Source organism: Pan troglodytes, chromosome 5, assembly GCF_028858775.2.
Source record: "Pan troglodytes isolate AG18354 chromosome 5, NHGRI_mPanTro3-v2.0_pri, whole genome shotgun sequence".
NCBI lineage: Eukaryota > Metazoa > Chordata > Mammalia > Primates > Hominidae > Pan > Pan troglodytes.
This window is the reverse complement of record NC_072403.2, coordinates 33,315,571-33,376,518: the sequence shown is the minus strand read 5'-3', so window position 1 is coordinate 33,376,518 and position 60,948 is coordinate 33,315,571. Positions and strand designations below refer to the sequence as shown.

The 60,948-nt window shown below is 40.6% G+C and overlaps 3 protein-coding genes across 8 annotated transcripts; 1 reads left to right on the top strand and 2 right to left on the bottom strand.

The window, feature by feature from the left end:
- Positions 1-1,591: 1,591 nt before the first annotated feature.
- LOC129144393 (multiple coagulation factor deficiency protein 2 homolog) lies at positions 1,592-2,048 on the bottom strand. The gene has a single exon (XM_063812260.1). The coding sequence runs from the start codon at positions 1,959-1,961 to the stop codon at positions 1,680-1,682; it is 282 nt and encodes a 93-aa protein (XP_063668330.1). The 5' UTR covers positions 1,962-2,048; the 3' UTR covers positions 1,592-1,679.
- Positions 2,049-5,757: 3,709 nt separating this feature from the next.
- On the bottom strand, positions 5,758-35,141 carry ZNF391 (zinc finger protein 391). Of its 3 annotated transcripts, none has more exons than XM_054686646.2 (3): positions 34,619-35,141; positions 10,123-10,231; positions 5,758-9,379 (listed from the first exon to the last, which is right to left on the bottom strand). In XM_054686646.2, exon 3 carries the CDS (start codon positions 9,299-9,301, stop codon positions 8,225-8,227), a length of 1,077 nt encoding a protein of 358 aa, XP_054542621.1. In that variant the 5' UTR covers positions 9,302-9,379; positions 10,123-10,231; positions 34,619-35,141; the 3' UTR covers positions 5,758-8,224. The 3 variants fall into 3 exon arrangements, with proteins under 3 accessions (XP_054542621.1, XP_016810548.2, XP_527605.4); XM_016955059.4 differs by lacking the exon at positions 34,619-35,141 and adding an exon at positions 20,639-20,983; XM_527605.8 differs by lacking the exon at positions 34,619-35,141 and adding an exon at positions 20,607-20,979.
- LOC736280 (zinc finger protein 892-like) lies at positions 34,382-51,944 on the top strand. Of its 4 annotated transcripts, none has more exons than XM_063812252.1 (5): positions 34,382-34,562; positions 39,537-39,625; positions 42,146-42,241; positions 46,460-46,583; positions 49,545-51,944. In XM_063812252.1, exon 5 carries the CDS (start codon positions 50,193-50,195, stop codon positions 51,024-51,026), a length of 834 nt encoding a protein of 277 aa, XP_063668322.1. In that variant the 5' UTR covers positions 34,382-34,562; positions 39,537-39,625; positions 42,146-42,241; positions 46,460-46,583; positions 49,545-50,192; the 3' UTR covers positions 51,027-51,944. The 4 variants fall into 4 exon arrangements, with proteins under 4 accessions (XP_063668322.1, XP_063668324.1, XP_063668325.1 ...); XM_063812254.1 differs by lacking the exon at positions 34,382-34,562 and adding an exon at positions 35,109-35,206; XM_063812255.1 differs by lacking the exon at positions 34,382-34,562 and adding an exon at positions 35,109-35,206 and having other exon boundaries at positions 41,105-42,241.
- The last annotated feature ends 9,004 nt before the right edge of the window (positions 51,945-60,948 follow it).

Sequence of the window (60,948 nt, the reverse complement as noted above, 5' to 3'; positions counted from 1 at the left end):
TCATATATCCAGAATTCATTACATAAATCTTTCAGAATAATGAGATATTACAAGAATAGTTTACAAGTTAGCTCTGACTGCACAAATACTTGACACTTGGTCATTTTTACAAATATATATATTTTTTGTTTGTTCGTTTGTTTTGTGTTTTGTTTTGTTTTGGTTTGGTTTTTTGAGACGGAGTCTCGCTCTGTCGCCCAGGCTGGAGTGCAGTGGTGCGATCTCGGCTCACTGCAAGCTCCACCTCCCAGGTTCATGCCATTCTCCTGCCTCAGCCTCCTGAGTGGCTGGGTCTACAGGCGCCCGCCACCACGCCCGGCTAATTTTTTGTATTTTTAGTAGAGACGGGGTTTCACCATGTTAGCCAGGATGGTCTCGATCTCCTCACCTTGTGATCCGCCCGCCTCGGCCTCCCAAAGCGCTGGGATTACAGGCATGAGCCACCTGCGCTCAGCCATGTTTTCTTATAAGAATACTTTAAGAAAGAAAATAAGTCTCTATCTATCTTATAGCACATTTTATGCAGTCTCTTTTTCCCATTTGATCATCCTTTCAGCATGTCCATCACATCCAATAAACCCAATTACCATCTGTTACTTCTTCTCATTTTCACATACTATTAAGATTCACACTGTTAAAAGATTTTTAGGGTTCCTTTTCTAATCTTTCCTGATTTGAAAAGAATCCATGTATTCAGGCTAAAAGAGGTAATTTAAACAATATTCCTCCTGAATAGAACTTCTATCAGGTTAATCATTGTTTGGTGAATTATCTTTTCACTTCCTACTTAGGCTAGGCTAGTTGGTAGTTTTACCCCTGCTGATAAAGTCCTGACATTCTTAAAAGTTCCTAAACTGCAAAAAAGGAAACCCTAGAAACAAGAGTGAAATAGAAATATAAAGAAAGCTAAAATACTATTGATTCAAAAACATTTAAATTCAAGGTCTCTCCCAGGTTGAAGACGACAGAAAAGTAATAAAGTATAAGGATGTGGCAGTAAGTTGTATAAAATACTGAAAATCTGAAAAAGATTAATCACTTAAGCTAGCGGTGTATCATTTCCAAAATGCTAGAGGGCTGGAGGATACAGAATCTTAGACTCTGTGGCTAGGCTGAACTCAATATTTGATATTCTTCTTATGCTGTGGCTTTGAAATAGTCTAATAAATATCCATTTGCCCAGAGCAAGTAGTCTTTTAGGACAGGGGAACTTTAGAGAATACTGACCATGTTTAACTGAAGAGATAGGAACCACCAGGGCAAATATTTGGCATTCACTCCACTCCTTCACTGTTACTGAAAAACGTCCACTTGGCAAAGCCTGTTGTTTTACTTTTAAGGTAACATGAATTAAAATTAAGAAACTAGCAGTATTCTACTACAATGAAGCTCCTGAGTTCTCAGCTCCAATTATTCAATATTCTTGAAAGGATGCTTTAAAAAGCAAGCCCTTGTCCAATAAGGTATTTAATAGTGCTTAGGGACTATTAGATGTCCCATTTCTCCTCTCTTTCATTTCTCTTGATCCCTTCTCACCCCAGTGTAACAAACTGCTACAGGTTTTTACCAAAATGCTGCAGCAGTAGTTAGAAATGAGTTATTTTGCATTATCAAAGTATTCAATCACATTATCCCAGGTCACATTTGCATATAACCAAGAGATGAACAAATAACATCTACTACAGTGATTTTGCAAATTCAGCATAGTCAATGTATCCATCATTGTTCTTGTCATCATCTCTCAAAACACCATCTCTTATGTTAATCAGTTCATCTTCACTCATTAGTGGTGCCTGTTCACTCCCTTTCTCCTTATAGATATGAGTGATGGCTGTGGAGAGTTCTAAACCATCAAGCAAATAATTGCCATCATAATCGTGCATTTTGAAGTAATGGAGCTGCAAATCTTGTAGTGACATCTCCGCCTCTGGTTTGTTGATGACATCTTCTGTAAGGTACATGGATGTGTTTGGGTCAAGGAATAGGCCAAGGTGGACATCCAGGCCTGCATGACTCAGCGAGTTTGGCGTGCAGGCACACACCTCCACTTGTTATATAACCTGTTTGTGTAAGTTCATACTTGGCTCTGAGCCACTATTGTCTGTAAAAGGTATAATTGTCCTGCTGACACTGTGCATAGGGCTTAGCTTGACATGGCTCTTGTGCAGGCGCTGCTGCCCAGAGAGAGAGTGAAGCTACTGGCCCCTGTAAGGAAGAATGACCAACTGGCAGATGGGCAGGGGGAGCCGGGAACCAGCTCGTGCCCACAGAGAGAAAGAGTTAAGCTGCTAACTCTGAAGGCAAGGAAGAGCCAGCCCTGCAGCTGTGTGTGGGAGCAGCTGGCTCAAGCAGCCGAGACAGGGTGGACAGTGTGAGAGACCTGGTGTAAGTGAGCTATGTGAGTAAGCTGATGATGAGAGCTGCTGCTGAATAAAATCATCTTTCACCTGCCTACGTCCCCCACAAGTGTTCTGTTAGCTATTTGCCCAGGGACCCACTCCCTTGTACCTCAGCATGGGCTGGACCCGAACCCTAAACCTAACAACTGGCAATGAGAATGGGATGAGGTGAGTAGGTCTTCAGCCCCTGAGGGTTCCTGGGTTGGCTATGTGGCTGCAGCATGGGCTGTGGTACCCAGTGGCAGCTGTGCTGCGAGGATGGGCTTCAGTGGAAACGTGGGAGGCAGTGGATGGGTCCCCCGCAAGTGGGGAGAAGGCGCTGAAGCACCTGGAAATGCACAGCACTGAGATGCAGCATGCTTTTACCGCCAGAGTCAGATGGATGTTTGTGACTTTGCTGCAGGAAGTGCCTGCCCAGTCCCTGCAGGATGCACGCAGGGAGGAAGAACCTCCGTTACAGGTTCACCCAATGGTTTGCCTGAAAATAGAGCATGAGCAGCTGTTGGGCCCCAAGGGTGGGCCAGAGACCCCCTACTGTGGTGGAGCACACTTCCTATGTTGTCTGTGCCCCTGCTAAGTTGTAGGAGTTAAGCAAGTAATGTTGGCACTCTTGTACAGACTTGGTGCAAGTCATTTGGGAGAAGGATGTTGCTGCGCAACCTGGTCCTGCCAGAGTGTTCCAGTTCAAATAGTACCTGCTGCAGTTGGTGGAAGTATAAAGCCTTTTCTGTTTGATAAGAGAACTGGCCAAGGTGCCCGGCTTGGTAGGGGATACCAGACAACCAAAGGCCATATATGGACTTGGCAATCCATTGGTCCCTGGACCCGGATAAGTTTCCAGGGAAGGCTGCATAGACAGCTATGAAAGCTGGTCAGTGAAAGTGAAACCTGTGTCTTTGCACCTGGGCATCAGCTGCTTGGCTCTCCACTTATGCACTGTGTATGTCTCTTGCATGCCTGAGGACATTCTTGGGGGTGGATGTTTTGCAAGACTTGGCAGCTGTGCCACCTCTCATGGACTTGATGGACCGTTTGACAACAGAACTGGGACGGTGCCACTGTGTGGTGGACTTGACCAATGCATTCTTCTCAATCAGCATTGCTCCAGAGAGCCAGGAACAGTTTGCCTTCATGGGAGGGCGACAATGGACTTTCATAGTGTTGCTGCAGGTCTATATGTATAGCCCCATTATATATCATTTTCTTATTAATGATGTTATGTTAACCTCTAGTTCTTTTGCTGGTTTGGAAGCCACAACACCCCTCTTGCCTGGGATTGGGATGATGAGGCTGAAACAGCCCTTCTGATGACATAAGCCCTCTGGGTAGTTAACCAGGGTGCCCATTTAAACTAGATGTGCATGTAACCACAAATAGAGTTGGCTAGGGCCTATGGCAGTATATGGAGTGCTTGGAAGCGCCAGTCAGCTTTTAGTCCCAGCTATGGAAGGGAGCTGAGCCCCAGTGTTCATTAATAAAGAAGCAGTTAGTAACCATATATGCTGCCCTTCAGGTTCATAAGAGCGTGGCTGGATGGGTTACAGTCGTGTGGATGGCTTACCCCATAGTGGGATGGGGGCGTTCATGAGCAATGACCCCCCCAGACTGGGACAGCACAGACATCCACTTTAGCGAAGTGGGGCACCTACTTAGAGCAGTGGAGTATGCTAAGTATAAGTCCCTTAGCAGCAGAGTTGCAAGAGGTCTTGGAACCTGTAGTCCTAATGCAAGATAAGGCCATGGGGCCTGGGGCACCCCTAGACCCTGAGCCTTCACTGTTAGAAAGGGTGTTCTTCCATTCCTAATAGGACATGGTACACAGCTATGTCTAGTTGTGGTGCCACTGCTGCCTGGACTGCTGGTGCAGTCCAGCCTAGTACTGACACCATATGGTTTGAAACCAGGTGTAGACAGCGGGGCAGTCAGGATTATCAATATCACTGTTTTACAGCTTCACATCTTAGCTGACTGGAAAGTCTTCCAGGAGCAGTAATATGCATGGAGCTGTCATCTCCTATGATAACAATGCCTTCTTCTGGAATACCTTCTGTAGGATCTGCCTGAGGCTGTTTTACAGTTAACTTTTTTTTAATAAGTAGAAGTACACTCTAAAATATTAAATTGGTGCAAAAGTAATTGCCGTTTTTGCCATTGCAGTTACTTTTGCACCAACCTAATAACAATAAAAAGTAAGGTAAATACACAAACCAGTGATATAGTACTTTCCTATCAAGTATTATATAGTGCTATTTTTTTTTTTGAGACCGAGTCTCACTCTTTTGCCCAGGATGCAGGCAGTGGCATGATCTTGGCTCACGACAACCTCTGCCTCTCGGATTCAACTGATTCTTGTGCCTCAGCCTCCCAAGTAGCTGGGAGTATAGGTGTGAGCCACCACGCCTGGCTAATTTTTGTATGTGGTTTCATCATGTTGGCCAGGCTGGTCTTGAACTCCTGACTTCAGGTGATCCACCCGCCTTGGCCTCCCAAAGTGCTGGGATTACAAGCGTGAGCCACCACACTAGGCCTTTAGTGCTATACTTTTATATGACTGGCAGTGCAGTAAGTTTGTTTACACCAGTATCACCACAAACATATAATTGTGCTATGATGTCACTAGTTAATAGGCATTTTCCAGCTCCATTATAATCTTATGTGATCACTGTCATTTCTGCAGTCCATTATTGACCAAAATGTCCTTGTGTGGTTCATAACTGTACTCAAATATCTACAAAGAGCGTTTCTTCTGGTACCCAGTAAATATTTCATTACTTAATATACTCTACCCCCTGCTCCTGCGAACCTCACTCCATCCTAAGAACAATCTTCGCATCTGCCTTTCTGGACTTTCTGCTATGAACTAAATATTTATTCACCAGAGAAACTGCTGTGTACTAGGTGTTATGAAATATAAATTTTTTTATATCAAAGACATTGTATAATTACATGAAGACCAATGGAGTAATTCATCTTAATTCTAAGTATTAGAAAAGCTTTGTTTTCCTTGAAGAATGGACATATTTTTTTCCTTCTAAAACAATGTAAGCAAATGACATTCTCATTTTGGTTGCCAGAATGCTCAGTTTGTGTCCCTAACTGACTGCCTGTGTAAGTTATCATAACTTGTCCTGATCTCCTAGTGCTCATTTGTATGTGTTTTTTGTTTTCTATTTTACTGTATCTTGTTCGCCATCTTGAGTCATTTTTTTACACACAATGGAGTTATAATAAAATAGCTATTGCCTATTATGATAAAAGAAATACCTTCTAGCTTATTTGATTGTGATCCTAGTTTTCCATTTCTAGTAATGAAGTTAAAGGCTCTGCAGGGAATAAAATAAAAAGCTATAGGCAGATGTGAATCACTAGAATCATAACAATTAGAATTTATTGAGCATTTACTTTATGTCAGGCACTGTTTTACTACTTTACATGAATGAACTCACTTATTCTTTACAATAGTCTCATGAATTGGAAAGCCAAGAGGTCAGCATCCCAGGAGATCTAAAGGAGTCAGTCTAAATAGTCAGTTATATATGTAATTCAAGGAAAAGCAAAATGGGCCAAAATACCTATGAGGTTACCTCATCATTCAAAAGACTAAAAAGATTATGCTGCTAAATTAAACCCTATGTATTTAGATTAAAACTAGAGTCCAGGCTGGCATTGTACTATGTATTATATGAGGCTTATAAAAGATTTAGGATGATTTACAACTTCAAAACAGCTTATGTAAAAAAGTACTTGTGAAAGAACCAGAAAACAGTAAAGAAGGTGTCTAATACAGGAGAATAATGCAAACCATCACTACAAAGGATTTCTAAGAAGGCAGGGGACTGAAAGTGTCACAGAGTCAGGATATGAGCGTGGCCTTTAAAAAAGGGTGGATAGGGTTTCTGGAATACAATGAAGAAAGTAGGACATGTAGAAGTGCCAAGGAACAGTTTGAAAAGAAGAAAAGTGTGAGAAGAGGGTATAGTAGGGACAAAACAGGCCTGCCCGCATGTATTATCTTTGAGAAGAGAAAGGAAGTAAATAAGTAGATCAAACTATGAAAGACCTTTAGGTTAAAGAAGTTTACATTTGGGGCAGAGGTCACTGGGAAATGACTATTTTTTTTTTAACAAAGTAGTAGTTTAGTAAGGAGCTAGATAATGGTAGTGAGTCAACAGTGATCAATTTAGTAATCTAGGCACAAGGTACCAAGAACTTGGAAGCAGCAGTAGAAAGAGAGAAAGAAATCAATTATTAATCCATATCAAATAAAGTCAAGTTGATTGATTACAGATAAAGAGGAATCAGTGAGCAATAATTACAGAGCATTTAGTGTCTACTCAGTACTTTGTGATGTTTTATATCAATCAAAAACAAGATTTCTGGCAGGTGTGGTGGCTCATACCTGTAATGTCAGTGTTTTCGGAAGCCGAGGTGGGAGAATTGTTTGAGTTCAGGAGATGGAGGCCAGCCTTGCCAATATAGTGAGATCCTGTCTCCACAAAAAAACTTTAAAATTGTGGGTGTGGTGGTACACACTTGCAGCCCTAGCTACTCAGGAGGCTGTGGCAGGAGCCCAGGAGTTCAAGGCTACAGTGAGCTATGATTGTGCCATTGCACTCCAGCCTGGGCAACACAGCAAGACCTTCTCTCAAAAATAAAACAACAAACAAACCAAGATTTCTGTCTTCAAGAAGTGTATAATCTAGTTGCACTACCTCAAGTTTTATAACTTGATAAAATGAGATTATTCTGGCCTAACCCTTGCCCCAAATCACAGAGCTGATCATTGACAATCAAAGAAATGCTGAGAGGTAGGAAAAGTGTAGATCAGCACAGAATCATGGATCCTGAAAGAAAGAAGCTCAAGATTTAAGGCATAACAGTGGCAAAAAGTGCCAATTCTGCAAATGTCAAGTAGAAAAAGGACTGAGAAATAGGCACTGGGTTTGTCCTTGAGAGATCAATCTTCCAAGATTGGTGAGGGTCAAAGCCACAGAATATAAGTTTCATGAAATCTGTAAATGAAAGAAAATTAAAAACAAACAAAAAAAACAGCACAGCATTTGGCAACTTTTTTTCCCAAGATCATGGAGGAACGTCTCCAAGATTTTTAGAACATTCTTGGTAAAAATATGATAAAATAACACTAGGATTAGTTAAGCATTAGTAAAAAAATGAGTTATACTTTGAGGAAAAATGCTACTGCAAAAAAGGTGAGAGAAGGAGGAAGATGAGAAAAATCTGTTTTTGCAAGTCAAGAGAATGAATTTGCCTCAACACTATTATCCCCAGACTGGTGAGAAGTTTTCAGTCCTGCTCTGAAGCCAGATCCCTCTCTTCTGGTACTAGAGCCAGAAAGTATGAAGACACACACACAGGATTTTCTCTTCATGTGCAGGGGCTGATGTGGTTAGAAAACAGAGGAGAACCTGGTGGTTCGGGGACCCACGCTTGAAGGAATAGATTAGCAGAGAAACTACAAGGTGTCAGATAGCTTTATACTCTAAAGTTGGAGCCCTTCAGAATATTAGATTTCATATGTTATGTTTTTTGAGTCATCCCTTTGTTTTATTGTGAACTTATTTGAGAAAAGAGAAAGAAAGAACAGGGAGAGGGAGAAAAAGTAGGAAGGAGGGAAGGAGGGAAGAAGGGAGGGGAGAGGAAAGAAGGATAGATGGATGGAAAGAACGAATGAAAGCTTAAAACAGGTATAGGTATCTAATAAAAGAAAATTAGAACAAGTATATATATACTTGAAATATATGTATTTCAGTGGTGGGAGGTTAGGTATATGTGTTCTTATGCTAACATTAATAAAAGCTCAGATATTACTCTTTAGTATGAAGGTGCTGATGTCTGATCAGAGTTGAACTCTGACAGAAGGCTTTTCCACAGTCATTACATTTGTATGGCTTCTCCCCGGTATGAGTTCTCTGATGAATAATAAGGGATGAGCCTCGACTGAAGCCCTTTCCACACACTCTACACTCGTGAGGCTTTTCTCCACTGTGGATTCTCTGATGTTCTGTAAGAGACGAGCTTCGACTGAACACTTTCCCACATTCACTGCACTCATAGGGGTTCTCCCCAGTGTGTGTTCTCTGATGTTCAATAAGCGATGAGATCCAAGTGAAAGCTTTTCCACATTTACTGCATTCATAGGGATTCTCTCCAGTGTGTATTCGTTGATGCTGAATTATGGTTGAACGGTCACCGAAGGCTTTCCCACATTCATTACATTTGTAAGGCCTTTCTTGAGTATGAGTTCGCTGATGCTGACTAAGGTTAGTGCTTCGGCTAAAGGCTTTTCCACATTCACTACATTCATATGGTTTTTCTCCAGTATGGATTCTCTGATGTAGACTAAGATGTGTGCTCCGGCTAAAAGCTTTTCCACATTCATTGCATTCATAAGGTTTCTCTCCAGTGTGAGTTCTTTGATGTTCAATAAGGTGTGTACTTCGGCTGAAAGATTTCCCACATTTGTTGCATTCAAAAGGCTTTTCTCCACCATGAATTCTACTGTGTACAAGAAGGTCTGATTGGTAACTAAAGGCTTTTTCACATTCATTGCATTTACAAGGTTTTCTTTGTGAGAAAAGTCTCTGGTGTTTAATTAAGTCTGAATTATCTTTGGAGTTTTTCCTAGATATTGGGGATCCATCTCCCTTTGGAATTTTCTGTTGTGCGTCAAGGTTTGGGCTTAGACTAAATTCACTGGATTCAGGGCCTTCCTCCCCTGTGAAAATTTCTTTGAGTGTCACTGACACTTTTCTGACTACTGTGTTCTCAAAAGAGGATTTCTTCTGTGCAGGACATTTTGTTTGCCTTGATAATTGGCCTTCATTTTTATAGTCTTCTTCATTTGTAGGACCCTGAGCAGTATTCCCTCTGAGGCTTTCCATTGCTGACCCAGAAAACTCTAGTTCTTCGGAAACAGTCTGACTGGTGTTGATGCTTTGGTTCAGCTCAAATCCCCCTATCTGAAAGACATTTAAAGTGTAAATGTCATCTGTATCTACTATGGAGAGCAAAGAAAATAAACCAGCAGAGAAAAGACAACTAATTTGAATTCATGCATACTAGCAACTTTATATGAGGAGTAAACAAAAAAGGATAGTGGAGGGGAACAAAGCCAGAAGAGATAAGAGGCAGAATTTTTGCAGTGGGCATGGTGAACACAGAGACATCAAGAAACAGGGAAAGAGTTATTGGGTAATATGCTAACCCAAACAAATGGAAATGAGCAGGTGTACCAGCTGATGACAGAGAGTTGGGGATTAAAAGGTAAAATGACCTATTATGGTAGTTGATTAATCATGGAAAATGAGAGCAAGGAGAAGGATGAGAAGAATCAAGACTCTCAAAGTGTAGAAAAAAGAAATGGAAAAAAGAAAGATGACTTGATCAAGTTTGAATGCAACCATTTTCCTGGGATTGAAAGAGAATAAAAATTTCAGAAATAGTAACGACCACACTGCTATCCCCATTTGCCTCTCAACCCTTCTTCCAATTATTATACTTCAGGTATTCTTCTAAAGAAGTCTACAGTCCTAGACTATCAGAGATTTAGCAGAACTTAGACATCATCTAGGCCAACCCACTCATCTGACAGATAGAAAACAGATTGAGTCACTTGCCTACATGACCCAACAAATTGCAAGGGCTTGGACTAGATCTCATCTTCTCAACATCAAATTGTTGGTCTTCTTATGACACTACTCACCAAGACAGGTATTTCTGGGCACTGCCCTCTTCAGCTTCCTGAAGATCCAACATCTACTATTATTCTGCCTTCAACTGGGTGATCAAGTTCAATTAACATGCTGGGGTTCCTGCAGATTAGAAATGATTTAACACAAGGTTGCTGGTGCTGAAGACACAGAGCTATTCAGAGCTCAATCTCAGTGTTTTTATCTATAGAAAAGGTAGCGTGAGCTTTCAAAGGGTCTATGGCAGGAGGGGCTGGAGAAAATGAGTCTCTGAAAGGGACTAAAATTAGATGCCAAAAGACGGGTTACATACACACACACAGGTTACATACATACACACATACACATCAGAATTACTTATGACACTTGTTACTCCAGATATCTGAACCTTGCTTTGGACCCAGCAAGTCTGATGGGACCCAGGCATTTGTATTTTAATACGTTCATGTGACTTGACAAGTTGAATGTCCAGAAAGAGCCTTAGAAATACAGTCTAGGTTGCTTGAACAAAGTGCTAACTTGGACTATCTTCTGACCCCTAACATTCTTCTCACAGCAGGCGGGTATAAAACAGAAACTCAGCTTTCCATAGGACAGGAGGCCCCTTCTCTCTACAGAGGGGCTGAAACTTACCAAAGATCTCAAGCTTCCCAGGTACTAGACAGCTAGCTTTCCCAGATGACTCTTGTTTTGTTTTTTTTTTTTTTTGAGATGGAGTCTCGCTCTGTTGCCCAGGCTCGAGTGCAATGGCGCGATCTCGGCTCACTGCAAGCTCCGCCTCCCGGGTTCACACCATTCTCCTGCCTCAGCCTCCTGAGTAGCTGGGACTACAGGCGCTCGCCACCACACCCCGGCTAATTTTTTGTATTTTTAGTAGAGACGGGGTTTCACTGTGTTAGCCAGGATGGTCTCGATCTCCTGACCTCGTGATCCACCCGCCCCAGCTTCCCAAAGTGCTGGGATTACAGGCGTGAGCCACTGCGCCTGGCCAACTCTTGTTTAAAAAGCAAACACCTCACATTCATATTGCCTGGCACCAAGTAGTGTGTTTATGTCCACACTGACAATGTTGTTTTCCACTTGTATTATAAGAAGGGAGAGCAACAGGGCAGCAAGGACCTCTCCTGGAACACCAACCTATCAGAGTGTCCAGCAGAGTACCCTGGCTCCAGCAGCCTTTGTCAGGAAAATAGGAAGATCTGGGAACCTGTGCCTTTTCTTCTTGCCCATCCCTGGACTCTAAATTTCCTAATTAAAGCTTGTTTAACCCCTCCTCTTGTTAATTCACTTGGAGTCCTTGTGTATTAAAGGAGGCAATGAACTGTATAACAGTTCCCCAAATATTTCTGCTCACAGCATAATTTGATATCCATGAGATTAGGGAGTTAATCTGGCTTCATAAAAATCTTTCCTTTCTCATAGACTGGGACCTCTCAGATGTGGAGGTTAGCCTTGGAGGATATGTGCCAAGAAGCCATGCATGGAGAACCTCAAGTAACATGATGATGCTGTCTGTGTTCAGCTTTGCCAAGAACATGCCTTTCAACTGAAAACAGGGAAGATAAAAAGCCCTGCTACTGGGTTGATGCAGGAGTCAGAATTTCTTATCGTAGAATCTCACATTAAGATCCAATTGCTGGAGGGCGCAGTGGCTCATGCCTGTAATCCCAACACTCTGGGAGGCTGAGGCGGGTGGATCAGTTGAGGTCAGGAGTTTGAGACCAGCCTGGCCAACATGGTGAAACCCCATCTCTACTAAAAATACAAAAATTAGTTGGGCATGGTGGTGCATGCCTGTAATCCCAGCTACTCGGGGGGCTGAGGCTGGAGAATTGCTTGAACCTGGGATGCAGAGGTTGCAGTGAGCCGAGATCGCACCGCTGCACTCCAGCCTGGGCGACAGAGTGAGATTCCGTCTCACACAAAAAAAGATCCAATTGCATACTTTATGATGCCAACATTCCTTAATAGGAATTGGCCTTACTGCTACCTTGGCTGGCTTCCATTCTTGTAGCTCAGATCCTTAAGCTCCTCCATTGTTATTTGATATGGTTTAGATATTTGTTCCCTCCAAATCTCATGCTGAAATGTGATTCCTCCCCAGCCTCCCCTGAAAAAAAGAAAAAAATGTGATTCCCAATGTTGGAAGTGGGGCCTGGTGGGAGATGGTTGGATCATGGGGGCAGATTCCTCCTGATTGGTTTAGCAGCATCCTCTTGGTGATAAGTGAGTTCTTCCTCAGTTAGTTCATGTGAGATTTAGTTGCTTAAAAGTTTGGGACCTCCCCTCCCTTGCTGTCTCTTGCCCCTGCTCTTACCATGTGACATGCTTGCTCCCCCTTTACCTTCCACCATAATTGGAAAGTTCCTGAGGCCCTCACCAGAAGCAGATGCTGGAGAAATGCTTGCACAGCCTGCAGAACTGTGAGCCAATTAAATCTATTTTCTCTATAAATTACCCAGTCTCAGGTATTTCATTTCCATAGCAATGCAAGAATGGCCTAACACATTATTTTATTGTCAGTTCACTATAACCTCTCTCTTTTATTACAGTGCTCCTCAAGATGGCATCCTAGGGAGACTCTGGAGAATTTGTGAGGTTATTTTGGGTTGTCACAATGATTGGATAGTACTATTAGAATTTAATGGGGGCCAGGGATGATAGACATTCCTGCAGAACAAAGAACTGTCATTTATCATACCTGACTTTCAAAAAAGTTGTTAATAATTACCTGAAACTAAAACCTAGTAACACTTTATGCATACATACAAAGTATTTTGCATAGCTTTTATATGTATTGGAAAATCAAGGAAATATACATTTTTTTTCTTTCTTTTTTTGAGACAGGGTCTCACTCTATCACCCAGGCTGGAGTGCAGCGGTACAATTACAGTTCACTGCAGCCTTGACCTCTCCAGGCTCAGGTGATCCTCTGACTTCAGCCTCCTAAGTAGCTGGGACTACAGGCACACACCACCATGTATGGCTAACTTTTAATTTTTTTTGTAGAGATGGGGTTTCACCAGGTTGCCCAGGTTGGCATCAAACTCTTGGGCTCAAGTGACCTGCCCACCTCAGCCTCCTAAAGCGCTGGGATTACAGGCATGAGCCACCACGTCCAGCCAAAATATACATTTTTTGTTTCAATGTTATTAGGAATTTTTCACCATTTCAGGGAAATAAAACCACTTATGGTATTAGATTCACAAATATAATTCATAAATCAGGCTGCATTTGTAGTTGTATTCAGTGATTCTAATAGGTGTAAGCATCTATTTCATCCAGTCATTTACATGCTGAAATGCATATTATTCGATTATAAATCACTTTCCTTTTCCTTCTCCTTCATATTACAGTTAAGGTAACATATTGATACTTTTGAAATTATTTCATAGGTAGGTAGGTAGTATTATCTATGAATTTTATTTCAGAATAGTAAAGGGAATGGTAGGTCTGAAGGGTAGAGAAATACTTCTCTAGTGCAGTGGAACTAAAATATTGACAATTACATGACAGATGAATACTGCATCTCCCAGTAGGTAAGTTACAAAGCCTCTAAAGCTACTAAAGCAAAAGTTCTTGTCCCCAACAGAAGTCTCTGAAGATTTGAGAATGCCCATACTGCCATAAGGTAATATGAGAACTAATGGGAATGTTGTACTTAGTGGAATATTATTACATTATTAAATACTATATCTCATTCTGGAGAAGAGAGATTGTTAGGAAATATTTAGTTTTTGGAGGCATTATGAAACCAGGGAGATCCAAAATTTGAAGATTTTTGCAAATTGTCTCACTAGAAGAACCCTGAAATATAGGATATCTAAAAGTAGGCAGAATATCCTGACAAGAGAAAGAACTATGACAGAGTTCTTGGATATGGCCAATTTGAAGTTCACTCTCATGCTTATTAATATTTTAATGATTGTTAAACTGTGCCAATTTGATATGAGATTATCTATAATCAACTAATGTGTATATACTATGTATTAGGCTGTTCTTGCATTACTATAAAGAAATACCTGAGGATGGGTAATTTATAAAGAAGTTTAATTCGCTCACGGTTCTGCAGGCTGTAAAAGCATGGTGTTGGCATCTTTTCAGCTTCTGGTGAGCCTTCAGGGAGATTTTACTCACAACGGAAGGTGAAAGGGGAGCAGGCATATCACATAGTGAAAGCAGGAGCAAGGCAGGGAGGGAGATGACACACTTTTACACAACAGATCTCATGAGAACTCACTCATTATTGCAAGGACAGCACCAAGCCATGAGGGATCTACCTCCACGATCCAATCACCTCCCATCAGGCTTCACCTCCAACATTGGTGATTACAATTCAACATGAGATTTGATGGGGACATATACTCAAACCATATCATTCTGCTCCTGGCCCCCAAGTCTCAAGTCCTCACATTGCAAAATACAGTCAGTATTTTTAGGGGACTGCTCAATAGTCCCCTAAAGTCTTACATCATTCTGGCATTAACTCAAAAGTCGCAAGTCCAAGTCCAAAGTCTCATCTGGAGATGAATTTCTTCCACCTATGAACCTGTAAATCACAATTTATTTACTTCCAAGATACAATGGAGGTGCAGGCATTGGGTAAACACTCCCATTGTAAAAGGGAGAAATCAGCCAAAAGAAAGGGGCTATAGGCTCCATTCAAGCTTGAAATGCAGCAAGGCAGTCATTAAATCTTAAAGTTCCAAAATAATCTCCTATATGTCCCACATCTAGGGCACAATGGTGCAAGGGGTGGGTTCCCAAGGCCTTGGGCAGTTCCACTTCTGTGGCTTTGCAGGGTTCAGCCCCACGCTGCTCTCCCAGGTTGTTGAATGCCTGTGGCTTTTCCAAGCACAGAGTCTAAGCTGCTGGTGGATCTGCCATTTTGGGGTCTGGATGGTGGCCCCCTTCCCACAGCTCCACTAGGCAGTGCCCCAGTGGGGACCCTGTGTGGGGCCTCCAACTCCACATTTCCCCTCTGGACTGCCCTAGTAGAGGTTCTCTAAAGGGGTTTCTGCCCCTTACAGCAGGCTTCTGCCTGGACACCCAGGCCTTCTCATACAACCTCTTAACTCTAGGCAGAGGCTTCCAAGCCTCCTTCACTCTTGCACTGTGCATATCCACAGGCTTAACACCACATGGAAGCCACCAAGGCTTACAGCTTCTACCCTCCACAGCAGCAGCCTGAGCTGTACCTGGGCCCATTGGAACCATGGCTGGAGCCTGAGCAACCAGGATTTAGGAGCAGCCTCCTGGAGTGGTGCAGGGCAGTGGGACCCAGGATCTGGCGCTGAAATCCTTAAGTCCTCCTGGGCCTCTGAGCCTATGATGGGAGGCATCGCCTCTTAGATTTCTGAAATGCCTTTGAGGCCTTTTTCCTATTTTCTTGACTATTAGCACTTGGCTCATTTTTAGTTATGCAACTCTCTCTAGCAAGTGGTTGCTCCATGGCCTGCTTGAATTTCTCTGCTGAAAAAGCTTTTTTTTTTCTTTCCTCTGCAAATTTTCCAAACTTTTATGCTCTGCTTCCCCTTTAAATATAACTTCCAACTTTAAATCATTTCTTTGCTTCTACATCTGAGGACAGATAGACTGTTAGAAAGAGCCAGGCTACATCTTCCTTTGCTGCTTAAAAATTTCTTCTGCCAGATACCCTAAATCAACACTCTGAAGTGCAAACTTCCACAGATCCCTAGGGCAGGGGCACAAGGCAACCAAGTTCTTTGCTAAGGCATAACACACATGACCTTTGCTTTAGTTCCCAATAAGTTCCTCATTGCCATCTGAGACTTTGTCAGCCTGGACTTCACTGTCCATATCACTATCAGCATTTTTGTCACAAACATTTAACCAGTCTCTAAGAAATTCTAAACTTTCCCTCATCTTCCCATCTTCTGAGCCCTCCAAACTCTTCCACCCTCTGCCTGTTACCCAGTTCCAAAGTTCCTTTCACATTTTTAAGTATCTTTATAGCCAAGCCAGCTCCTCAGTACCAATTTGCTGTATTAGGCCATTTTTGCATTGCTATAAAGAAATACTTGAGGCTGGGTAATTTACAAAGAAAATAGGTTTAACTGGCTCACAGTTCTTCAGGCTGTACAACCATGGTGATGGCATCTGCTCAGCTTCTGGGGAGGCCTCAGGGAGCTTTTACTCATGGTGGAAGGCAAAGGGGGATTAGGCACATCACATGGCAAAAGCAGGAGAAGAGGTGGAGAGGTACCACACACTTTTACACAACCAGATCTCATGAGAACTTATGCATTATCACAAGAACAGCACCAAGCTCTGAGGTATCAACCTGTAAGATCCAATCACCTCATTGTCAGGGTTACAATACAACTTGAGATTTGGTGGAGACACATATTCAAGCCATATCATACGGTACAGTGCAAGAGTCTCAAAGTGTAGTTGTTTTTTCATTTCAAATAAGCTCATTATATATACAACTGTATTATGCATTAGATGTGTTTGTGCATGTGACACATCTGATAGACACATACAAACTTCACTGGGGAAACTTTCTACCTAGAAAAAATGAAAAAAGAACTTGTGAAAGGAATCTAACTTGGAAGTACAGTCTCCAGAAATGGTCTTTCTTTGGGCCTGCCTAAGAATTGTATGAATATTGACTCATTTATTGTTCACAATAACTCTGAGGGGAATTATTATTATTCCTGCAATACAAAAAAATAGTGTGAAGTACAGAGAAGTTAAGTAATTTGGCACAAGGCCAAGTAATAAATCCTAGATTCAAACTCATTATACTATACAGTATGTGTTGCTTCTCAACAGACAGGGAAAGAATGCCTGAATCATACTTTCTGTTTAGCGGCCTGTAAATGGCCAAGAAACTAAACTCCACTGATGTCAGAAGGTTATCAGCATGATCTTGACTTAAGAGTGCTATAGGGGTATAGAGAGTGACTGCCTCCCAGACCCAGTCCCTGAAAGGCTGCAGTAAATCTCAGCCACACTAACAGCCCTATCTATGTAACCTATGGAGTAAAGTCTCTGGCTTTGGCTCATACCTATAATCCCAGCACTTTGGGAGGCCGAGGTAGGCAGATCACCTGAGGTCAGGAGTTCGAGACCAGCCCAACATGGTGAAACCCCGTCTCTAATACAAATATAAAAATTAGCCAGTCGTGGTGGCACGCACCTGTAGTGCCAGATACTCAGGAGGCTGAGGCAGAAGAATTGCTTGAACCCGGGAGGTAGAGGTTGCAGTGAGCCAAGACTGTACCACTGCACTCTGGCCTGGGCGACAGAGCAAGACTCCATCATCTCAAAAAAAAATAAAATCAATAAAGTCTCTGGCCTCCACTGAAGTGCAAGTGGCATCCTCAGCACAATTCAGGGAAACATCAGATAGAGGCCCAGAGCTATAGGCACTGACTAGGTAATCTGGATTTTGGTTATAGCTCCATTGGTAGCTATATAGAAACCAGGGAAAAATAAACAATCTGGTTTTGTGTCTCCTCACCTGCAAAATGAAGATGCTGGACTTGATTGGTCCAAAGCTATCGGATACCTAGTAGTTTAACTTTAGATCCCAAACTTTGAGGCACATAGCCATCTGCTTAGACTAAGGGGAGAGAACTAGAATGAATCTACTCTTTTTCAAATCCTCGGAGACATGTAAGATCTCAAGGTCCGTGTTTCAGATGAAACCATTCACGAAATAGGCCAAAAAAAAGCCTGTGTTCATTAATCATCTAATGATGAATTAGAGTGAGGGAGTGTTGAAGATATTAAGGACAGTCAACAGGCAAATGAAGAATAGTCCCCTTGGCAAAATTTGGCAGACTCATCTAAGAACGGAAGTTCCTTTAAAAGAGAAATAAATGTGTCTCTGGTTGGTATGATGAAACACACGTTCAGAAAAGAGGGAAGAATACTTAACTCATGTGGAATATGGATCTTATGGAGAGGTAGACAGTTGCCTTTCCATCTTCTGCCTCCTCTTGGTTTTATTTTTAATGAAAGGCAGAAATGGGCAAAGGTCATAGTCCAAGGCATCCAGAACCTCTGTCTAGTAATGTCCACATCTAGCCTGTTGAATGCAACCCTAAGGATTAAGAACTAATGATTGGGAGGCCAAGACAGGTGGATCACCTGAGGTCAGGATTTCAAGACCAGCCTGGCCAACATGGGGAAACCCTGTCTCAACTAAAAATACAAAAAAATTTGCTGGGCGTGGTGGTGGGCACCTGTAATCCCAGCTACTTCAGGAGGCTGAGGCAGGAAAATCGCTTGAACCCAGCAGGCGGAGGTTGCAGTGAGCCAAGATAGTACCATTGCACTCCAGCCTGAGCAACAAGAGCGAAACTCTGTCTCAAAAAAAAAAAAAAAAAAGTACAATGAATGCCCCAAAGTAATCCCATCTCCTGTCAGATATAAAGAAAATGACAATGGACACTTATGTCTGGGTTTCAAGTTCATCTTTTATGATAAAAGACAGATCTGAGCCAATTCCAAACTTTCTCTAAACCCTTTAGGTGATCCAGCCTCTTTGACGTTCTCTTCATATGGGGTATGAGTTCAAAGACACTATGGCACTAGTCCCCTTACTTCTTCCTGAGGGTCAAAATAGAAGACAGATGACACTGCTTACAGCTGCACTTCCTTGGTCAAGTCACTTTTCTGAAAAATCTCGTCCCACATTATAAAACACCATTACTAGCATGTGCTTGTCTTTTCTTACAAAACTTTCATCAATACTGCAAGTTAAACTATGGCAAAACATTTACAATAAAGAATATCATATATAGTATAAGGGAGATGATGCTATTGCTGTGCTCATCTCACATCAATGAATTTGAAAACTGTGATGGTGTATGTTTAAGGAAAGATGCTGTCAGAGGATTTATGAGGCTCCCTTCAGCAGCTGCTGCTCTAGAGCATGGAGTGATGCATTCTTTTTCCTGGCTTTGGAGGATGTATATAAGATGGGAAAAGGAAGTCTAGCGGATGTGACAAAAGTTTCAGGGATAGCCCCCAAACATATTTCAGAGAGGCTAGGAGGTTAGGGCTATACCTTTATCCAGAGTCCATCCAAGGGATTCCTCCACCATGATGTGGAAAGTTGCCTCTCCTTTTCTCCTTTCTTCCTCATACTTTCATTATTTGAGTCACCTTACTGCTCTCTGGATACTGTATCCCTACAAAATCATTATTCTCTTAAGTGGTCACAGCATGCTGCAGCCCTAGCCAACCTGGTGGTTTGCTATTCCTTTATGTGACTCAAACTTTCTAGCACTAACAGCGCTGGCCACCACAGTTACCCTAATTATCTAAAATTCTTTTGACATTGCTTGTCTCTCCTATAATCAATTCCTGATCCAGGGATAATTCTCCTTTATTTTGTACCCCCTTCAGAAGGAAGAAGGTTTTGAAGGGTCAGGAATAGGGCTTCTCTGGGTGCTTTGTTTTGTGGCACTAGGTTGATTGCTTCCTGGAGCCTTTGCCAATCCACAAAGCAATCAGCAGAACTGCCTGGGCAGCCTCAGTTTAATCACAGAATAGAGAAAATCTTGTCCTACCAAAGGTGATCTTCAGGTAACAATGTTCCCAGATATTGGCTCAAAGCACAAACTCACACATAAAGCACAAACTCAAACACAACGATCCACAGTAACTGTCAATACACCTACAACAAATAATTAACAACTACTTTATTCAAGTACCAACCTTCATCATCAGAAACATAAACTAAGGACTGGCACTCACTAGCCTCTGTAACTTAAGCAAGTACTTCTCTTTTTGGGGGGGGAGGGGCGCGGAGTTTCACTCTTGTTGCCTACGCTGGAGTGCAGTGGCGTGGTCTCTGCTCGCTCCAACCTCTGCCTCCCGGGTACAAGTGATTCTCCTGCCTCAGCCTCCCGAGTAGCAGGGATTACAGGCGCGCGCCACCACTCCCACCTAATTTTTGTATTTTTAGTAGAGAACGGGTTTCACCGTATTGGCCAGGCTGGTCTCGACCTCAGGTGATCCGCCCGCCTGGGCCTCCCAAAGTGCTGGGATTACAGGCGTGAGCCACTGCGCCCGGCCGAGCAAGTACTTCATCTCTGTGTGCCTCAATTTCCTTATCTGTAACATGGGCATAATAATAGTACATTCCTTCATAGGGTTGATGCAAGGATTAAATCAGTTAATGCAGGTAAAAACTCTTGGAGCAGTGCCTGCACTCAGTAAGCACCCAGTACCGAAGACCTCCCTCGCCCAGCTAGAGGGGAAGCAGGGAGCAACCCTGCTCTTTTTCATCTCCCAGGGATACACCCGGGGAAAACCACTGGCTGTCACTGCCGCAGAGGGACTAGGCTGGCCCGCCAGTGAGACGAGCGCTGGGGGCTTTATGACCTCACGCCACGCGGCGTCCCAACCGTGGAGGTGCCTCCTGACCCGACCTGCAGCCAAACCACCCGCGACCCTTTCGCCCGTTTCCTTCGAAGAAACCGTGTTTCCGCTTTCCAGAACCTCCAAGAGCACCCACCTTGGTCCCGGGGCCCTGTAAGCCTCACTCACCGGCCGCCTCCGGCCGAGTACCCCCGACACACCCCGGGCGGGTCCCGCACTTGGAGAGGAACCTGAGTGCGCTGGGCTTGGGGAAGTCGGAAGGATTAAAGAGAAACCCATGCGTCGAACCGCTGCTCCAACGCCCATCAGGTTTCCTAAGATCACAGGCACTCTTCCACTCAGACTGCTGCTGATCATGCTCTGCTCGGTATGCGGGACCAGTCATTGTCTGGGCAGTCGCCTGGACCTAAGTCTCCTGACGCGGACGACCAGTTGCAAAACAGAGACCACACTGAGACTGAGCAACGTTATCAGCAGCGGTCGCAGCTCTGCGCTTGCGCCTGAGAGCCAGCTACAGCAGGGCTGTGCTGGGATTCACTTTCGTGGAAGGTTTTGCAAAGCCCCTCCCCTGGTATGTGAGAGGTTTTGCAAAGCCCCTCCCCTGGTATGTGAGAGGCTGAGAGGTTGGCGCTAGAGGCAAGAGGAAGGGGGTCTGCGAGAGGTGCCGAAGACCACCTTAATACACTGCAAAGTATAGCCTAGACCGGTGGTTCACAGAGTTTTAAATAGCGTACACAAATAAATCACCAAGTGAGCTTGTTAAAATACAGCTTCACAAGATTTACACTCCGAGATTGACTCGTTGGCCTGGAACATTGCATTTTCAAGGGGCACCCCAGATGATTCTGATGCAAGTGGTCTCTCCAGCCTGTCTGGAGAAACTGGCTCCGTTGCACAATCTTAGTTGCTTAAATACTGTCAAATGCAAGACATGTCTCAAATTTCACCAAAAGAAAAAGATGAATAAAATCAGGACACTACCCTAATCTAGTAGATTTTTTAAAATTCCAGATAATTTTAATATAAGGTAATGAAGTTGCACAATGTGCCCTGGGAGTTCAGAGCAGGGGAAACTTATGGAACGAGGGACACTGGAGTGGTTTGACTAATGGAAGATTTAATGGAAAACATAAAGGAGGGCAACCTTACAAATAGTTGAGGAACTAGAAGAGTGGAAAGCATGTGCAAAACTGCAGGTCTGATACATGACAGCTGTGCACAAGTACCATAGAAACATCAAGTAAGTATAAAGCATGAGCCATGAAGTACAAAGGAGCAGGATCCAAATTATAAAGCTGGAAGAAGCAGGATCCAAATTATAAAGCTGGAAAGAATTAGATAAAGTCTAATTTTATCATTTCCTATTTTTAAAAATTAAAAACACTTTCAAACTGTGGTAAACTATGCACAACATTAAAGTTACCATTTTAAAGTCATACAGTAAAGTTTTTAGCGTATTCACAACAGCACCGTCACTATCTAATTCTAGAACATTTTCGTCATCCCTAAAGATGCCCATTGAGCAGTCTCTATTCCCTGCTCCCCACAGTCCCTGGTAACCTTTATTTTACACTATGTTTCTATGAATTTGCCTGTTCTAGATATGCCATATAAGTAAAATAATACAATATTTGTCTACTTATGTCTGGATTATTTTTAATTAGCATAAAGTTTTCAAGGTTCATTCATACTGCAGCATGTATCCTTCATGCCTTTTAATGGCTAAATAATATTCCTTTGTGTATATGTGTGTGTTTATACATAAACAGTGTATAAATATACATACATAATATTTTGTTTATCCATTAATCTCTTGTTGAACATTTGGGTGGTTCCTGCCTTTTGGCCATTGTGAATAATGCGGCTGTGAACATTGGTGTACAAGTATCTGAGTCACTGTTTTCAATTCTTTGGATATACACCTAGGCATTGAATTGCTATATCATATGGTAACTCTGCAATCGGCTTTCTTGAGGAACCATCAAACTGTTTTCCATAATGGCTGCATCGTTTTACATTCCCATCAGCAGTGCAGGAGGGTTCTAGTTCTCCACATCTTTGCTAACACTTGTTAACTTCTGTTTTGTTGTAGTTGTTGTATTATAGCCATCCTAATGGGTATAAGCTTTATCTCATTGTGGCTTTAATTTGCATTTCCCTAATGGCTAGTGATGTTGAGCATCTTGTCATGTGCTTATTTGTGTGTCTTCTTTGGAGAAATGTCTGTTCAAATCCTTTGCCTATTTTTGAATTAGGTTTTGTTGTGTTGCATGAGTTTTTGTATATTCCAGATATTCTTCTTCAGATATGATTTGCAAATATTTTCTCCCAGTCTGTGAAGTTTTTCTCTCTTTTGATAGTGTCCTTTGATGCATAAAACTTTTTTATTTTGATGAAGCTCCACTTATTTATTTTTATCACCTGTGCAATACTTGAAAATTACATTGTCTAATAAAGATTTTTATGTTTTCTGCTAAGAGTTTTATAGTTTTACTTCTTAAATTTAGGTCCTTGATCCATTTTGGGTTAATTTTTGTAGATGGTGTAAATACTACAACTTTATTATTTTGCATTTGGATATCCAGTTTTCCCAGCACCATTTGTTGAAAATACTGTCCATTTCCCATTGAATGGTCTTGGCACTTGTTGAAAATCAATCAATCAACCGTATATGTGAGGTTTATTTCTGGGCTCTCTTTTCTATTTTATTGATCTATATACCTATTCTTATTCCAGCACCACACTCTTTAGGTTACTTTAGGCTTGTGTAAAGTTTTGAAATTATGAAGTATGTGTCTTTAAACTTTATTCTTTTCTCCAAGGTTTTCATTGGTTATTCAGGGTAATTTGATTTTCCATATGAATTTTAGGATGGGATTTTCTATTTCTGCAAACAAAGGTTGAAATTTTTATAAGGAATACATTGAATCTGTATATCAAATTGTATTATCATCTTATCAGTAGTTAGTCTTCCAACACATGAACATTGGATGTCTTTCCAATTATTTAGGTCTTCTTTAATTTCTTTAAGCAATGTCTTGCAGTATTCAGCATACAGGTCTTTCACTTCCTTGGTTAAATTTATTCCTAGGTATTTTTATGCTATTTCTAATATGTATATATTCATTGCCATAAATTCCCCCTAAGCACTGCTTTCACAGCATTCTATAAATTTTGATAAGTTGTGTTTTCATTTTCATGTAGTTCGAAGTATCTTTTAATTGCTCTTGGCATTTCTTCTTTGACCCATGTATTATTTAGAAGTGTATTGCTTAATCTCCAAGTATGTGGGAGATTTTCCAATGATCTTTCTGTTATTGATTTCTAGTTAACTCTAATGTCATCTGAGATAAGTCATTGTATGATTTCTATTCTTTTAAATTTGTTAAGTTATGTTTTACAGCCCAGAACATGGTCTATATTGATTAATGTTCCATGTGAGTTTGAGAAGAAAGAGTATTCTGCTGTTCTTGGATGAAGTCTATAGATGGCCATTATATCTAGTTGATTGATGATGTTGTTGATTTCAACTATATCCTTACTGATTTTCTGCTTCCTGGATCTGCCCATTTCTGATAAAGAATTTTTGAGATTTCTGTGATAGTAGATGCATCTCTTCCTTCTTGAAGTTCTATCAGTTTTTGCCTCATGTATTTTGAAAGTCTGTTTTTAGGTGCATACATATTAAGGATTATGTCTTCTTAGAGAACCCTTTTCTCATTACATAATTCCCTTTTTTATCCCTGATAGCTCTCCTTGCTTTGAAGTCTGCTCTGTCTGAAATTAATATAGCTACTTCTGCTTTCTTTTGATTAGTGTTAGTATGGTATAACTTTATTGATTTACTTTTAATCTATATGTGTCTTTATCTTTAAAGTGAGTTTCTTGTAGACAACATATATTATTTCTTCACAATCTCTGCCTTAAAATGGTGCATTTAGACCACTGATGTTGAAAGTATTATTGATATAGTTGGATTAATATCTACTACGCTTAACTGTTTTCTATTTGTTGCCTTTGTTCTTGTTCTTATTTTTGTCTACCACTTTTTTCTGACTTTTTTTGTTTTAATTGAACCCTTTATATGATTTTATTTTTCTTTTTTATTAGCATATTAGATATACTTCTTTTTTCTAAGTAGTTAATCTAGAGTTTGCAATATATATTTACAACTAATCTGAGTCCACTCTCAAATAACACTATAAAGCTTCATGGGTAGTATGGCAAGTACCTTATAATAAAAAAAACTTTTTTTTTTTTTTTGAGATGGAGTCTCCCTCTTGTTGCCCAGGTTGGAGTGCAGTGGCGTGATCTTGGCTCACTGCAACCTCCACCTCCCGTGTTCAGGCTTCTCCTACCTCAGCCTCCTAAGTAGCTGGGATTACAGGCACCCGCCAACATGCCCGGCTAATTTTTGTACTTTTAGTAGAGATGAGGTTTCGCCATGTTGGCCAGGCTGGTCTCGAACTCCTGACCTCAGGTGGTCTGCCTGCCTCGGCCTCCCAAAGTGCTGGGATTACAGGCATGAGCCACAGCACCTGGCCAATAACAAAATAATTCTAATTTTTTCTTTCTGTTCCTTGGTTCATTGCTGTCACTCATTTTGCACATACAGAAGAATACATAACAGTGTGTGTATATGTAATTGAATATATATATCATTGAGTAAATACATTATTGTTATTATTTTGAGCAAACTTTTAGGTCAATTAAAAATTGGCTGTAGTACATCAACTAACAATCAGAAAAATGCTTTTATTTTACCTTTACTTATTCATTCTCTCTCTCTCTCTCTTTTTTTTTTTTTTTTTTTTTGAGATAGAGTCTCGCTCTATCACCCAGGCTGGAGTGCAGTGGTGTGATCTTGGCTCACTGCAACCTTCACTTCCCAGGTTCAAGCAATTCTTGTGCCTCTGCCTCCTGAGTAGCTGGGATTACAGGCATGCACCACCAAACCAGGCTAATTTTTGTATTTTTAGTAGAGACAGGGTTTCATCATGTTGGCCAGGCTGGTCTCGAACTCCTGGCCTCAAGTGATCTGCCCACCTCAGCCTCCCAAAGTGCTGGGATTACAGGCTTGAGCCACCACACCCAGCCCATGTTCTTTATGTATATATATTTCCAAGTTTTAACTTCTGTTATTGTCCTTCTCCCTAAAGAAGTTATATTAACATGTCACGCAAGACAAGTCTACTGGCAACAAATTCCTTAAACTTTTGTTTCTCTGAGAAAGTCTTTATTTTTCCTCAACTTTTGAAGGATGATTTTTCCAGAGTATAGAATTCTAATAGGTGGTTTTAAATCTCTAAACATTTAAATATTTCACTCCACTCTCTTCTTCTTTGCATGGTTTCTGAGAAGTCAGATGTAAATCTTATCTTTACTCCTCTATATATAAGCTGTTTTTTCCCCCTCTATGACTTCTTCCAGGATTTTTCTTTAATTTCGATTTTCTGTAGCTTAAAAATGTTATCCCTAGGTGTTCTGGACTAAATGTTTGTGTCTCCCCAAAATTTATAAGTTGAAACCCTACCCCTCAATGTGATATTATTAGGAGATGAGGCCTTTAGGAAGTAACTAGGATTAGATGAGGCCATGTGGGTGGGGCCCTCATTAATAGGATTAGTGCCCTTATAAGAGTCATGAGAGAGCTAATTTCCTTTCTCTGCTCTCCACTATGTGAAGATACAAGAGTTTGGCAGTCTGCAACCCAGAAGAGGGCCCTCACCCAAATCCAAATATGTTGTCACCCTGATCTCAGACTTTCAGAACCCAGAGGTGTAAGAAATAAATTTCTTTTGTTAATAAGGCACCTTGTCTATGAGAATTTGTTATAGTGACTCAAATTGCCCAAGCCACTAGGTGTAGTTTTTTGGGCATTTATTTTGCTCAGTGTTCTCTAAGCCACTTTGATCTGTGGTTTGATATCTGACATTAATTTGGGAGAATTCTCAGTCATTACTGTTTCAAATATTTTTACTCTTTCTTTATTCCTTCCTTCCCCACCCCCTGTCTTTGTCTCTCTTGGTGTCTTTCTTCTTTTTTTGGTATTCCTATTATACATATGTTATACTTTTTGTAGTTGTCCCAGTCCTTAAATATTCTCTTTTTTCAGAATTTGTTCTCTTTGCTTTTCAATTTTGTGTTTTGGTTTTTTTTTGAGACAGGGTCTGGCTCTGTTGCCCAGGCTGGAATACAGTGGCACAATCTCGGCTCGGTGCAACCTCTGCTTCCTGTGTTCAAGCGCTTCTCCTGCCTCAGCCTCCTGAGTAGCTGGGACTACAGGCATGCACCACCATGCCCAGCTAATTTTTGTATTTTTGGTAGAGATGGGGTTTTACCATGTTGGCCAGGCTGGTCTTGACCTCCTGACCCCAAGCGATCTGCCCACCTTGGCCTCCCAAAGTGCTGGGATTACAAGTATGAGCCACCGTGCTCTGCCTGCTTTTCAATTTTGATGCTTTCTATTGGGATAAACAGCAAGATCAGAGATTCTTTTTTTCTGCCATGTCTAGTCTACCAATAAGGCCATCAAAATCATTTTCATTTCTGTTACAGTGCTTTTGATCTCTAGCATTTCTTTCTGGTTCTTATAATTTATATCTCTGTGCTTACATTACCTATCTATTCTTGTATGGTGTCTACTTTACCCATCAGAGACTTTAGCATCTTAATCATCTTAATCATCGTTGTTTCAAATTTCTGGTATGAGAATTCTAACATCCCTACCATATGTGAGTCTGGTTCCGATGCTTGTTCTTCCTCTTCAAACTGTCTGTGTGTATTTGTATTTGTTTTGTTTTATTTTTTGCCTTTTTCATATTTTCTTGTATTTTCTTGATATCTGGAAATGCTGTGCTGAGTAAAAGAACGGCTGTAAATAGACCACTTTTTAAAAACTTCTGTATTTATTTATTTATTTTTTGAGACGGAGTTTCCCTCTTGTTGCCCAGGCTGGAGTGCAATGGCGCTGTCTCACCTCACTGCAACCTCCGCCTCCCGGGTTCAAGCGATTCTCCTGTCTCAGCCTCCTATAGTGATAAATCAGCCTCCTAGGCAGCTGGGATTACTGGCGCCCATCACTACACCCGGCTAATTTTTGGTATTTTTAGCAGAGACGGGGTTTCACCATGTTGGCCAGGTTCCTCTCGAACTCCTGATCTCAGGTGATCTGCTTGCCTTGGCCTCCCAAAGTCTGGGATTACAGGCATGAGCCAACGCAGCCGGCCTTTTTTTTTTTTTTTTTTTTTTTTGAGATGGAGTCTTGCTCTGTCGCCCGGGCTGGAGTGCAGCGGCCCCGATCTCGGCTCGCTGCAACCTCCGCCTTCCAGGTTCAAGCAATTCTCCTGCCTCAGCCTCCCGAGTAGCTGGGATTACAGGCACATGCCACCACAGCCCGGCTAATTTTTGTATTTTTAGTAGAGACAAGGTTTCACCATGTTGGCCAGGCTGGTCTCAAACTTCTGACCTCAGGTGATCTGCCTGTCTTGGCCTCCTAAAGTGATGGGACTACAGGTGTGAGCCACCACGCCCCGCCTAAAACTTTTTTTGAGACAGAGTTTTGCTCTGTCACTCAGGCTGCAGGGCAGTGGCACGGTCATGGCCCGTTGCAGCCTCCTCCTCCTGGGTCAAGCAATCCTCCCACCACAGCCTCCTAAGTAGCTAGTGAGAGGTGACAGCATGCTGGCAGTCCTCACAGCCCTCGCTCGCTCTCGGCACCTCCTCTGCCTGGGCTCCCACTTTGGCGGCACTTGAGAGCCCTTCAGCCCGCCGCTGCACTGTGGGAGCCCCTTTCTGGGCTGGCCAAGGCCGGAGCCGGCTCCCTCAGCTTGTGGGTAGGTGTGGAGGGAGAAGCGCGAGCGGGAACCGGGGCTGCGCGCGGTGCTTGGGGGCCAGCTGGAGTTCCGGTTGGGCGTGGGCTTGGTGGGCCCCGCACTCGGAGCACCTGCCGGCCCCGGGCAATGAGGGGCTTAGCACCCGGGCCAGCGGCTGCGGAAGGTGTACTGGGTCCCCCAGCAGTGCTAGCCCACCGGCGCTGCGCTCGATTTCTCGCCGGGCCTTAGCTGCCTTCCCGCGGCGCAGGCCTCGGGACCTGCAGCCCACCATGCCTGAGCCTCCCACCCCCTCCGTGGGCTCCTGTGCGGCCCAAGCCTCCCAGATGAGCGCCGCCCCCTGCTCCACGGCGCCCAGTCCCATCGACCACCCAAGGGCTGAAGAGTGTGGGCGCACGGCGCGGGACTGGCAGGCAGCTCCACCTGCAGCCTTGGTGCGGGATCCACTGGATGAAGCCAGCTGGGCCCCTGAGTCTGGTGGGGACGTGGAGAACCTTTATGTCTAGCTCAGGGATTGTAAATACACCAATGGGCACTCTGTATCTAACTCAAGGTTTGTAAACATACCAATCAGCACCCTGTGTCTAGCTCAGGGTTTGTGAATGCACCAATCGACACTCTGTATCTAGCTACTCTGGTGGGGCCTTGGAGAACCTTTGTGTCAACCCTCTGTATCTAGCTAATCTGGTGGGGACGTGGAGAACCTTTGTGTCAACCCTCTGTATCTAGCTAATCTGGTGGGGACGTGGAGAACCTTTGTGTCTAGCTCAGGGATTGCAAACGCACCAAAAAGCGCCCTGTCAAAACAGACCACTTGGCTCTACCAATCAGCAGGATGTGGGTGGGGCCAGATAACAGAATAAAAGCAGGCTGCCCGAGCCAGCAGTGGCAACCCCTTCCACACTGTAAAAGTTTGTTGTTTCACTGTTTGCATGAAATCTTGTTGTTGCTCACTCTTTGGGTCCATACTGTCTTTGTGAGCTACAAAACTCACCGCGAAGGTCTGCAGCTTCACTCTTGAAGCCAGCGAGACCACGAACCCACCGGGAGAAACAAACAACTCTAGACGTGCTGCCTTAAGAGCTGTAATACTCACCGCGAAGGTCTGCAGCTTCACTCCTGAGCCGCCAGGCTATGCACCCACTAGAAGGAGGAAACTCCCAATTCATTGGAACATCAGAAGGAACAAACTCCAGACACGCGGCCTGTAATACTCACCGCGAGTGTCCGCGGCTTCGTTCTTGAAGTCAGTGAGACCAAGAACCCACCAATTCCAGACACACTAGGACTATAGGCACATATCACTCTACCTGACTAATTTTTCTGCATGGACGAGATCTTACTATGTTGCCCAGACTGGTCTTTAACTCCTGGGCTCAAGCAACCATCCGTATGCCTTTAGAAATGTGGTATCAAGGTATAGGGGAAGGGGAAGCATTCTATAGTTCTCTGAGTAGGTCTCAGTCTTTTGGTCAAGACTATATCTCTGGATTGGGAACTTCACACCTTTCTCAGTTTCCCCTACCCCCTTTGGTGGGACAGGATGACTAGAGTGGGTTAGAGTTGGGTATTTCCTTTCTTCCATGTGGGAGGCTAGAGATGACTGAAGTTGGGTATTTCCATTTCCTAAGGTCTGTTAGGCCCTGATAAAAGCCCAGCAGGTTAGGCTCTGGTTAATTAGATTGTTTTTGAGGGCTGACCTTGTTGAGAAGTACAGAATGCTGTGGCATATTTCAAAATGGTTCCTTTTCTCATTCCCTCTGCTAGAAGCATGAGAGGAATTTTCTCTGATACTCATTTTGCTGAATTCCTGGAGGTAAAACTCACAAAAGTATGGGGGGGTCCCCTGGTGACTGGGTTCTCCTGGAGTTTTTAATCGTAGTTATTCACATTAAGTGAGATCATGTCATTTTAAGAGACTGACTGGGCTTTAGATTAAAAGGTAAGATAAGGATAAATCAGTTTCCTTGAGATACCTACAACATAGGAGGAAGAGAAATGACCTAAATATGGTAGAACTGGAAAACTTGATTTATTCTGCTTTCCCATCACAAAAAATACTGTGCTCTTCCCTTTATATTTATTTTTGTTTAGTTTTAGGTGACTGTTAATCAGTGTAAGTTCAAGTCTAACAAAGTGTACTCCAAATTATATGGCACTGCAACAAGTGTAACACCACCAAACAGACATAGCAGCAATATACTGAAATTATTTCTCTCTACTTTAGGTGACAATAAATGGAAAATACAAATAAAATTTACAGTGACAATAAATGGAAAATACAAATAAAATTTCATTTCATCTATTGTTGGGTTAATGACCTTGTAGTTTTAGCACAGCTGTAACAACTGGCATGTGAAGCAGTTTGAGTATGTAAAGGTCAGTAATGCTGGTTTTCATTTGCAAAATCAGTTGTTACAAATACCAAGAGCAAGGGTTCAAATAAACTACAACATAAATTTTCATTGTAGAATCTATGATTCATATGAATATAGAGAGAGGAATATACACTTTTTTTTTTTTAGAGACAGAGTTGTGCTCTTGTCACCCAGGCTAGAGTGCAGTGGCACAGTTATAGCTCACTGCAGCTTCAAACCCATAGGCTAAAGAGATCCTTCCAAATAGCTGGGACCATAGGCACATGCCACTATGCACAGCTTCAAATACATTTTTAATAGAAATGTTCTTATTTGATATACTTAATGGGAAATCACTAAAATGTTATATACAGGAATATTGACTGTCAGGCCTCTGAGCCCAAGCTAAGCCATCGCATCCCCTGTGACCTGCACGTATACATGCAGATGGCCTGAAGTAGCTGAAGAATCACAAAAGAAGTGATATTTAAATGGCCTGTTCCTGCCTTAACTGACGGCATTCCACCACAAAAGAAGTGAAAATAGCCGGTCCTTGCCTTAACTGATGACATTACCTTGTGAAATTCCTTCTCCTGGCTCATCCTGGCTCAAAAATCTCCCCCACTGAGCACCTTGTGACCCCCAGCCCTGCTCGCCAGAGAACAATCCCCCTTTGACTGTAATTTTCCTTTACCTACCCAAATCTTATAAAACGGCCCCACCCCTATCTCCCTTCGCTGACTCTCTTTTTGGACTCAGCCCACCTGCACCCAGGTGATTTAAAAAGCTTTATTGCTCACACAAACCCTGTTTAGTGGTCTCTTCACACTGACGTGAGTGAAATTGACTAAAAAGGGGTGCCAGGGAACTTTATGGGAAGAAACAAATGTTCTATATGATGACTGGGGGTGGTTTTTACTCAGGAACATATATTCGTTAAAACCCACCTGTATACTTCAAAGTTATACATCAATTAAAATATTTGGAAACAAGTTATATAAATAGACCATTCAATATTATTTCTTCTTCAGATTACGCAGTATTTTTCTTTAAAACATGTACACAGTCTTGTGAAGTTTGTAAATCTATAGGATCCAGATCCAAATTCAGTAGCATTTATTTTTCTCTATATATGTAAACACACACACAAATATACATATACACGTTACACACACATATATGTGTGTATATATTTTTCCATCTCTTGCTGCATCATTGAAGGTTGTGAACTTAAAGCAGGAACCACTGAATTTCTTCTTGGACTAAGATAGCTATTAAACACTGCGAACCCAGAAAATCTGAGACAGGTCTCAGTTAATTTAGAAAATTTTTTTCCAAGGTTGAGGATGTGCCAGTGGCACAGTCTCAGGAAGTCCTGATGACATGTACCCAAGGTGGTCAGGGCACAGCTAGGTTTTATACATTTTAGGGAGACATGAGACATCAATGAATATATTTGAGAAGTACATTGGTTCGGTCTGGAAAGGTAGGACAACTTGAAGCAAAGTCAGGAAGACTTGAAGCTGGGAGGGAGCTTCCAGGTTACAGGTAAGTGTTACATAAACAGTTACATTTTTTGAGTTTCTGATTAGCCTTTCCAAAGGAGGCAAATTAGATATGCATCTATCTCGGTGAGCAGAGGGGTGACTTTGAATAGAATGGGAAGCAGGTTTGCCCTAAGCAGTTTCCAGCTTGAGTTTTCCTTAGTGATACTGGGGGCACAAGATATTTTCCTTTCACAGCACTAAATGGCTAATGAGACTGACAACACCAAGTTGCATCAAATTGGCCTTGTGGTCGGAGTTCTGGTTAATTGTCTCCTCTGTTGTTTCCAATGAGAAGCTACAGGAGGTTTCTGCTTTCTACTAGTCTTTCATTAATCTTGCCTAGTTTATTTGACAATGATTTTCTAATTTTTAATTTTCCAGATTGAATTGTTTATATTTTTCCAATCCTGCTTTATTTGAATCCTCATGGCAATTTTTCGTTTTGGAGCACTGAGGTTCTAGGTACTTAATTCTCAGTTCCATCTGATTCAGTTGTTCACAATTCCCTTTAGATGCTCCTTGTGTCACTTGCCAGGTTGTGTTCTCACAACCATTACATTAGTAACTCATTTAATCTTCATAACAATGGGTGGAAGGAGCCACTTAGGAATAATCTCAAGGCAGGAGGCACCCAAATACCCAGTTTTACAAACTTCACAAGAATGTGTACGTATTTTATTATTTATTTATTTATTTTGAGAGGGAGTCTTGCTTTGTCGCCCAGGCTGGAGTGCAGTGGCGCAATCTCGGCTCACTGCAACCTCCACCTCCTGGGTTCAAGCAATTCTCCTGCCTCAGCCGCCGGAGTAGCTTCAAGCGGCTCGCCATTACACCTAGCTAATTTTTTTGTATTTTTAGTAGAGATGGGGTTTCACCATGTTGGCCAGGCTGGTCTTGATAAGGTTATACCTTATCAATGGGTGGAAACTGATTTCGTTTCTATTTTAAGTATGAAGAGACTGGATCCCAGAGATGTTGTCATTTGCAATACAGAGATGTATACAAGATCAGGCAGAGGAGTTAGAGAGCACATACACACATACGTCCCAATCCAAAAAATACCACAGTGAGGTAGTATAAGGAAAAAGACTGAACTGGGAATAGAAAGGGATTCTAATCCTAGTTTTGCCATTTGCTACTTGTGAAACTTTAATAACATCTTGGGCCTGTTTCTACAGCAATTAAGAATATGTGCTCCTGTAGCCAAATCAAGTGAATGACCTTGGGTGAGTTACTTAACCTCTCTGTGACTATTTACTCATCTGTAATGTGTTAATAATAATTCATGAATAATTCATTCATTTCAAATAGCAAAATTCTTGACAATCTTATGATTTCAGCAAACAAGATTATCTTTTTTTAGTGAGAGTAGCAAGACAAAGGTGGGCATGTCATTGATAAGGAAACAATAAACATTTAAAGAGAGTGATTATTGAGGCAGGAAAATAGGGCCTGGAGGCAGGAAACATACAACTGTTTCACACTTCAGGTATAGCAGGAAATATCTTCTCCATAGGGCTTACACCATAAATGACTTTGTAACTTTACTTCATCCTCTCCATTTACATAGGGCGAACCCGAAGTAACCAATTGAATCCTCTAGGGGGTATTTAAACTCCCAAAAATTCTGTAACGGTGTCTTTGAGTTCCTATGCTCGGCCCCCTCCCACACTGTGGAGTGTACTTTCACTTTCAATAAATCCCTTTGTCCCTTCCTTGCTTTGTGTGATTTGTTCAATTCTTTGTTCAAGACGCCGAGAACCTGGACTCCCTCCACCTTTAACAATTATGACACTTTATAGCTGCTACAGTATGATTTTGGTAGAAATATTGCTTGATGTTAACTTTGCAGCAGCCTGTCAGTGTCATTGAGTCTGGTTAATAGTAGGGCTGATTTTTGCCTTCTCAAATGCGATAAAACATGTAAAGTACTTAGAAGAGAGCCTGACATACAGTGTGTGCTTAATTGGCTATTTTTATTGTAGAATAAAGGTGTCTGATTTTTCTGGGACCCTGTGATTTTTAATTAGTGGTTTAATGTTTGTGCGTTATAAAAGAGATAATAAGAACCTGTTTCTGTCCTTTGCTTACTAGAGATCTGTCAATGATGTAATGCAGAGGAACTTTACTGCATACAAATTATTCACGTTATACCCTAGTCACAGTGGAAGTGTCACATAGATCAGACTCTCCAGCCGCCATGCCTACACCTCCCAATTAGGACTTCAGGCCTGTGCTAGCCACGCCCCAAACCCTAAATCTCTCCAGCCGCAGACAACCCTGGGAAATGTAGTCTGCGGACAAGAGCCAGCCGGCCCACAGCCAGAGCCATGCAAGCGCAGTTCTCTTCGGACAGGTAAACCCTTTGTCAGCGGGCTCCTCCGCGCGCTGAGTGTCAGTTGCACGTCTTACCTGATAGGTGGGTAGGCACTCGCCTGTGGAGGAGCCTGAAGCTTCTAGGGGTGCCTTGCTCTTTCAGGAGAAAGCGGCCAGAAGGAGCGGGTGGGGAGCCCTGGAGAGGTGGGAGTGGAGGCTCTCTTTTATACCGGCGTCTGTCGCTGATTCCAAAAGGCGTAGGGGAGCCCGGGACGCGCCCTCCAGGCCACTGGGCGGGCAGTGTATCCTGCGGGAACCCGAGCCAGCTCGGGGCTCTGTGGGGTTGAGGGTCGTGGAAGGCTTCTAGGCGCAGGAGCGGCGGCGACTGTGGCTACTGACATTAAGAAGGGTCCCCGGGAGTTTTGCGAGAAATTAGAGGGTGACGACGGCCAGCGGGCGCTGGTCATAAAATTCCGGGCTCAGCCCGGCCTCCAGAGGTCAGAAATAGGTGGTTATCTGAGAGGGAGGGACGAGGCGAACTCTCCGAGAGCCACAAACTGGAGAAGCCGCTCCCGCTGGCTGGGACCAGGGACTCTCCTGGAAGAGGCCTAGGGTCACTAAGGAAACATAACCAGCGGTAGTGCAGGGAACGGAACCTGCGTGATGTCACAGCGGCTGGAGCAGGTAAGGTGGAGGATACGACTTTGCCTGAAGAGAGATAAGAAATAGACCAGCTCAAGAGCGAGTGTGTTCTGGGACCTGATTTGAGAAAGGAGAGCTTTCCCTTTCCTCACCTGAAGGCTGAGGAAAACACACACACACACACACACGAGTTTTCGTGTGAGAAAGTGGGAAGAAAGCGAAATTTCACGCTTGTGTAGTAGGGGCTGTATGAAGACGACCAAAACCCCTCTCTGGGTCACTTCAAATGTACGTACCCCTTTCTCCACTCCAGCCTTTTATCTATCATAGTACAATGGAAACAGCCTGGTTTAGTTAATTTTAAAATTATCATACATAAAATTGGCATGGGGGGGGCATACTGTTCTAGAACATGTTTAGATTCCGGTAACTACTACCACAGGATGCAGAGCTGTTTCATTCACTCCGGAAAACTTCCTTGTGCTACCCCTTTATATTTACACTCTTTTCCCACTCTTAACCCTGGCAGCCACTGATTGTTCTCCATCTCTATAGTTTTGTGTTTTCCAGAGTGTCATATAAGTGGAATAATACAGTATGTACATTTTCACACTGGCTGCTCTCCCTCAGTATGAAGCCTTTAAGGTGGCCACATTATTGTGTCACTTTCTTCTTTTTTGCTGAATAATATTGTTATTGCTAAATAATATTGTATATAGATGTATCAGGTTTTTAAAAAAATCTCACCTTTTGAAGGACATTTGTATCATTTCCAGATTTTAGTAATTATGAATGATGCTGCTGTAAATGTTCACCTACGGGTTTTTGTGTGAACATACATTTTTCTTGAGCCAGGATTTTGAATCCAAACAGGTCTGAATTTGAATCCTGGCTTTGAAACTTATTGGCTCTGTGGTAACCTTGGGCAAGTTATTTAACCTTTTTGGGGGATTTAACTTTCATAGTGGGTTGTTGTGAGGTTAAACGACCCAATATATCTCAATAGTTTTCAACTCTTTCAGACCAAGCGGGCTCTTTGTATAACAAATATTTTGTAATGCCCCCATTTCTATCCATAAATAAAATTCATTAAATTGGCAATAAGCTTAACCTACCTATTTTAAAGCCATATGATGCCCTAATTCTACAATAAAGGAGAAATAAAAGAGAATACACTGCAACTCAGGCTGATAAAATGATCGAATCTCAGTAAAATTCAGAACAAAGTACCTTGATTTAGACCATAGTTTTCCTTATAGAAAATCATCATATATTAGCACTGAAAAAAAAAAAAAAAGAAAGAAAGAAAGAAAAGAAAAAGACTCTGTGGTTGTGTGTAAAAAAAGAGTTAGGTTCTAGTCTCTGATAATTATCAATAGAATTTTTACCCATCTGAATGTCCTGCAAAACATTAAAAAATTGTTTGGGATTGTCCTGTGCTGAAGGACATCTGGGATCCCTGACTCCTACAAATTAAATGCCAGTAGTTATTTCTTCCACTCAATACAAGGACCAGGTCCTGTCTGCTGAGTTCCTCTGGTTTATGTGAAACATTCAATATAATAACTAGCTCATGGCCAGGCGCGGTGGCTCACCCCTGTAATCCCAGCACTTTGGGAGGCCGAGGCAGGCAGATCACGAGTTCAGGAGATCGAGACCATTCTGGCTAACATGGTGAAACCCTGTCTCTACTAAAAATACCAAAAAAAAAAAAAAAAATTAGCCGGACATGGTGGCGGGCGCCTGTAGTCCCAGCTACTCGGGAGGCTGAGGCAGGAGAATGGTGTGAACCCGGGAGACGGAGCTTGCAGTGAGCCGAGATTGTGTCACTGCACTCCATCCTGGGCGACAGAGCGAGACTCTGTCTCAAAAAATAAATAACTAAATAAAAATAAAAAATAAAAATAAAATAACTAGCTCATGGCAGCTGCAAGCAGTAACATTCTAAACCTCCAAGAGGACATCCTCCATTGCTTAGGTCTTTCAGGAGCTGGCTTTAACAATTTCATTTTCTTATAAACTCGTGCTTCTTAAACTTGAGTACGCATCAGAGTCACCTGGAGGATTTGTTAAACACATTGCTAAACTCACCACCAGAGTTTTTGATTCAGTAGGTCTGAGGTTGGGCCTAACAATTTGCATTTCTGGCAAGTTCCCGGGTGATGCTGGTGCTGCTGATCTACGGACCATAGTTTGAGAAGCAGTGTCCTAAACCTCTTCCTTCAAATGTTTAAATTCAGAGGATCTTTTTAAAATCTTACATCTTTCTTATTCCCTACAAAGTTCTGTAAAACAAAAGGAACAGATACTCTTATCCCTATTGTTTTGTTACCGAACAAACAAAGATTCAAGGAAGTTAGTGACTTGCTTAATGCTGTACAGCATTTTACTAACTCAGATATTAGAATTCAGGGTTCTTCAATCCCAGTGGAGTGTTTATTCCATTAACCAACACTGCCTCTGATAATAAGGGCAGTATGTCCTATGTTGAAAGGATTTGCCAAGTAATTTCTCCTATATCCTCGAAAAAACCAAGGGCGACAGCATTATTTTATAGCACTTAATGATAAATTCCTCATTTTTACACTCTATTAGCTTATGTTGGCCTCCTTGTTCTTAGAGCATGACAAGGATATTCCAACCTCAAGATTTTGTTTGCAGACTTTGCACTTGCTGTTTTCTCAGTCTGCCCAGAGATATCTTTATGGCTTACTCTCTCTTTTTACACAAATCTGATAAAAATGTTTCCTTCTCAGAAAAGTTTTCCCTGGCCATGCCATCTAAAATAAAGGTCTTGTTTATCCTTTTATTCTACTTTTTGGGGGATATGTTTGTAACTACTTGAGTTTATATATGCTTGTATGGTTTGGTTTAGTTTTGCTTTTTTTTTTTTTTTTGCTGGCCCTCTCATAGGGGCTTTATTCTGTCTTGTACTTGTTGCATCCCTAGTGCCTATAAAAGTCCTTATCACAGAGCTCAATGAATGTGAGAATTCAATATGTTAAAATCTAAATTATGAGTTTGACACGAATTTTAGCCTCGTCTATTCATTTCATCAAACATATCAAGACTTACATATATATGCCAGGCACAGTTTTGTTGTTAGGAATATAAAGATGGGAAAATCTTGATTCGTGTGTAGGGGTGGGGATGGCAAAAGATACTCCAAAAGATAATTTCAAAACAGGTAGTAAATGCTATGATAGAGTCTAGATAACTGCTCTTGTTATCTGGAACCTACTTAAACCATGGATGGTGTCTTAGACTGCTTCTATTGCTGTAAAGGAATACCTAAGTTGGTTAATTTAGAAAGAAAAGAGGCTTATTTGGCTCATAGTTCTGTAGATTATATAAAAAGAATGGCTCCAGCATCTACTTCTGGTGACGGCTTCAAGTTGCTTCCATTCATGGTGGAAGGTGAAAGAGAGCTGGCACGTGCAGAGATTACATGGCAAGAGAAGAAGAAAGCGAGAATGGAGAGACGGACCAGGCTCTTTTTAACAACCGGCTTTAGCCTGGCGCGGTAGCTCACACCTGTAATCCCAGCACTTTGGGAGGCCGAGGCAGATGGATCACAAGGTCAAGAGATTGAGACCATCCTGGCCAACATGGTGGAACCCATCTCTACTAAAAATACAAAAAGTAGCCGAGAGTGGTGGCGGGTGCCTGTAGTCCCAGCTACTCAGGAGGCTGAGGCAGGAGAATCGCTTTATCCCGGGAGGCGGAGGGTGCAGTGAGCCAAGATTGTGCTAATGCACTCCAACCTGGCGACAGAGCGAGACTCCACCTCAACCAAAGTAAATAAATAAATAAATAAATAAATCAACTCTTGCAGGAACTAATAGAGTGAGAACCTTACTATGGGGGACAATACCAAGCCATTCATGAGGGATTCGCTGCCATGATCCAAAGCTTGCCATTAGGCCCACCTCCAACATTGGGAATTGAATTTCAACAAGAGGTTTGGGAAGGCAAACATTCAAACTATTGAGAATGCAATGCCTGTGGCATTTCTGTGGTCATGAGGTGGCAAGGAATGTTTGGTTGCCTTTACTTCCTGGAGCTGAAGATTCAGTTGGTATGACTTCAAAAACATACCACATATGTGGATTTCTAGACCGGTGCTATGCAATATAACTTCTGTGGATATTTTTGATGTATACATTGCTCGGTACAGTAGCCACTAACCACATTAGCTATTGAGCACTGAAATGTGACTATTGCAATTGAAGAATTAAGTCTTTTATTTAATTTTAATTTAAATAGCTACATGTGGGGAATGGCTACCATATTGGAGAGTGTAGTTCTAGAATATCAAGTGGTTGCTATAGACACAAGCTGACTTCTTCATAGCTCCTCTCTCTTCCCTCAGAGCCACTGTCTCAAGACTCTGCCCTTCTTCAAGAGAAGAGCCCAGAAGAAGAGAGAATGACTGCTAGGCCCTTGATGGCTAGATTCAGGGTGAGCTGGATTTTCTTTTCATTTCCTGAAATATCTTATATTTTCTACTTTCATTCTGGTGGTTTGGGGCCCAAAAAAACTTCAATTCAGTCACTTGAATTCCAGATATTTTATTTTCTAGGAACCAAGGCCTATTCTCTTTGATCATGAATTTTATAAGATTGGTTGTCTATTGCCACCTGCCTTCCCATAATGTTTTTGTTTTTGTTGTTTGTTTGTTTGTTTGTTTCTGGTAACTAGCATAGCATTTAGTAACCAGCATTTGGTAACTGGCATAGCAGGTAGGCTCTCAATTAGGCATTGTCTGTGGTATTCAGTTCTTCAGCAGCCTTGTCTAACCAAGGAGTTAAGGAAGAATTCAAGGAAACACACACATCCATTTTAAGTAGTAAAGAGAAAACATCCCATAGGAGTTCAGAGAAGGAGAGTGTGATTTGGAGGATTTTATGAAGGGGTGGAATTTTGGTGTGCACTGAGATATGGTTGCAATTTGGTCAAAGGAGAACTGAGGGATTTTAAGGGAAGAAAATATAAGACAAAACTTAGAGGTAGAAGAGACCGTGTCTTCTATGGGCAATGGGTAGTAGCCATATATTGAAAATTTTAAGGGTGAAATTTGCTGTGCTAAGTAGGACTAGGGGTTTGACTTTGTCGTAGAGCTGATAGTGAATTATTAGAAACTTTGGGGAAAAAAATGCCATGACACAGCTTGTTTTGGTAAGGAACAGTAATGGTTTGGTTTAGATTTAGGGGATGAAAGAGAAAGGAATTAAAAGTAACTCCAGTTAAGAGAACCTAGAATATCTAAGAGGAATAAGGTGCTTTGGAAGAGATACCAGTGTGCTGTGGAGGGGACATAGGTGGGATACTAATTGGGGTGAGTTAGCATTGTAAATAGATTATGTTAAGGTAATAAGACAAGTTGAAAATGTCATAGGATCCTTGGGTTATTGCTTCGCCAGCCAGAAGCCTCTATGGCCGGCAGCTCCTTCTGCCTGAGTAATTGAGTATTGGTTTTACCACTGGGCTCATTCCACCCACTCAGCCTGGCAGGCTGTGCTCAACTCACACTACTGTCTCAGATCCCACATCTGCCAAGGGTGAGCCACACAGCAAGGGGTGTGTGGGCAAGTGAGCATGGGGTCTGGCCAGTGAGCACAACCAAGCATGCTGGCTGCTGTGGTGGTGCAAGCAGCTCTGCGCAAGGCTGCAGCTGGAACAGATATACCGCATGCAATGGAAGTACTTCCACTGTGGGCACCCATGTCTGGACAAGGGGAAAGCAATGACTTCTGGAAGCTTGGAGATGCCAGGAGCCACAGAGCCCCAAAGAGGGTGTCATAGTGCTGGCTCAGGGAGTCTCTAGATCTAGGCTCACTTAAGGGCTACAGCTCTTTTCATTGCCTGCAATGTGGCAGATGGGGAGGTGTGTTTCAACCCTGTTTGTGTTACAGCTTTTTCAGTCCTTCCATTTGGCAGGTCCCAAGTTTTTGGCCCATGCTTGGTCCATGTCCAGGAAGAATGAGGTATGTGGACAACTGGAGGGTGAGCAAGGTGGAGAGGAGCTTCATTGAGTGACAGAACAGCTCTCAGGAGACCCAAAGTGGATGGCTTCTTTCCACAGACAGGTTGTATCCATGAGTGTCCAGCTGTCAGCAGAGAGGAGACCTGCAGTGGGTAGCTCGTTTCCGCAGTTAGGTCCTCCCGATGTCTGTTTGAATCTGACTGAGTCTGAGGTTTTTATGAGCTCAGAAGGGAGGAAGTGCGTGCTGATTGGTCCACGGTGGCCACGGGTGGCTGGAAGAAGCACCAGAAGTTCTCACTTAAGGCCAGGCTGTGGATTGCAGCCAGAACTGACAGCCCAGCCCCCGTGTTTTAGGCCATCCCTGGCTGGAAGGTGGGGCTTCAAAGGGGACCCACCCCTTTCCACCCAGGAGCCTGTATGCCTCCTGTCACCATCAATTATGTCCTCCATGGTGCCCAGGCTGTTTGTGCTGGGCCTGAAGGCCCACACTGAGCCACCCTCAACCCGGCTCCAGCCTCCTTCCCATGCTCTTCAGTGCCCTAAGTCTGGAGGGGGGAAAGGTGGCAGGGGCTGGCATGTCAGCGCTGCCCTGAGCACACCTGGTCAGGTCGTGACTGCACCCAGGCTCAGCCTCAACTTTGCTGTAAAATCAGAGTGGATGCCAGGACCAGGGAGATGCCAAGCAGTGGGAGCAGGCACTTTGGAGCCTGTGGAGGACAGGGCTTCCAGGGCCCGCAAGAGCACAGGGATGCCCAGGTTCACAGCCACAGCTGGGCAGCTGCAGCTGTTCCTGGAAGAGTGGGGTTCCCGCCCCACCAACTTTCATGTTGAATTATAATCCCCAGTGTTGGAGGAGGGGCCTGGTAGGAGGTGATAGATCATGGGGGCAGATATCCACCTTGCTGTTCTTTTGATAGTGAGTGAGTTCTCACAAGATCTGGTTGTTTAAAAGTGGGTGGCACCTGCCCTCTCTCTCTCTCTTCCTCCTTCTACAGCCATGTAAGGCATGCCTGCTTCCCCTTCACCTTCCACCATGATTGTAAGTTTCCTGAGGCCTCCCCAGGTGTGCTTCCTGTACAGCCTGTGGAATGGTGAGTCAATTAAATTTATTTTCTTTATAAATTAACCTGGTCTTAGGTAGTTCTTTGTAGCAATGCAAGAACAGACTAATAAATAATATACAATGTATTTATGTAGCGAGTGTATTGTTTGTCTTTCTTACTATGGAGTATGCTCTATGTAGGCAGAGTTTTTCTTTTCTTTTTGTTTTGTTTTGTTTTTTAGTCTCTTTCACTGTTATATCACCGTGCCTAGAGTATTTAGCATATAGTACTCATTAAACTTGTGTTGAATAAATGTTGAATGATTTAAAACAATTAAAAGTTTATGATCTCCAACCTCAAAATGCCTCCTCGATAATCTTGGCAGTCCCTAACACTTATGTGGAAAACTTAATTTGCTATATTAATTTTAATCTTCATCTGGCTGAATTTTAAGGTTTTCTCTTAAAAATCTTAAATTTTCTTACAGACTTTTAAACTACATTTTTAGTAGCTGCTCTAGGGATTACAATATATATCGTTACTTCTTCACAATTTTCTTAGATTTAATGTGTCACTTCACAAAAAGTGGAAGCCTTGCAACTATATGTGTTCAATTATGACACCTCGTTCTTTTTGTTCTGCTTGTTGTTCTGTGTGTTACATCTACATATGTTATAAGTTGTTCAAGAAAATGTTATGTATATATTTTAAATAGTTATATATATTATAAAGAAATAAAGACAAAAGCAGCCAGGCGTGGTGGCTCATGTCTGTAATCCCAGGACTTTGGGAGACCAAGACAGGTGCATCGCTTGAGCTCAGGAGTTCAAGACCAGCCTAGCCAACATGGTTAAACCCTGTCTCTACTAAAACTTAAAAAAAAATACCTAGGCCTGTTGGTGCATGCCCGTGGTCCCAGCTACTTGGGTGGCTGAGGTGGGAGGATCACTTGAACCCAGGGTCAGAGGTTGCAGTGAGCCGAGATTGTGCCACTGCACTCCAGCCAAGATGACAGAGAAAAACCTGTCTCAAAAAAGAAAAAGAGAAAAAAAAATAAAGATAAAAGCAAACTTTTAAAAACAAATTTTAATTTGCCCAATGATTTCTAAATGCTCTTTATTTCTTTATTTCTTTTTGGGAATCAGAATTTCTATCTGGTGTGATTTCCCTTCATCCAGAACTTTCTTAATTATTTCTGCATTAATCAAACAAAATCCACAGTGGCACTCCATCCATTTAGCCACTCTAGCCAGAGTCCAGAAATCCATCTTTATAGTCCCTTTCCCTTCATCTGTGTATCCAGGTTGCCATCAAACCTTGTCATATTTATTTCCAAAATATATTTCAAATCTATCACTTCTTTCTATCTTTACTCACTTTATCTTTAATTCATGTTCTTATCATTTCTTGCCTAGATTCCTGGAGCATCCACACAAATATTTTTCCATGTCTATTCTGGCCCTTCTACTTCTACTTACTCCACCTACTGCCAGAAGGGTCTTTTGCAGCTCTTAAATTTGATTTTGTCACCTTTTTGCTTACGACTCTTAAATGGCTCCCTAATGCTGTCAGGATAAATATGCCATACTTTTTGCATGGCCTGTGAGCCTCATGTGGCTGACCTCTAATTTTCAGTCTCAGTTCTTCCCCCTTTCTTCATGTATACCTTCTTTGCTCTATTCACATTGGCCTTCTTTCAATCTCTCTTCCTCCCCATTCCCCCTGTCATGATGGTGCCTTCACACTTGCTATTTCCTCTGCTTGGTGTGGTTTTCTTTACTTTTGTCACCAAGGCAATGCCTATTCATCCTTCCGAAATGAGTTCAAGTAGTGCCTTCTGATATGAACCTCCACTAACACAGTGACCAGGTCAGATGCCCTTATTAAAGGTTCTCATGACATCATGTGACTCTTTTTTTTGAGACAGAGTATCACTTTGTCACCCAGGCTGGAGTGCAGTGGTGCGATCTCGGCTCACTGCAGCCTCTGCCTCTCGGGTTCGAGCAATTCTCCTGCCTCAGCCTCCCAGATAGCTGGGATTACAGGCACGCGCCACTATGCCTGACTAATTTTTGTATTTTTAGTAGAGACGGGGTTTCACCATGTTGACCAGGCTGATCTTGAACTCCTGACCTCAGGTGATCTGCCCACCTCAGCTTCCCAAATTGCTAGGATTACAGGCGTGAGCCACTGTGCCCAGCCATGTGACTCTTTTTTAAAAGACATTTGTAACAGTTACAATTTTATATTTGTGTGTGATTGTTTGGTTATCACTTACTAGACACTCAGCTCTATGAAATCATGTGCTATTTCTGATTTTTGTTTAGCATTGTATTTTCAGTGCCTAGCACAGTGCTCGATAAATACATGTTGAATGAATAAATGTTTATTAGTTCGGTCACTTATTCAAAACAAAAGTATCCTAAAAACGCTTTGAGGGAGAAAACTAATCAGTAGGCATTGCAATAACTGTAAAATTTGCTTTTTTATAATAAAAGTGATCAACTTTAAATATAAATACTTGACTCTATTCAACTTTGTACTCTGTAAACTCAAGAATGCTTCCCAGGAAAAGACTTTTCTCTGTTTTTCAAAATTTGATAATTCACATACTTTGTCAATCTATCTTCCTTTAACAAACCTTATATTTGCTTTATAATAATTGATGCATTTGAGTATATAATACATGTAATACCTGATACTTTGTAAATTCTTTTGCATTACACGAATAATGTTTGTGTTTAAAAGAAAAGGCTTTGCAGCATATTTTAGATCCTACGTTTCTGCCCCAATAGAGACTAATGAAGAGTCACGTATTCATCTATGACTTATTGTACCCATACTATGTACCAGGCACTCAAGCATGTCAAAACATTATTATCGAATGACAAATAATGTAATTCAATATGAATAGCAAATAATATCATTCAATATGAATAACATTCTTGTTATTCATTCTGCTCTTTCACTAAAAGTAATGTTAACTTTTAGATAGTGCGTTCTATATTCTTGGCTCTGTTCTAAGTGCTTTACGTTAACTCGTTTAATCCTTGTAATAAGCCTGAGGTGTAGGACTTGTTATTGTCCCCATTTTGTAGATGAGACAGAGTTTAACTGGCCAAGATTGTATAGTTGGTAGGTGGTAAACCTGGGATTTGAATCTAGGTCTAGCTCTAGAGTTTACACTCTTAAATAAGGTTTACTTCCCACTAAACAGATTTCTTGATCTCTTCATGGGTCTCCCTAGAAGTTTAAAAAAGACTACTTATGGGCCGGGTGCAATGACTCAGGCCTATAATCCCAGCACTTTGGGAGGCCAAGGCGGGTGGATCACCTGAGGTCAGGAGTTTGAGACCAGCCTAGCCAATAGGCCAGCCTGGCCAATATGGTGAAACCCCATCTCTACTAAAAATACAAAAATTAGCTGGGCATGGTGGTGGGCACCTGTAATCCTAGCTACTCAGGAAGCTGAGGCAGGAGAATTGCTCGAACCTGGGAGGTGGAGGTTGCAGTGAGCCAAAGATTGCAGCATTGCACTCCAGGCTGGGTGACAGAGTGACTCCGACTCAAAAAAAAAGACTGCTTATGATCTCTTTTGAAGTCCTTCTTGTGTTCTATTTCCTCTAGGAAACCTTTCCTTATTCAGGCTGTTTTACTTTAATGTTAGCACTTATTGTTTTAACTATACTATTTGTCATTGGTTTATATTATTATATTATTTACCTACTTTATGCATACAAATCTTTTTTCTTTTTTCTTTCTTTTTTTTTTTTTTTTTTTGGAGATAGGGTCTCGTTCTGTCACCCCAGACTCACTGCAGCCTCAAAATCCTGGGCCCAGGTGATCCTCCTACCTCAGCCTCCCGAGTAGCTGAGACCACCCATGTGTGCCATCATGCCTGGCTAATTTTTTGTATTTTTTGTAGAGACAGGGTTTCACCACCTTGCCCAGGCTGGACTCAAGTGATCTGCCCACCTTGGCCTCCCAAAGTGCTGGGATTACAGGTGTGAGCCACCATGCCTGGCGTACAAATCTTTTTTGCCCAAAATTTTAAGATAAAAAGCAAGGATAATGTCTCAAATTTATTTTATAGTTCCAAGAAAATTAGATTATAATGTGTAACACACAGTGAGTGCTCAACAAATATGTGATGTAACTTGATACTCTTTCTTTCATTTCCCCCAATTTGGTTACCTTCATCTATTACTTTGGATGCAAATCAGTATAATTGCTTCTGGTGTTAATGCAAATATATTTGGTTTTTAGTTACCAAAGATGTTGGAAGAGGTGGCTATGGACATCACCTGGGAGAAGTGGAAGCAAATGGACCCTGTTCAGAAGTCCATATACAGAAACATGTTGGAAAAATATAGAAACCTGGTTTTGCTAGGTAAAGGTTAAAGGTTACTTTCTTTCTGCACGTTAGAATATTTTCATGCAGTGTTTTGTCATCTTTAGTTGTTAATAGTCATGGCAAGCGTAATGTGGTGGCTCAGAATGTGGGTTTTGGAGAGGAGACCTGAGTCCAAGTCCTGGCTTTGCTACGTTAAAAACCCTTAGGGTTTTAAAAACCTTTTGAGGCCATTCGCCATATAAATAGGGCTAAAAATAAAATATTGTAAAATCCTAAAAAAAAACTGTTTCTTCAGGATTTCTTGTAAAAGACAGAATAAAATAAGTGGTTGGCATAAAAGCCCTGATATAGTATAAGGACTTGGTAAATGTTACCTGTTGCTGCTTTTCCTGTTATTATTGCCACTATTGTGTTTATTATTATTTGCATACTTTACTGCATTTGGCTTGGATTTGAAGGATCAGGTTCATTTCTGAGTTCAGAAACAACTGTTTCTCCTCCCTGTTTATGACAAAAGGTGTGACCCATGCAGATTTGGAAAGTGATTGCTAGGATTTACTTTACTTTCCTGAATTCTGACCCTGTAATTTGTGTTTGTCTCTCACCACTGTATTGTAAATATACTTATGAAGGACATGACTCCTTTTCTTTGAGAATCTGAGGACCTCTTCTTAGCCCTCTTTTATCTTTGTGGGTAAAATTGATCCAGTTCGCTGTCTTTTATGAAATCATCTTTTCATGATGTGCATGACAGTGTAAAGCTCTGATTCATCTAATCTCCTAAGAACTCCATGGGTTCCTTTCATAGTTTTTGTTCCTGCCTCTTAATATTAGAGGTCTATAAAATGTCATCTCTATAGTGGTTATTTCAGTTTACAGGTTGAATATTCCTCTTAGTATTTATGTCTATAATTATTTAAAAAGTAGATATTCACTATCAAACACTTAGTTTTCCAAATATAGGATATTGGCTTGACCAACATAGAGAAACCCCATCTCTACTAAAAGTACAAAAAATTAGCCGGGTGTGGTGGTGCATGCCTGTAATCTCAGCTACTGGGGAGGCTGAGGCAGGAAAATCACTTGAACCCGGGAGGCGGAGGTTGCAGTGAGCTGAGATCATGTCATTGGACTCCAGCCTGGGTAACAAGAGCGAAACTCCATCTCAAAAAAACAAAAAAGATCACATTGTCAGCAGTATGTAGGACTGAAAAGGCACCAAACAAGAAGCCTACCCCTTATGTCACACACATAGTAGGACTTGGGATTTAAGCTCAGGATATTCTGAGTCTCTAGCCATTATCTTTTTACTATATTGGACTGCTTCTTGGGGCAGCAGTAGAGACTAAGAGTTTGGACTCTGGAGTTTGACTTATGTGTACCTTAGACAAGTAACTTCAGCATTCTGAACCTCCCTTGAAATTGACATTCTATTATCTCACTTATAGGCTTGTTAGGAAGATTTGATATGTTGATCTTGTAAGTCAGCCCAGCATAAACTCAATTAATATTAGCTATAAACCAAAAACTTCATCAAAGTTCTTTCCCTTTTTTCTAAGACATGAAATGATAACTTTGAAGACAACATGTGCAGACAGGAGAAAATAGATAAACAATGTACAGCACTGCTATTAAGTGCTAAAATTAGAAGTTAAAATAGTAAGTAGTAGGAAATCAGGGAAACTGGAGAGTTAGGAATGTTGTGGGACTAGTGTCATTTGAGTGGCGGTCCAAAGTAGTGTCAAGAATTAGATGGGCAAAAGAAAGAAGAAAGGGCTTTTTGTGCAGGAGTAGCAATAATAAAGTATTGTTTGTTGTTATTGTTTTTGTTTTTGCTTTTCTTTTTTTTATAGACCAGTGTGATAAATAAATTAGAGTTAAAATGAGAAATGAGTGTTGAATGTTAGGAGTACAGCTAATAAAATCATTAATTTTTATGTGTAATATATGCCAGAATCTAGGGGACACATTGAAAACAGATGGTTTAGTAAAAATCTACATATTGAATGGAGAGACCCTCACCTCAATTTTTCCTTCTACTGGACTTCTACATCCTACTCCCTTTCAGGTAGAAGGTTAAAGTGATTCATTCTGGGGAAACTAATCAGCCTAAGATAAAAGAACTGTAGGTGCCAATATTTGGGCATCCTCTAATAAATCAGCCAGGTCCCTTCCCAGTCATCCTGCAATGAAACCCATTATAAATCATGACTTTACAAACAATTTTCAGTCATCATATTAGTACAATAACTCTCTCTGAAGAATAAATCCAGAGTGAAGGACTACTTTTTAACATGCTGATGAAGAAGAGCTATCCTTTTTTCCCTATGCTTTATGTTACTTGCCTCTTTATCCATGACTGAAAGTGAAAAATAATGTAGATTTGTCATTAGAAAGACCTAATAATTATTTTTTCATTTCAAAAGAGTAAATTTCTCCCTTTTCATCCTTTCCTTTGTCCTTAAACCTAGAGTTTATGCTCTTTTTATATCAAGTGTAAAGCAATAACATTAGCAGTTACCTGACAAAGAATAATTAGCTAAAATTATTACTTTGTACAAGTACTAAAAAATCTAATATAAAAGCTTATTGAAAATAAAAAGCTCTTAGTATTTTTTAAGATAATAGTTTCAATGCTGAGTAAGTAGTTTTCTCATAGGATAATTTCTAAAAGACCATTTCTTTCTGATAACAGTTTTCATTTCTTAATCCCTGCTCATTGTTTCTCTTTTCTAATATTCGCCATTTAGTTTTTTCCCTAATCATTCTTCTCACCTGACAGAATGTTTGCTTCATTCCCATTGATTGCGTTATGCTCTGTATCAGACACTTTCACACCACTAGTATTTCCATCTCACTCCTCCCTAGATTACTATCTTATAGTCCCAATATTTTATGTTCTCAGTATCTGCAATTTCATTATTCCATTCCTAATATACCAGCTTCTTTTCTCCCAACATTTGGCACATAGTAGAGTCATATTTTTATGTCTTTTAGATGGGAAGCTTGAATGTGGGGCCAAGACATCAAGAGTAGAGCAGCAGGACATTTCAAAAGAAGATTAATCTCAAAGATTAGAGATGGAAGAACTTGCAAAGAGAAAGTCTGTACCGGAAGAAATCTGGAAATCTAGAGGCCAGTTTAAGAATCAGCAGCTAAACAAGGAGAATAATCTAGGGCAAGAGATAGCTACCTGCACAAAAATTCCTACCAGAAAAAGAGATATAGAATCTAATGAATTTGTGAAAAATTTTACTGTAAGATCAATACTTGTTGCAGAACAGAGAGATCCTATGAAAGAGAATTGTCATAAATATGGTACATGTTGAAAGATGCTCAAACAAAACTCAGATTTAATTATACAAAGAAAGTATGATGGAAAAAAAAAACCTTGTAAATATAGTGAATGTGGGAGAACCTTCAGAGGCCACATCACTCTTGTTCAGCATCAAAGAACTCATTGTGGAGAGAGACCCTGTAAATGTACTGAGTGTAGAAAGGGATTTAATCAGAGTCCCCACTTAAGAAATAATCAGAAAACTCTTTCAGGAGAAAAGCCCTACAAATGCAGTGAGTGTGGGAAGGCCTTCAGTTATTGCTTAGTTCTTAATCAACATCAGAGAATTCACAGTGGAGAGAAACCTTATGAGGGTACTGAATGTGGCAAGACATTCAGTCGTAGTACATACCTTACTCAGCATCAAAGAATTCACACTGGTGAGAAGCCCTATACATGTCTTGAATGTGGAAAGGCTTTTAGTCAGAACACACATCTTACTCTACATCAGAGAATCCATACTGGAGAGAAACCTTATGAATGCAATGAATGTGGTAGGTCCTTTAGTCAGAGTGCACATCTTACTCAACATCAAAGAATGTATACAGGAGAAAAACCCTATGAATGTAATGAATGTGAGAAAGCCTTCCATGATCACTCAGCTCTTATTCAACATCATATTGTCCATACTGCAGAGAAACCCTATGAATATCATGATTGGGAAAACTTTCAGTTACTGTTCAGACCTCATTCAACATCAGAGAATGCACACTGGAGAGAAACCATACAAATGCAATGAATGTGGGAATGCCTTTAGTGATTGTTCAGCCCTTATTCAGCATCAAAGAACTCACACTGGAGAAGAGCCTTATGAATGTAAGCAATGTGGAAAAGCCTTTAGCAGAAGCACATACCTTACTCAACATCAGAGAAGTCACGCAGGAGAGAAACAGTATAAATGCAATGAATGTGAGAAAACTTTCAGCCTGAGTTCATTCCTTACACAGCATATGAGGGTTCAGACTGGAGAAAAACCCTACAAATATAATGAATATGGAAAAGCTTTTAGTGACTGCTCAGGACATTTTCAGAGAACTCACACTGGAGAGAAGCCCTGTGAATGTAATGACTGTGGGAAACCTTTCAGTTTCTGTTCAGCCCTAATTCAACATAAGAGAATTCATACCAGAAAGAAGCCCTGACTGTACCTTCATACCAGTAAATGCACTGACTGTGGAAAAGCCTTCAGTGATTGGTTAGCACTTGTTCAACATCAGATAACTCAACACTGGAGAAAAACCGTATGAATGTACTGAATGTGGAAAAGCCTTCAGTTGGAGTACAGACCTCAAAAATCACCAGAAAACTCATACTAGTGAAAAATCCTATAAATGTAATGAATGTAGAAAGGCCTTTAGTTACTGCTCTGGTCTTATTCAATGTCAGGTCATTCATACTGTAGAAAAACCTTATGAATACAGTAAATGTGGCAAAGCCTTTAGGCAGAGAACAGACCTTAAAAAACATCAGAAAATGCATACCGAAGAGAAACCCTATGAATGTAATGAATGTGGGAAAGCCTTTAGCCAGAGCACATATCCTACAAAACACCAAAAAATTCATAGTGAAGAGAAATCAAATATACATACTGAGTGTGGGGAAACCATTAGACAAAACTCTTCTTTTTTACAACAGTAAAAACCTCACACTGGAGAGATTCTCTGAATGCCTTAAGAATTTGGTTAATATGGAGACCCTTCCCAGGGAAACAGAAGGAGGATGGTGAAAACTGTTGACTACTTAGAATGATCACATGGTTTAGTGGAGAGAGCATGATTCTGGGTTTTAAAAGTCATGGATCTCAATCTCAGCTCCTATTACTAACTAGATCTTTTACTTTGGGGTAAGTCACTTCATATCTTTAGGCCTTAATTTCCTCATCTGAAAAACTGGAAGGCCTGACTTGTTGAGCTTTAAGATCCTCAATTATTATATTTACTAGGAATTCAAGTTTCTATAGATGTGGTTCAGAATTGTGACTTATTTATTGTACATCAGGTGTGATTCACAAGTGAGCTTGTAGTAGTTATTAAGGAGTCAATAAAGATATAGAGCACGTGTCATGTAGCTGTTTATTACCCTTGCATTACTTTTCTAAAATACATGTCACAAATATTGAAGAAAACTAAGAGATAAAGTGGTATAAGTTCTATGAATTATTACATTAGGGGTTTGAGATCTTTTCTTGATTAAGAATATGGTATTAGATAAAAACTGAGAAAAAAAGAATCAAATTGTTGATAGATAAAGGCTAAGTTACCTGGATTTCATTCAAGCCCAATCTTGCAATATAAACCTCTACTAAGTTGAATATGGCAGTCATCATGTTCCAGCTGAGAAGGGGCTGGAAAACATGACTTAATCAAGTATCTAGAAAGGGTGAAATTGGAAAGTGCATTTGTTATTTCCACACCTAAATATGTAAAGGCCATGTAAATGAGAGTACATTTTGAGATCTAATATGTCTAGAAAAGTCTGTTGTCTTTTTCTTATGGTTACAGAGACGATGGCCTGAAAATATGAAGATTTAGCTCAGAAGCCTGTAATTTACAATTGATCATCTAGGGACAGGAAAAATCCACTTGTTATGGAACTTATCCAGTGTGTGGCTTAGTGCAGACTTACTGAGTTTGGATTTGGTTTTGGTGTCCAGGACAACTGTTTACACATAAGGATAAATAATGATGAACCTGCTAGATAGTTGTTGAGAAAACTTACAGTTAAAGCAGTAGTGTTTAAGCTTTTGTGAATTTATATGTCCCTCTGAGAACCTGTTACTTCCATAGACTTTCTCACTGGAATAATGCATGGCACATTCATATGATTTTGTGAACAGCTACAAAATGAATATGTGTAAAATTGGTAGTACTGTATACACATAAGTACTGATAATTTGAAAGCATAATAGAAAAAATATTCACAATAGCTGTAGAAATATGAAATATGGGAATGAGTTTAATAACAAATATGCAAGACAACAAAAATTATTTAGAAATTTTTATAATGAGAAAAGGCTGATTTCATACATGAGGAATTATGCACCTTTATGGGATGAGTGAATACAATTGTCAGTTAAAACCATATTTGTAAGCTAAATTTAAGATGATTCTAATTTTAGTATGAAAGAAAAAAAGGGAGATGAGTGCGCAAAATATTTCCAAAATATGATAATTCTGAGTTAGCATGGCAGGGGAGCTGCAAAACAATTGATACATCAGTAAAGCACAAGAGAAAACACTAATTTTTTCAGTACATGAAATAATTTAGCATATGAAATTCTAAATGAGGAGTGGTTGGATAATTCAGTAAATTTTCAGAGAAGTAGCTAATTGTTATAGCAAATACATTTCCCAGATGGTTAAAGATTAAATATAAAATTGAAATTATAAGAGAAGTAAATATATACACACAAATACTTAAACACTCTTGGGATTGTGGGAGCTTTCTGAAATATTCACAAAAAATAATTGATAGCTATCTCTACCAAAAAACACTAAAATTTATGTTTCTAAATACCTTAAAAACTGAAAAATCAAATGACAGTTTGAAAAAAGAACTTTTCTGTCATATATATGATAGAAAAGAGATGTAATGAAATAAACCCCAAAAGGAAAGAGTTAAAGATCTCACACTGAAGAAATGCAAAGTGACCAATAAAATGTGAAAAAATATTTGGCCTAATTTGTTTTCAGAAAATCGTGGTTTAGAACAACTATTAGATACACTTTTTGTTTTAACAAATTCAGAGAATTAAAAATAAATGCTATTCAGTTGTGGGGTTTGAGTATATTAATACTGTTATGAATCCCATATTTATTGGTACAATATTTCTGGAGGCAGTTTGGCTATATGCAACGTGGGACTTAGAAATATTTACGTTGGTTAACCTAGCATGTTCATTTCTGGAAATGTATTTTAAGGAAGCAGTCTTGGATATCCATACAGACTTATCAATGATGATTTATTTAGATTAAATTTACTGCTAATAATTATATGTATTTATGAGGTACATGTGATATTTTGATGCATACAATATGTAATCAAATCAGGATATTGAGGATATTCACTTCAAACACTTATTACTTTGTCTTAGGAACATTTTGAATTTTCTAGCTATTTTGAAATATAGTTAGGTGTTACTTAATGACATGGATGTTTTCTGAGAAATGTATCATTGATAAATAGATTTGGATGTGCAAACATGATGGGATGTACTTACACAAACCTAGACGAAATAGCCTATTGTACACCTAAGCTAAGCTATATGATATTATTGTTCCTAGACTACAAACCTGTACAGCATGTTACTGTACTGAATGCTGTAGGCAATTGTAACACAGTGATATTTGTGTATCTAAATATTAAAAAGGTACACCTAAAGTACAGTATAAAAGATAAAAAATGGTACGCCTGTATAGGACACTAACCATGAATGGAACTGGCAGACCTGGAAGTTGCTGTGTGTGGGTCAGTGAATGAGTGGTGAGTGAATGTGAAGGTCTAGGACATTACTGTACACTACTGTAAACTTTATAAACACTGTATACTTAGGCTACACTAAATTTACTTTATAATTTCTTCAATAATAAATTGATCTTATCTTACTGTAAACTAAACTTAGTTTATAAACTTAAAAGTTTTTAATTTTTTAACTTTTAACTCATTTTAATTTTTTGACTCTCGTAATAACACTTAGCTTAAAACACAAACACATGGTATAACTGTACAAATATATCCTTATTCTGTAAACTATTTCCTATTTTTAGCTTTATAAAAAAAAACCTTTAAAACTTTTTTGTTAAAAACTAAGTCACAAACATATACATTAGCCTAGGCCTACACAAACTTGGGATCATCAAGACGTCACTCGATAATAGGTATTTTTCAGGTCCAGAATAATCTTATGGGATCACCATCATGTATGTGGTCCATCACTCATAGAAAAGTTATTATGTGGTGCATGACTATATACAATAAGTTATTGCTAACTATAGTCACCCTATTGTGCTATCAAACACTAGAACTTACGCCTTCTATCTGTGTGTAGCCACTGACCAACCTCTCTTCGTTGCCTCACCACTTCCCAACCTCTGGTGACTATTACTCTACTCTACCTCTATGAGGTTGGCCTTTTGAGCCCCCATATATGAATGAGAATTTGCAATATTTGTCTTTCTTACCTGGGTTACTTCACTTAACATAAACACCTCCAGTTCTATTCACATTGCTGCAAATGTCAGAATGTCACTCTTTTTATGGCTGAATAGTATTCCATTTATGTATATATATCACATTTTCTTTATTCATCCATTCATGGACACTTGTTGATTCCATATCTTCACTATTGTGAGTAGTACTGCAATAAACATAGGGTGCAGATATCCCTTTGATATACTAATTGATTTTCCTTTGGATAAATGCCCAGTAGTGGGATTGCTGGATCATATGGTAGTTCTGATTTTAGTTTTCTAAGAAACTTCCATTCTATTGTCCATAATGACTGTACTAATTAATATTCCCACCAACAGTGTATAAGAGTACCCTTTGGTCTGCATCCTCACCAGCATTTGTTATTTTTTTTTATAATAGCAATTCTGAGGTGAGATGATACTACATCATGGTTTTGATTTGCATTTCCCTGATAATGAATGATGTTGAGCACTGTTTCATATACCTACTGCACATTTGCACGTCTTCTTTTGAGACATGTCTACTCAGATACTTTGTCTACTTTTTAATAAGATTATTGTTTTGTGGTTTTTCTTTTGCTCTTATATGAGTTCCTTGTATATTCTGGATGCTAATCCTTTGTTGGATAAATAGTTTGCAAATATTTTCTTCCATTCTACAGGTTGTCCCTTTGCTCTGTTGGTTGAATTTTTTGCTGTGCAGAAGCTTTGAGTTTAATGTGGTTCCGTTTGCCTGTTTTTGGTTTTTTGCCTGTGTTTTTGAAGTCTTAGCCATAAAATATTTGCCTAGACTAAAGCCCTGAAGCATTTCCACTGTGATTTATTTTAGTAGTTCTATAGTTTTGGGTCTTATGTTTAAGACTTTAATCTATTTTGAGTAGATTTTTGTATATGGCAAGAGATAGGAGTCTAGTTTCATTCCTCTGCACAAGAATATCCAGTTTTCCCAGCATCATTTCTTGAAGAGGTTGTTCTTTCCCAATGTATGTTCTTGTCATCTTTGTTGAAAATCAGTTGGCTGTAAATATATAGGTTCATTTGGGGATTCTCTGTTCTGTTGCATTGGCCTATGTGTCTGTTTTTATACCAGTACCATGCTGCTTTGGTTACTACAGCTTTATAGTATATTTTCAAGTCAAGTAGTGTGATGCTCTCCAGCTTTGTTATTTTTGCTTAGTATTGTCTTGGCTATTTGAGTTTTTTTTTTTTTTTTTTTGTGGTTCTATATGAATTTTAGGATTTTTTTTCTATTTCTTTGAAGAATATAATTGGTTTAGGGTTTGCATTGAATTTGTAGTTTGCTTTGGGTAATATGGTCATTCTAACGATATTAATTTTTCCAATTTATGAGCAAGTGATGTCTATATTTGTTTGCCCTCTTCAGTTGTTTTTCATCAGTGTTTCATAGTTTTCCTTGTAGAGGTCTTTCAAGTCCTTGGCTAAATTTATTCCTAGGTATTTTATGTTTATATTTTATGTTGTAGCTATTGTAAATGGAATTTTTTCTTGATTTATTTTTCAGCTAGTTCATTGTTGATGTGTGGAAATGCAACTAACATTCGTATGTTAATTTTCGTATCCTGCAACTTTGCTAAATTTGTTTATCAGTTCTACAAGTTTTTTGGTGGAGTCTTAGGCCTTTCTAGATATAAGATCATGATGTCTGCAGAGAGGTGCAATTTGACTTCCTCTTTTACAATTTGCATGACTTTTCTTTCTTTTGTCTAGCTACTCTACCTAGTACTTACAATACTAGGTTGAGTAGGAGTAGTGAACACTCACCTTTTTGTTGGGGTGATCAGACCCAACACCAGGTCATGGGGACTACAAAGTCCAGCAGAGTCAAAGGAATGAGACAAGACAAGTTAAGAGTACATAGGGTGGGTCCAGGGGGCCAACACAAGTATGGAGGCTGTGAAGGCCCCCAGCTCTGGGAACCCACACTGTTTATTGGTAATCAAAGAAGCAGGTGGTGAGGACATGCAGACGTGGGGGTAGACAGGTGAGGACGTGAGGACATGGGGGTAGAAAGGTAGCGGTGCATCAAGTGTAGCTGTGACAGTTTAGCATATGCTCTGCTGCTTGAGATAAGGGAGAACAGTTCTTCTAATTCAAGATACAATCAATTTATGATCTTGGGAGAGCAAGGAGCAAGGGGCCAGCGAGTCTGGACACATTCCAGAGGCTAGGAGGGGCCCTGAGCCCTGGGTTCTCTCCAAGCCACAAGGGGTTCTATGCCCTGGGCTTAGATTGTAGTGGAGCAGGGCAGCCTTCCACCCTTTGGCAGAGTTTGGTGTTCCAAAGGCCACAAGGGGTTTTAGACCCTGGACCCAGGACATGTTCCAAGACTCTTTTACATTATGTCAGACAAGTGAGCCTTGCCTCAGCCCTTCCACCAACACTTTTTTTGTGTCAGTTCTTAAAAGAAAGGCTTTCAGGTTTTCCCCATTCAGTATAAGGTTAGCTGTGGATTTGTCATATATGGCCTTTATTATGTTAAATTATGTTCTTTCTACACCTAATTGGTTGAGAGTTTTTATCATGAAGTGATGTAGAATTTTATCAAATGCGTTTTCTGCATCTGTTGAGATGATCATATGGTTTTTGTCCTTCATTCTCTTGATGTGATATATCACATTTATTGATTTGTGTATGCTGAGCCGCCATCTCTGCATCCCTGGGATAAATCCTATTTAACTATGATGTATTTTTGATGTGTGGTTGGATTTGGTTTCCTAGTGTTTTGTTGAGAATTTTTGTATCTATGATTATGTGGGATATTGGCCTATAGGTTTGTTGCTGTGTCCTTGTCTGATTTTGGTATCAGGGTAATGCTAGCCTTGTAAAATGACTTAAGAAGAATTCTCTCCTTCAGTTTTTTGGAATAGCTTTAGAAGAATTAGTATTAGTTCTTATTTATGAATTTGGTAGAATTCAGCAGTAAAGTCATTTGCTCATAGGCTATTCTTTGTTGGGAGACTTTTTCTTATTGATTCAATCTTGTTACTCGTTGTTGGTCTGTCTAGGTTCTCTGTTTCAATCTTGGTAGGTTGTATGTGTCCAGAAATTTATCTATTTCCTTTAGGCTTTCTACTTCATTAGCATATAATTGTTCATAGTAGTCTCTAATGATCCTTTGTATTTCTTTAGTATCAGTTGTAATGTTTTCTTCTTAGTTTCTGATTGTATTTATCTGGATCTTCTCTTGTTCTTGGTTAGCCTAGCTAGTGGTTTATCAATTTTGTTAATCTTAAAAAACTTTTTGTTTCATTGATCCCTGTGATTTTTTCAGTCTTCATTTCATTTAGTTCTGCTCTGATCTTTATTATTTCTACTAATTTGAGATTTGGTTTGTTCTTGCATTTGCTATCCTTGAGGTGCATCACTAGTTTGTTTATTTAAAATCTTTCCAGTTATTTGGGCATTTAGTGCTACAAACTTGCCTCTTAATACTGTTTTTGCTGTGTCCCATAGGTTTTGGTCAGTTGTGTTTCTATTTTCATTTATTTCAAGAAATCTTTTTTCTTCTTAATTTCTTCACTGGCCCAATGGTAATCCAGGAGCATGTTTAATTTCCATGTATTTTTAGTTTCCAAAATTCCCCTTGTTATTGATTTCTAGTTTTATTGCATTGTGGTCTGAAAAGATACTTGATATTTTGACTTTTAAAAATGTGTTGAGATTTGTTTTGTGGCCTAACATGTGGTCTATCCTGGAGACCATACGTTCCAGATGCTGATGAGAAGAACATGTGTTCTGCAACTGTTGGATGAGATGTTCTGTAAATGTTGTGTTAGGTCCATTTGGTCTGTAGTGCAGATTAAGTCCAATGTTTGTTGATTTTCTGTCTGGATGATCTGTCCAGTGATGAAAGTGAGACGTTGAAGTCCCAAACTATTATTTTATTAAGATCTCTCTCTTTAGCTCTAATAATAATTGCTTTATACATCTGGGTGCTCCAGTGTTGGGTGCATATATATTTACAATTGTTAGGTCCTTTTGCTGAATTTATCCCTTCATCATTATATAATTATATAAACTAGGTACATTCAAGGTTATTATTGATAGGCGAGGACTTACTCCTGCCATTTTGTTTGTTGTGTCCTGATTGTTTTGTATATTCTTTGTTCCTTTCTCTTTTATTCTTTACCTTTACAATTTTTTTTTGTAGTGGTAACTTTGACTCCCTTCTCATTTGTCTATCCATTCTACAAATGAGTTTTATACTTCTCTGTGTTTTCCTGATGGTAGACAGTGTCCTTTTGTTTTCAGATGTAGGATTCCCTTAAGCATTTCTTTAGGACTGATGAGTTCCCTCAGTTTTTGCTTGTCTGGGAAAGACTTTCTTTATTCTACATTTTTAAGGATAGCTTTGCTGGGTATGGTAGACTTGGCTGACAGTTTTGGATTTTCTTTTCCCTTTCAGCACTTTGAATTTCTCATCCCATTCTCTCCTGAATTTCTCCACAGAAAAATTCCCTGTTAGTCTGATGGTGATTCCCTTTTATGTTACTTGATGCTTTTCTTTTGCTGTTCTTAGAATTCTTTGTCTTTGACTTTTGACAATTTGACTATAACCTGCCTTGGGTTCAGTCTATTTGGGGATCTTTGTTCTTTTTGTACCTAGTTATCTATACCTCTTTCAAGACTTGGGAATTTTTCAGATATTATTTTATTAAATAGGTTTTCTATGCCTCCTTCCATGTTTTCTCCTCTTAGAATTCCCAGAATTCAAATATTTGGTCACTTTATGGTGTCCCATATGTTATGTAGACTTATCATTCTTTTTAATTTTATTTATTTATTTTTTTGGTGTGCTGGGTTATTTCAAAGGACCCGTCTTCAAGTTCAGAAATTATTTTGTCTGCTTGACTTGATCTGTTGTTGAAGCCCTTGATTGTATTTTCAATTTTAGTCATTGAATTCCAGGATTTCTGTTTGGTTCCTTTTTATGATATCTCTTTATTGAATTTCTCTTTCAGGTAATTAACTGTTATTCTGATTCCTCTGTATTGTTCATCTTTTTTTTTTTTTTTTTTTTTTGAGATGGAGTCTCGCTCTGTCACCCAGGCCAGAGTGCATAGCACAATCTCAGCTCACCGCAACCTCTGCCTCCCGGGTTCAAGCAATTCTCCTGCCTCAGCCTCCTGAATAGCTGGGATTATAGGCATGTGTCACTATGCCCAGCTAATTTTTGTATTTTTAGTAGAGACGGGGTTTCACCATGTTAGCCAGAATAGTCTTGATCTCCTGACCTCATGATCCACCCACCTCAGCCTCCCAAAGTGTTGGGATTACAGGCATGAGCCACCACGTCCAACCTCACTGAGTTTCTTTAATATCATTATTTTAATTATTTTTAGGCATTTCAAAGATTTTTCATTGATAACTATTACTGAATAATTACTGTTTTCTTTTGGAGATGTCATGTTTCTTGCTTTTTTTATGTTTCTCATGCCCACGTTGATATCTGTGCATCTGGAGTAACAGTCACTTCTTCCAATTTTGTGGATTGCCTTTTGTAGGGAAAAAAACTTTTTCCTTTAAAGGTTATCTGTATTGTTGGTTGGGTATCGTGCATTGGTGTTGATTCTAGATGGGCACAGTAGTATAGTTTCTATGGCTATAATCAGTGTCAGTAATGTCTATGATTTTCTCAGTGGCTTATGTTGCAGTTGTTAATGAAGGCTGTGGTGAGGCTTTGCAAGGGATGGGAACGCCAGGTGGGCTGGTCCTTGAGCACCAGTGTTGATGGCAGTGGGCTGGGTGTGCCAGTTCATGGGCCCTTGAGTGGACCAGTGTTTGGGCCTCCAGCTGGCTTGCTTGGGTGCTAGCAGTGGCAGCAGTGGACTAGGTGGGCAGGTCCTTGGGCCCT

Excerpts from the sequence above, each read along its gene's own strand:
- LOC129144393 (XM_063812260.1), bottom strand. The coding sequence starts at position 1,961 with ATGTACCTTACAGAAGATGTCATCAACAAACCAGAGGCGGAGATGTCA.
- ZNF391 (XM_054686646.2), bottom strand. The coding sequence starts at position 9,301 with ATGGAAAGCCTCAGAGGGAATACTGCTCAGGGTCCTACAAATGAAGAA.
- LOC736280 (XM_063812252.1), top strand. The coding sequence starts at position 50,193 with ATGAGGGTACTGAATGTGGCAAGACATTCAGTCGTAGTACATACCTTA.